We start from the raw sequence: 72,089 nt of genomic DNA on the forward strand, positions 1-72,089 counted from the left end.
ATATGCGAGGTCTCCTTCTTTTTCTTTGTTTTCTCAGGTACAGCATCATCCTAATCCATTAACCCCTTTCATTTTTCATTAAAAAAACCCTAATTGACTTGGCAAGTTCATGAACCAGATGTAGCACATTCCAAACTAGGGATTTAACCAAACCAGATAGAGCCATTGACGGAATCTTTGGATCCGGTCAACAAGGACTCTCTGTAATCACGCAACTTTCTTCACAAGGGATCGCTCCAGGTCTTCAATCTATCAATCTACAATGTCCACTGTCAAGTTACATCGAATCAAGGTCTAGGGTTTCAAATGCTTCAAGTTCTTCCCAAATAATTTCCCCTCTCAAGACAATTTTCCTCGATCGTATCTTTATGGCGATGATTCTCTCTCGATCGGATCGAAGACCGCTCACTCTCTCCTTAGATCTCCATGTGAGTCTGATCCCCCCTCTCTGTAACATCCTCGCTTCCTTCCAAAAGTCGAATACCATTCTCTCTTGATCGTCTCTTTATGGAGAAATTTAGACACAAAAATCTCAACATAAAATTCGTAACTGAACTCCTCTTCACCTCTACCCTACTCTATCTACAACGACTCCTTAAATTTACAAACCCTAGTCCAGTTGCGCTTCTAGTCAAATCAGGTACCTATCTATCTGCTTTCTGAATTCTCCTGGATTGGAAATTTCTTGATACTTCGCTAGCTTTTAAACAAACAAAAATCAGTTTTTCTCTCAATATTCCGTTGGATTTTTCATTCGTGTTCCCCTTACTGGTTTCGATAACCTCTCTAATCTGTGAGGTTTGTGTTTACTTTCTTGCCCTCCCTCTCTCTAAGAAGAAAATGCAGCCTCGTCGCCTTCAATCACCCAACGACATAGGTGAAACTCAAACTTCTCAGACCAAAAGAAATATTGTACGAAAGAAAAGTTGTCCATTAATGGAAGAAGTGCAGGGGGTTGCTTATTGGTGCTGTTGTGAACATGAGACCTGATTTATTTAAGGCTACTGTAGCTGGAGTACCATTTGTAGATGTTGTGACTACAATGCTTGGTCCAACTATTCCTCTTACAACTGCAGAATGGGAGGTGATTTATATATAATATTTTTTTTGTTTTGGAAACTCAAAGCAGGATGCTATGATAATATTAGTATGTTTCTTTCTAAACGTGAATGACTTGCTCTATTGCAGGAATGGGGTGATCCTCGGAAAGAATAGTTCTACTTTTACATGAAATCATATTCACCAGTTGACAATGTGAGTGCCAATGTATCTTGTTTCAGTTTAACTGACATAAATCCATCTGACAGATCATCAAATGAAAATGTTGAAGTTAATTGCTGATGGGTGTCTATTTTGAATAGGTAACAGCTTAGAATTATCCATCCATAGTTGTTACTGCTGGAATAATGGTAGGTTGTCAAGAGTGATATTCAGGATGTGATTGATAAAGATGGTGAGGGGTTCACTATGGTCACAAAAAAAGCTGGAAATGTAGGGACTGTTGTTGTGAAGGGGTACGGTACAGGTGATATTCATCCTAATGTTTCTGGAAGCAAAGGTAGTAATTGGAATGGAGGGAATAACAAAAGAGGAAGCCATAATAGTGTTAATAAGGGTAATAAAGGTTGGAATAACATAAGTCATAGTGGGAATTGGAATAGGGGGAGTGCTAGCCATTGGAATCATCAAAAGAAACAGGAGTTTGTTGCTGCAAATAATAAATCTTTCATTGTAGATAAGCAGGGGCATAATGGGGAAGAGAGTGTGGATTCTAGGAAAAAAGAGGAAAAAGTGGAGAAGGGAAAGGATTTTAAGGGTAGCCAAATTATAAATCTTTCATTGTAGATAAGCAGGGGCAGTCTTCTCCTAATTCTATGGAAAAGGTTGTCACACAATCAACTTTGTGATTGTATATTGATGATTATAGATTGGTGGCTTTGAGAATCTAACAATAACTTTAACTTTTTTTTTCTTGCAGATATCAGCAGAATCCTGTTTTGCTTCTGATATGTTGGTCAATAATTATGACAGTGGTCAAACTGAGGCTATAGAATCTAAGTGTGATACCAGGGTGAATTCCAATCTTGGGAACCATGATTGTTTAAATCCTATGAATGACATCCTTGATACCATGTAAGTTTGAAAATTTAATCATTGCAACTTACTAAGTATCAAAATAAGAAGGTTGGATGTTTTACTTTGTGATGTTTTTTTATTTATTGTTTTAGATGATTTGATTTCAAAGGTGATCAAGGTTCTTCTAGAAGAGATTGAGACACTAAGAAAATGAAACTAGGATGCTGTGTTGGTGAGCCAATATCTTTCTGAGCTTAGAGAAGTCAAGAAACATGGGAGAAAAGAGAGAAGGCACAAGGAAGCCCAGGATGTGCTTGCAACTGCAACTACTGCTGCTGCAGCTTCTTCCAGGCTTTCATCTTTCAGGAAAGATACACTTGAAGAATCCGCTCACTAAGAGGTAGTTGACTCTCATTTTGTTAGATAACATTTTTTAGGGGTAATTTCGTCATTAAAACCCGTTCTTATAATGTGATTTCTCTAAAAACTATCATTTCAGGGTGTTGAAAGTTCGTTAACACAGTGAATCTTGTAGAGCTGTTAGATTTATCAATGAAGGACTTGGTAATGAACCAACATTGTTTATAATTTATATACTCTTGAACCATATAATTTACTTTTTACCCTCAGTAGCAACATAGTTGCTGTTTCTTTAAACTTGATTTTGAATGTGTGTTTTTGCCATCAGTGATCCTCACTGGTTCTCCAGATTGTTCTATTCTTGCAATTGATATTGAAACAGGATCTCCAGTTAGTTATGGATGGATGTTCATACAATTAGGTATTATTTTCAATATTCATATAGTTAGTTATGGATGGATGTTACAGGTGGGGGCAGATGTGCCTGCGCAAATCTTTAAGATGTCTCCCTGTTGATCGTATCTTTGTGAGGATGGGTGCAAAAGACCATATTATGGCAGGCCATGTGACTTTTATGATGCAAAGAGAGAGCTTCTGTGAATAGGTGGGGGCAGATATTACTTCATAAATTATTGTTTTCTCTCTCTCTCTCTCTCTCTCTCTCTATATATATATATATATATATATATATATATATATATAATATTAATTAACAAGCTTGACTTGTCAACACGTGTAGAATGCAAATGATCCCACAAATACATTGTAGGTGAGGGTATAAAATGTTTAATTACCTTTTTACCCTTGAGGCTCGGGTTTAAATATTTACACAATGTTTTTACAGCTGTGAGAGGGTATGGTTTATCCTACCCATCATCTTCAGTGGTCCGCGTCCGGTTTTTACTGGATACACCTAGCATGCTGAATCTTAACCAAGAATCATTCTTTTTACTTCACAGACATCTGAACATTTCTATTTGTTATCAGAATTGTTACTTTGCTCTAAGAAATAATTGTGATAAACGGATTACTCTACCATACACAGGGGACAAATACCTGCTTCATAAACAAAGCACAAAATGGATCACAGTTATGACAATGGCGCCTCCAAGGCTGGAAAAGGGTGCTGAGGTGTTAGATAAGCCAGTAATAGAGAAAACAACTCCTGGAAGAGAGTCTGAGTTTGACTTGAGGTATTGTATCACTTTTAATGAAGTTTGAAATGCATATAGTAAAATATTAGGTCGATTTACCTTTTTGTTTTGTTTTTTTAGGAAATCAAGGAAAATGGCACCACCATATAGAGTGATGCTACACAATGACAACTACAACAAGAGGGAATATGTTGTGCAAGTGTTGATGAAGGTTATACTTGGAATGACAGTTGACAATGCAGTTAATATCATGCTCTTGACCTGGACACCACTCTAAAAGGGATTTTCCAAAAAAAATTGACCATCTTGAAAATATTCCAAAACCACAGGGTGGAAATATCTCTGCAATTACATGTGATTTATCAGTAAGTATCTCTTTAATTTTAATCCATTCAAATATGTGACATGGTTTTGTTTTATTTATTTATATTTATACTCATGTATATAATGTATAAAAAAATTACATAAACTGGAATTATGTAAAGATTGGTTATCAATTTTAATGATTGTTACTTTTGCACGATCTTCAATTAACATAAGACATTTGGAGAAAGCAACAGTGTCTACTGGAAAAGAAGGCTTGTTATCTGAAGGGAATGATCTACTGGAAAAGAAGGCTTGTAACATTTTTGGTTCTTGTTCCCAACTATACTTGGAACAAGGACTGAAAGTGTAACTTACTCTAAATTTTATATGTAAATTTTATTTTATCTTTTGAAGGGAAATTTACTGAATATTGATTGGTTGATGTAGTTAACTAGAATTGGTCGAGATGCAGTTTTATATGTTGAGTCGCTCATTGAGTCAATCATGGGAGGATTGGAAGGGCTAATCAACATTCTTGATTCTGAAGGAGGTTTTGGCTCTTTGGAGACACATGTTCTTACTATTTTATCAATTTCCTTAAAAAGTTACCAAATTCATGTATTAAATTTGATAAAGCTAACTTAATTGCTTTTTTTAAATCCTAGCTTCTACCAGAAGTCAGCTGAAACTACAAATGGCTTTTGATGGGCAGGAAAGATATATGAAGGTATGATATATATTGTAATTCAGATTTTATAACTTTTATTATGTAATCTCTTAAGTCTTAATACCCATTATTCCTTATGCATGTAGAGATCTTGGGAGCCACGTTATAAAGCTGATCTTCACTTTGTCTACCAAGATGTTGAAGGAGTATCAACTCAATGGGATGATATTCAAAGAAAACTCAGGAACTTACCTCCCATACCCTCTGCCTTCAAACCCGATCCCTTCACTCCTACAGAAGATGAAGATTCCAAACCTAAAACCAAATCTCGGATCGATAACAAGACAGAAGAACTCAAAGATTTAGAAGATGATCTTGATGATAGTTGTTTCCTCGAAGAATACAAGTACCTTCAACTCCCATAATCCTAATATCATTTTATGAGGGTATTAAATTTCATGTGATATTTTCATGGTTTCATTTTCTTTTGTGTTCTTGAAGTAGAAATAGGTTAGCAAAGATGAAGCAAACACTGGAAGTTTGAACTCGGAAACTTCGGGCATCACCTATGGTGGCTCGGGCAGCATCTATTTCAATATTGATTGTGTGAAAGTCATCTACTAAAGCAAGGTTGGTGTAAGAGTTGATGATGAGAACATTGTTCCAAGACCTTCAGTGAGTTATGATGATGTCCCTTAATAGCAATGTAGTATTAGGTTATATAGTTACCGATGATTATTTGTATTTGACATTTTATACAATGAATTATCTTACTTATTTATTGTATTTTATTTTGTATCTTGTATGACATTAATTTTTGTGCAATGGATTGTATTTTTTGTATATGGTGTTTTATTTCTATTATGAAAAATTAAATGCAAAATTAATTTAAAAATTTATAAATATATAAATTTAATTTTTTAAACATTTAAATTTACGATACGCAAAAATGTGTGTCATCTTCATTTATGACATGGCCTTTCTTGACAGGGGCTTTCTTGATACACATTGCGTGTCGTTAACACGCGCGTCGTAAGGTTACGACACGCGAATGCGTGTCGTCTTCCTTTATGACAGGGCCTTCCTTGATACGCATTGCGTGTCGTAAACGCACGTCGTAATGACGATGCGCAAAAGCGCGTCGTCTCTCTTTATGACAAGGCCTTCCTTGACGCGCATTTGCGCGTCGTCTGAGCCTTTTACGACGCGCAATGAGCATCGTAAAAGGCTGTTTTTCTAGTAGTGGTTATATGTAATAATAAGGGGACTTGATTATTATATGACAAAAATATAACAAAACAAATAAGTATGAGATGTATGTATGTGTGTATATGGTTAGATATCTCGAAAGTTATCCATAAAAACCCAAAAGTCCATTTTTGACACTACACCCATTTAAGAACTAGTACATACAATCAACTCTAAATATATCTAGAACTAGCATTGAAGGCCAAGTCAACTCCTAAGAGTCTACCTCTTCCTATTCACGTAATTAAGGCCTTCCAACCACAAATGCCTCAAATTCTCATTATGAAGCAAGTACCACTCATTAAAGGAGGTTGCTTTAAAGCTTCACTTTGAAGTACAATGTACATAAGAGACTTTAACACACAAACACATTCACCTCACTTTTTCTTTCTTCCTTCTCTTCTCCCTTACATATGTCTCCACTCATATAAGTTACTAGTACACATGCATGATGAATGTATGACAAAACTTCTAACTTTCCTCCATGAATCAAATCCATCTTGAAGCATAAATACCCAACTATGTTATAATTCTTTTCCTTTACATATTTCAGCCCCAAACTCACCAAAACAACTTAGCCTACCTGTTCTTTCTTTTCTGCATCGTGATCCCCAACAACACCTCTATTTGGAGGTGTTGTGCACCTTTTTTTCTAGCAAGAAAAGAGGGCAACAAAGCTATTAATTTTCCATGTCTTTGCTATCAAAATAAGCTCCAAACACCCAATGTTTTCTCCCCTACCTGTTGCTCTCTCCCTTGTGCGAAACAGCTTTAAAAATAGAAAATTAAGGAGGCAAAGAGGCTGCCGAAACAGCCCCTACCACCTTTATGCTGTCAAGAACCACTAAAACGGTGGAAACACGTGTTTCCTTACCTTTTGGACCCTAAAACAGTCCCATAATCATCCTTTCAGCGGGATGGAGTAGTTCCGGGTCTTCTTCCAAGAGTTGGTGAAGAGTTATGACAAGAATTTTTCAGGAACTCATACGAAACTGAATTGAAAATCACGCTCCAAATGTGAGTCTTTATGGCCCCGTTTTTACATTTACACTTATTTGGGGGGAAACACATACCTGAGCATTTTGATATATTAATATGGCTAAAATTTATGTGTTACATGCATGCATAGTAATGATAGATACAAAACTGTTAGACAATGTTATTATAAACACTAATTTTTTTTTCAAATAAAGTTTGTTAAAAAGATGGTGATTAGTAATGGTTATACACAAGAATTTTATAAAATGTTAGAGTTATTTACAAGCACTTGTGTAAACAAAAATGTTAGATAAGAGTATTCTAGTGTTATATTAATCGTCGGATTAAATAAAGGCATCGTTAAGAACTTGTGTCGAAATCTTGATAGATGAACACTTTTAACTTGTCATAATAGGCATAACTCTATGACTTGCGTATACTAGGGAACTAAGAATTTATTCATCAAGTATTAATAGTAAAGAACTAAAGGAGATGATTAAATAATAATAACAAGAGTATGAGAATAAAGCACAAGTAGTTATTTACTATGGTCTGAGACGAAATCTTATCGAAAAATAATGTGTATGTATTTTTAAGACTAAAATTTACTTACAAATGAAAATAATATGTTTTCAACATTAAGTAAATATTAAAAATACAAAAATATTTGTTTTAAGCGACAACTGGTCAACGGATGTAACACCGACACGTATGAAGTACTCGACTATGCTAACAGAACGTCTTTCCTATCAGTTGGTAGATTGAAATTATTTCAGTCACTACCGTCTCTTTATTCGAAAGTTAGGTTAAATTTAATATTTAACTAAATGCACTAGCTAAAAATAAAATCGTAAATAAATTAAGACTCGCGTTGGTGATCATTGGAAGCGATGGATTTTTATTGTCATGTATTTCGCAGATTGTGTATCCCGTGTGTGCTTGTGGGAGGAATGTATCGAAAGGGGTGAAGGAGAGGGTTTGTTGATGGTGTGTTTTTGCCTTGTAAGGATCAAATCTTGGAATCGACACCTAGCTCTATAACTATTAATCCAGGAGGAATCATATACTATAGGTCTATGTACACCGCATAGATTTATAATAAAGAACTTTGGTGTAGATCTAATTCTTATGGAAAGATTTATACAAATGGTTATTTTTCGTCTGTGATTGCTAGCTACAACTTCGTCTGACGAGGCAACATGCGTCAAGTGTTTCTTTCTTCGTTACTATACGATTGCTTTTTAAACGTTAGTAACGATCTCGATTCCTTTATGTTTATTTGTATTGTGCCCGTGTGGCTTGTTTATTGCGCCTATGTGGCTTGTGGAGGAGCGATGAATAGTGTCGATCATGGGCAAATTAATATATTGAAGATTTTTATTCGAAGATGTATAGATCTAGAGTGAGTCAATTCTCCCAATTTGAGACCGAGAGTGTCGAGTGTTAGGACGTTATATACTTCTCCTTACGACATAACTTTTCGTAATAGACAAGATCCAAAGAATAAAAATCGTCATGAAAATGACTAATATTTATCGTTTAAAAAGTGGCTGAATAGAAAATATGCTTTATAATTTACCGGTCTTTGGAAACATTATTTTGAATTATAAAAATCTTCGGAGTCAAAAGAAAACCTATAAAGCACACCAACATTATTGTTGACGTATTTTCAAAATGTATGTGTCCCTAGGTTTACAAGGTGGTCAGAAGAACTCTCACCACGTGTGAGGATGATGAGTTTGACGTTGAAAATAAATTGTTGGATCTGTAGTAGCCTTTTGTCTATTTTATGTTGTAAGAAATTGAAATCCGTGTATAACGCTTTTGGACTATTAAACATTGTGTTTTTGTCATATTCATACTTCAGATGCATGTAATGTCAAATAAATTATATTATTATTTCATTATATGTTGTTGACTATGATCCAAATGTTTAAGTCGCAATCCCGGCGTTTCCACCCTTGGTCGGGGTGTGACAGTAGGGGGGGGGGGGGGGGGGGATTAGCGGTTATCAATATGATCGAGCCGGTCAGTATAATGTTTTGTTATAGATAAACTAAACTTTCATGCATACCAAGGTGGATAAAAAAGGACAATCACGATGTTTTTCATATAAAAAAAGATTAAACAAAGATAAAAATTATGAAAATTTAATACATTTTGGATGTTTGAAACAAAAAATGGTATAAAATTGGGGTTTTTTTAGCAAAAGAATAGGGGTTATATTAAATAATCATAGTATATATATATATATATATATATATATATATATATATATATATATATATATATATATATATATATATATATATATATATAGGATTTTTTTAATAAAAATGGTACAAAATTGGTTGTTAGTTGTTGTTGCTGAGAACCAAAAACTCGGATCGGTAAGTGATATCCAACTTAGATAGGTTGATACACCGGGTTTTATACCCATATAGGATGTTTCGTTAGGAGTTCAATTCACTTAAACTACCTCTTGTGGTGCCACATGTACATAATTTTTCCCTAGAAATCCCTATAGGGATTGGGTGTGCCCTATAAAGAAGCTCGAACCAGGGGTGCTTGCTGAAATATAGTGAGTAGGCTTCCGCTTAATTCGTTTGTCGTTTCCAAAAAAACCAGGATCGTGGCCCTAAATTTCATATTTTGAAGATTTAGTTTAAATATTTATTGAGGGATTAAACTATATATATATATATATATATATATATATATATATATATATATATATATATATATATATATATACACACACACACACACATATCTTTCTATCCTATTTAACATATAACTAATATATAATTCTTCAAATCATCGGGGGAAACTTTTCTAAGCTTTGGGTCCACTCCTCGGTTAGATTAATTAAAAGTTATTATGTAGCAATTTTACCAGATTTTCTAAATGTGATGGTTTATATATTCATTAATATAATTATCATCGTACAACGAGTGAGATGACAAACGGGTAACAAGTTGCACCGCTATGCTTTTTGTATGGTAAAGCTAATTCTGATTATGATTGTGCCTTAGCTTCTCTTCGTAACAAGCTTCTGGATATTGACATTAATAGTTTTACTACTAAATACATCCCTAGATCCCAAAATACACTGGCGAGTGCCCTTTTTCGTAAAATTGTCGAAGATATGGAAGTGCATCTCGACATGAAGGCTCGACAAAAAGCGGTTTTCCAGTGCTTAAGTGCACCACATGCTCAAGATTTTCTTCTAGCTATCACTATAGATGGTTTTGGCCAACATATGTCCCTTGTGGAGTATCACACTATTCTCAAATATTGACTCATGATTCCAATATTCTTAGCTGACGAGATATGTCTAGTGTTTCGCAAGGCATGTTTGGACTCTTTTGGAGAGCATACAGTTTACTATAAAGAACTTCCGGGTTCAAATACAGGCACAATATGGTTAGGGATGTTTTATTTGACGCATTTAAGTGTGCCAAGGTTTTCGCCAAGAAAGAGGCACCTATGAATTTCTTGACTGACTCAATAGAAAGAAGGTCAACCCTTAGACTGGCTCACGTTTTGATTTTTTGATGGGTTGGAGGGAAACACACATGTGTGGACCTTATAGGGGTATCCCCTCTCGTGGGCTTGAGGTCTGAGGGTTTCACGGAGGGTCAGGCTGCTTTAAAAGTTGCTACATGCAAAGTCACCAAACATGAGAAATCATGCATGGAAAATCAACATGTGTTCATACCGTTTGCATTTGATACGTTTGGTTTCCTCACACCAGATACGGTGAAACTTCTTAATAGAGTACAACGAATCATGCATAGCAATTTTATATCCCCTAGTTTTATGTAGTGGATGGAGCCTTTATGAATGGTCCTTAGAATCATCTTAAAGGTGGTGCTTGATCCTTAGTAATGGACATAGTTTTGTTGATGCATAACATTAGGGTGTTAGATCAATTAGTCTTGATAAAACAATATGGAGATGGTTCCACTATCATACTCTGGACCGATAACTAGTGCAGTGATCAACCTTTTTATTTTCGATTTCGTCGACTTTATGCTTTTGTTGTAGATCTAATAACTTTGGTCTTTGATTACGGTAAAGATCGTGGTTAGTCTCCTATTTGGAACCGTGAGATCAAGGGAAGTTTTCTTGCATATCAAAGGGATCATATTTTAAACCTTCTTATTTTGACCCTATTAGGCATAGGCGTTGATATTCGGAGATGAGCTCTTAATACTTCTGGTACTTTCTTGGTTAATTCACCGAGAATGTATTTGGATGTGAGTACACTTCCATCAGGAAGTGTGCAGACACAATGTAATATATGTTTACCTATTAAGGTAAATGTTTTATGTAGCGAATTCTCTTGAATTGTTTGCCTATGTGGGTTAATTTGGATCGGAGAGGTGTTCAAGTCGAATCCATGCATTGCGCGGTATAAGGAGATCAACAAGAAGACCTGGATCATTTGTTTTTTTGGTGTCCTACATCTGTCCAACTTTTGGTCGTTTGGGAGTATGGTTAAAAGAGTTGATCCTGGTGTTTGTGCATATGGAAAATGTATTGGATTGGAGAGATAATCAAAGGGTGTTGCATTCCATAAGGAAGGTAGTTGATATGGTCTCCACGACTTTGATTTGCGTTCTTTAGACTTGTTGTAATAATGTGGTGTTCGAAGGCAAGACTTACAAGAAATATATTTTCTATTAGTCAGTGGTAACGTTTTCTTTAAACTAGTTTTGTTTTAGAAATTGTAAGTCCAAGAGAAATTTTACAAATTTTACAGTGTGGTTGTGTAACCTGCTTATGAACTAATTGTATGTAGTTGCTTGTATCCGGCAAGCTTGTTTAATATATTGATGTCGTTCCAAAAAAAATATCAATATTAAAACATGACAACAACGTATGTACATATCTGTTTATATATAATATCAACGTAATTACATTTTTTTGTTAGAATGGCGATATACTTACAATTAATTAGAGTTGTAAAACAATTGAATGAACACGGATAATGTTTGTTTATGTTCGTTCATTTAAGTTAACCGAACAAAACAATAAACACGAACAAATAAATGAATCAAAATTTATTTTTGATGTTAGTTCGTTTAATAAATTACATTGTTAAGATGATAAAGAGACATAAATGTTCATAAATGAACAAACATAAAAATATAAATGAACAAAAACATTCAAATGAAGAATCATGAAACATGTCGGCAACACTTCTTATTTGACCAAATCTCTAAGTTGTGAAACATAAATCACTCTTCGGAACTTCACTTTCACTTCTTGAGTTTTATAATATAATATAATAAAAAAACAAAAAAAACTAACGTAAATAAATGAACATAAAAGAACGTTAAAGAACATAATTGAAAGAAAGATACCATTATTCTTGTTCATCTATTTAGTTCATCTATTTAACTAAGAAAAAAATGTAATTTTGTTTATTTTCGTTCTTTTATTAAATACAAAAAATGACTAGGTTATAATGCGGATGAACATCTATTGTGACGTATGGACAATGTTATTCTATGAGAATGACTAAAAGAATATGTTGTTTACTAATATGAATACATTCAACCTCACACAACTATCATCATTATATTCATTTTTTACTAATTCTTATTCATTTTTGTTCTTATACATTGTTTTTTTTTATTCATTTTCACTCTTATAGAATACGATTCAATAAATATTCTAATATAATGAGAATTATAAAAAAAAAATCAATAATAACCTTATAGACAATTTAGTTAGTGAGAATGCGTGATAATGACAATAGTTAAGTAAGATTCAACGTATTCACATTTTCAAACAACATATTTTTTTTATAACTCTCACATAATAGCATCGTCCATACGTCCGCACAATAGATATACATCTACATTTGAGCCTATATATATATATATATATATATATATATATATATATATATATATATATATATATATATATATATATATATATATATATAACTAGAAATTGTTTAATTCATGCTTTGTAGGTACGCAGAGAGACTTTGTTTATTATTTTCTAGTCACACAAAAGAAAATTAATATTATTAATCGTTTTATCATTTTGTGTGCCTGATTTAGGGCTACAAAACTTGCCGACGTAGGAAAGTGTAAAGATAAAACTTGAAAATTTTATAGTTATGTAAGATTGAACATATTCATATTACCAAACAACATACTTTCTTTGTTATTCTCACATAATAGCACCGTCCACATGTCCGCATAATAGATATTCATCCACATTTGAACGTATATATATATATATATATATATATATATATATATATATATATACACATACATATATATATATATATATAATACCTTATAAAGCATTTTTAGACAAATGTTTAATTTTAAGTCGTCCAAGGTCTTATGCAATATGTACAATAACTTTATGCATCGAATGGTCAACAAATAGATAAGTCAAGGATAAGGATACGGATGGGTCATTCAACATGAAGACTAATTCAAATGACCATCTTCCTATTTTTTTTTACCTCAAATATGAGAGAATCGTTCAAAGATGAACCAATATTTCGTAATGTTTGGTGCTAATTGAATCGGTCAAGAGGAAGGAATACACGTTATATAGCATTACCGCAGACCATTCTTCATTTTCATGTTAATTGAGATATAATTGATATGCTGGAAACATACGTCGACCACCGTTTCCCCTAGTCTGCCTTCTCAACCAGTAAATCTTGATACATTGCAACCGTCCTAGATTCATCTTGTTCATCTTAATCGACTACTGAAGTCTTCCAACCATCAGTTCTAGGTAAGACCACTCTAAAAATTGTAGTGGTGTTTTGAATGGTAGGAATATCATCAATCGCTCATTGGTTCCGTATAATCCACTTCCACCATCGCGGGAACCCGTTTGATCCCCCCAAAACACATCTGGAAAAAACCTCTTGACGATGCTCTTCAAATGACAGTAAGATTTTTTATGAACCTTAGATCTTGATCTAATAATATATGAACCTTAGCCCCCATAACACTATCCCCAACCTTATCTCTTTTTAGGTTATATTCATATTCTCTTGTGTAACATCCCAAAATTTCAGGCCAAAATTTTCATTTTTAAATAAGTTATTATGAAACCATAAGTAATAAAACAACCATAATAACATCTCATGTCAAAAACAAAGTGTGAATAGTCAAACATGTTATCATGAAATAATATCATAGTGTAATCCCAAAGATCTCATGTGCGGAAGACATAATGTGATGCGCTGCGATCAAGCTGACAACTTTCCTTTGAAAACGAAGTACCTGAAACCAAAACTGAAAACCGTAAGCACAAAGCTTAGTGAGTTCCCCTATCATACCACATTCCATACAAAACACATACTGCCAAGCATATCCGTGTGTTAGCCTACCCCTTCGGTATCTTTCAACCGATATTCAGGGACTGTTTCACCCCTATCACTACCACATAATAACATAGCATAACATATACAGGTATACTATCAGACATATATGGGTGCCCGACCTACCCCTTCGGTATCTATCAACCGGTACTTGGGAGCTAATCTCCCCTTTTGTATCTTTCAATCGGTAACCAGGGACTATTTCACCCCTACCAATAACACATAATAACATAACATAACGTACTGCTAGGCATGCATGGGTTATGACGACCCCTTCGGTATCTTTCAACTGGTATCCAGGGACTATTTCACCTCTACTACTACTAACACATATAACAAAGCATCCTAGCACATAGAGCATAATAGATAGTTGAAAACTAGACAATTATCACAACGACAATCATCTCATACATAGTCATCTACTAGTGGACCGGCATTGGTGCCTTAGACCCACCCCTACTGTAAGGTAACTCACCTCACACTACTGAAGTCCCGCAGACACAACCCCAGCTGCTAGATGACATATTCCCAAATTGTGAATATCAAAACATCACCCAATTAATAATTTGGTCCCAACACATAACCATAAGTTCTTGGAGTAACATGCTACATTACCCCATCTTGACTTGATTTAAGCCCAAGGCCCAATCCAAAGGCCTAAAAGTCAAACTAGGAATTAAAGCCCAACATATGGCCCAATTTTCCAAGTTAGGCCCAAACCTTTACATGGTCGTATTCAAAGGCCCAACCATAGTCCAGCCTAAACATGTGGCATTACAATGGTCCAATATCTCATAATCATCAAGGCCCAATTATGGCCCATTTATGGCCAAATTTTCCAAATTAGACCCAAACCTTCATATGGGCCTTACCCTAAATGGCATTAAATTATTCTTGTCCATATGATTGTTCTTGGATGCCTCATTAATAACCCAATTACCAAAGCCCAACGGAAAGGCCCAACTCAAGGTCTAAGTGAAATTAGGGTTTCACATAAAATGCTAATTAGAGTTAAGTGTTTCTCACTTAACCCATTAAGGACTTAATCCATTAAGTCCATCACTCTTCTAAATAAATTATATGGTCTGATTGGGCTTTATACACAAATCCATTCTAATGGCTCAAATGTGGGTCCCGATAAGTCCAAGCCCATAATGCCAAAATTAGGGTTCTCTAAACCCTAATTAGGGTTTTCTAACCCATCATAACCCAATAGGCCCAAAATTAAGTCCTTAGATCCATCAGGGTTCACTAGGCCCATTAGTCACATGTTTGGGCTTTCAGGTTAATTAGGGATTCACTGGGCCTATTAGGGTTTATTAGGCTCATTAGGTCTTTAGTCCCTTTGTCGAAACATCCCACACAAGTCATAATACAAACGAGGCACACCGCCACGCGACACGGCGGTAGCCACCACCCTACAGTGGTGGTCTTGAGTTTCATTTCCATTATTACTTTATCGATTACATCATACAAAAATATGATAAAGATTTATCAAAAGCCTTTCTATAGAAATGTATTTCATTAAAAGACTCGGGATGTCATGTTCCTACAGATCAAAATCAGAAATAGTACAATATAATCCTTACTACATTATTTCATATCTACAGGCCTATATCCGTAATCCCTCGTCTAAAACATCACACCTATGCTCATGCGCCACTACCTGTAATACATAAAACTGAGTGGGTCAGGCTTGCGAGCTTGGTGAGCACATAGGGTTTTCAACCCACAATAAATAAGTTTATTAATTTCATCAATCAACAATAACCCGATTACCCGTTCCCGCTATCCTCACTTTACGTCCCTAAACACCTATCATAAGGGACCTAGCCTAAGGATCATCATCGGGACGGACACTACTGCTAAGGGGGTTCCTCAGCAATAAATGTCCTAAAGGCAACCATGTGGGGGATGGAGTACACCGGTGAACACATCGTTCACAAACACCTACAGGTTGCGAGCCTACTAGTGTTCCACTGGACTGTCTAGAGGAGTCCGTGGTCGTCATCCATACTCCGCTAGATGACAGAATCAACAACATCAACATCGAGGCCTCTCATCATTTTATCACACATCATCTATTACATCTACCCATGTTTTACCCCCACATTTTCGTAGATATAAAATACATATACAGTTTAAATCATTGTAAACATGTATAACAACGTTCATCCAGCATAGATAGCAAGTATTCAGATAATATGCACACATAGCACGTAATTTATATAAAATACTTCATATCTATGTGTAAGCTGAAAGTAACTATGCACTCACCTGATTAGGTGGTGATTCAGCACTCGGACAGCGCTTCGATACTCTCAAAATGATATTCCTTCGATAAAACCTAGTATCGATACCACTAGGGTTTAGTTTAACGATAACCGCGACAAATTAATTAGTCCGAGTATTATTAAGCGTTAATAATACTCGATATAATAATAGCCCAAATAATTATTTTAAGGACCTAATAACATTCCTATAATTATTTGAAAGCTATATTAAAAATTGCGTAAGCGTAGCACACTTAAAGCGAATTTTATCAAAAACCGGAACTTTAATTGGAGTAGCGTTTCGAAACTGAAAAACTCCTTTTTCTCGGGACTCCGGGAGCCTCGGGGCTTCCTTAGGGTGCTAGGGGTTTAAATAGGGATTAGGGGTGGTTTGGGGTTGTAGAGAGAGAAAGTAGTGAGAGAAAGAAGGTGGAAAGGTGTGAAAAATGGAGGTAGCCTCTGCCTCCTTTTTTAGCCACGAGGGCCTCGCTACGTTGGGCGTTCGGTAGCGCTACGCGGGGCGTAGCTCGGAGGTGGTTGCCAGCTTGCACCAGCTGGCTCGCACTCGGACTCGGAAGGATAAGGCCGGAGGTACACGGGGCGTAATGCGAAGGGGGCGTGTCTCAATCCGAAGCGAAGACCGTGGGCCGCAAGCGACGGCTGGGATTGTGCCACGTCATCAGCTTAGCAACAGGTTTGGCAATTTCATGCTTCAACTTTAAAAGTTCATAAATTTCGCAGACGAGCTCCGTTTTCGACGTTCTTTAGATCCACACGAAGGTGGGAACGTACTCTACTCTCAACGAGATCCTCGATTCTTGTTTAGGTCGTGTCGGCTAAAAATCACTCGATCTAATATTCGAATTTAGGGCTGTACACTGCTATTCCGAAACCTCGAAAAATCATAACTTCTTCGTACGAAGTTAGATTTGGGCGTTCTTTTTATTGATGTTCTTAATTTAACATATTCTACGACTTTCGTTTAGATTGCTAAGGCTAAATCTCGCTCTATCGTAAATTCACTATTTGCACTTTCCGGTATCGTGCCGGTTCTGTCGCGAAACTTCGACGGGTCATAACTTCTTCGTTATAACTCGGATTTCAGCGTTCTTTATATGTACGGAAACCTTGAGACATATTCTACAACTTTATGTAGAGATATCAGGATTATATAACACTTTAATTTTGACGCTCATTTTTATTCTTTATTAATTATACATTTATAATCAAATAATAAACACATAAACACACATAATTCACATAATACTCAACTATTTTATCTTTATTACTTCAAAAAGAGTTACAAGAGTTGACCTAGACTATTACATTGACAAAAATGCTTAGCCCTGAAACCCGAGCGTTACAATTCTCTCCCCCTTAGGATGATTCCGTCCCGGAATCATGCATCAGCAAACATATGTGGATAGCGAGTCATCATGTCATCCTCTGTTTCCCATGTGAGATTCGTCCCATTCGAATGTTTCCATCGGACTAGCACTAAGTCGACCATCTTGCATCGTAACTTCTTAGTCTTACGGTCAACAATTGCCTCAGGCTCTTCGATCAACCTTTTATTCTCATCCATCCTTAACTCTGAGATTGGAATTATGTCGGGAACATCTCCTGTGAATTTCCTCAAATAACACACATGGAAGGTGTTATGAATACCATTGAGTTCTTCGGGTAATTCCAGCTTGTAAGCTTGGTTCCCAATCTTCTGAAGAACTTTGAATGGTCCAATAAATCTTGGACTCAACTTTCCTCATTTCCCAAATCGTATAAGTCCTTTCCACGGTGAGACTTTAAGCAAAACGGAATCCCCAACTTCGAAGGTTATCGGTCGTCTTTTCTTGTCAGCATAGCTCTTCTGACGATCCTGGGCTGCTAACATTCTTTCCCTAATCACCTTCAACTTCTCAGCAGTCTCATGGACTATCTCGGGGCCCATAAACTGCTTCTCTCCGGCTTCAAGCCAACAAGACGGCGTACGACACTTATGTCCATACAAGGCTTGATAAGGTGCCATCTTGATGCTCGAGTGAAAACTATTGTTGTAGGAAAATTCTACTAGAGGTAAGTGCTCATCCCAATTCCCTTGGAATTCGAGGGTACATGCTCTCAGCATATCTTCCAACATCTAAATCGTTCTTTTGCTCTGACCATCGGTTTGTGGATGGTAAGCAGTACTCAAACACAACTTTGTACCCAACTCCTCTTGTAGACTCCTTCAAAACCTTGATGTGAAACGACTGTCATGATCTGATACAATCGTAAGAGGGACACCGTGAAGTCTTACAATTTCCTTCACGTAAGAATTTGCGAGCTTATCCATAGACCACTTCTCGTTGGCTGCTATGAAGTGTGCACTCTTGGTGAAACGATCCACGACTACCCAAATCGTGTCGTGACCATTCTTCGTCCTGGGCAGTTTAGTCACAAAATCCATGGTGATGTCTTCCCATTTACCCATGGGTACAGGTAAAGGTTCTAAACTCCCATACGGTTTCTGATGTTGTGCCTTAACCCTCGCACATTTTACACACCCAATCACGTACTTTGCAACATCGAGCTACATCGTCGGCCACCAGTAGTAGGGTTTTAGCTCCCTATACATTTTAGTGCTACCGGGATGAATTGAGTACATGGTCTTATGTGCTTCTTCCATCAGAAGATCTCTTATTCCTCCCGTTTTAGGTACCCAAATTTGATCTTGGAATACCTTCAGTCCTCGACTGTTTGTACCGAACACTAACGTTTTTCCCAAACGTTCTTCCTTTCGGTCATTCTTCTCTAAGGCTTCTTCTTGAGCTTTCCTGATACTTTCCACAATCGTCGAGACGACTTCAATTCTTAACGCTCTTGGCCTTTTCCTTTCAAGATTGACTTTCCGACTGAGAGCATCAGCAACAATATTTGCTTTACCTGGGTGGTAAAGTATCTCATAGTCGTAGTCCTTGAGAAGTTCTAGCCAGCGTCGTTGCCTCATGTTCAACTCCTTCTGATTAAAGAGATACTGGAGACTCTTATGATCAGTGAAGAGCTTGCACTTTGTGCCGTAGAGGTAATGCCTCCATATTTTTAATGCAAATACTACCGCTGCCAACTCTAGATCATGAGTGGGATAGTTCTTTCCGTGATCTTTCAATTGTCGGGATGCGTATGCTATCACCTTTTCTCTTTGGGTCAGAACACAACCCAAACCGACTCCAGATGCATCACTATAAACCGCGAAATCTTCGACTCCATCGGGTAGAGAAAGTATTGGTGCTTCACATAACTCCTTCTTTATATTCTCGAATGCCTCATCGTGTTTCTCACTCCATGTATACGTAGCTCCTTTATGAGTCAAAGCTGTTAATGGAGCAGCTATCGAAGAGAAGCTTTGGATAAATTGTCGATAATATCCGGCTAATCCTAGAAAGCTTCGAATCTCCGTGGGACGCTTTGGATGTTCCCACTTCATTACAGCTTCGATTTTTGCTGGATCAACCATTATTCCCTCCTGGTTAACCACATGACCCAAGAACTGGACTTCCCGTATCCAAAAGTCGCATTTGGAGAACTTTGCAAAAAGCTTCTCCTTCTTTAACACCTCCAACACTTCTCGTAGATGCTTGCCATGCTCCTCCTGGATTTTCGAGTATATGAGAATGTCGTTGATGAACACTATCACAGATTTATCGAGGAATGGTTTACAAACCCTATTCATCAAATCCATGAATGTTGCGGGAGCATTGGTTAGTCCGAATGACATAACCAAGAACTCGTAGTGTCCATATCTTATTCTGAATGCAGTCTTCTCAATATCCTGCTCTCTCACCTTCAGCTGATGATATCCTAACCTAAGATCGATCTTTGAGAAGTAGCTCGAACCTTGCAGCTGATCGAATAGGTCATCAATCCTCGGCAATGGATACTTGTTCTTCACCGTTGCCTTATTCAGCTCTCGGTAGTCTATGCACATCCTCATGCTTCCGTCCTTCTTCTTCACAAATAACACCGAAGCTCCCCAGGGTGATGAATTAGGTTGAATGAAACCGCTGTCCAATAGCTCCTGAAGTTGCGTCATGAGCTCCTTCATCTCCGTCGGTGCTAATCGGTAAGGTGCCTTTGCTATCGGTGTTGTTCCTGGTAACAAGTCTATACGAAACTCCACTTGTCTATCAGGTGGTAATCCGGGAAGATCTTCGGGAAAGACTTACGGATAATCACACACAACCGGTATATTCTGCACCTATTTCTTTTCCTTCTTAGCATCGATTACGAATGCCAAGTATGATGCACATCCTTTGGTCAAACATTTCTTGGCTTTCATCAGGGAGATGATTCCAGAATTCACTCTGTGTTTGTCCCCGTATACCATAAATGATTCCTTTCCGGGTGGGTTTATCCTAACTATCTTCTTTCGACATAATATCTCGTCATCGTTGGCGCTAAGCCAATCCATACCCAAAACGATGTCGAAACCGTTTAACTCTATGGGTAACAGTTCCTCATGGAATTCGTTTCCGTTTAGGTTAATGACGATGTTCCTAATACGATTACTAACAGGTACGAATTTGCCACTGGCAACTTCCACAATCAGGGCATTATCTAGTTTTTCTACAGGCAATACTAATGTCCCACCAAATTTATTCGACACAAAGGAGTAGTTGGCTCCGGAATCAAATAGTATATTTGCAGGCAAACCATTTACAAGAAAGGTACCTGAAGCGACGTCTGCTGCCTCCTTCGCAGCCTTGAGCGTCATCTGAAAGGCTCTCGCCTTCGGCTTTGGTGGTATGTTGGGTCTTCCTGCCTCCTTCTTCTTCGGGCAGTCCTTCAAAATGTGCCCTTCTTCATTACACCAATAACAGGCCTTCTGGTTGAGGGTGCATTCATTGGCATAGTGCCCAGGCTTTCCGCATTTGTAACAAGTGACCCCTCCATCACACTTCCCAGAGTGCTTCTTCTTGCAGTTGTCACACCACTTTGCTTCTGATACTCCTCCTCTCGAACCAGACTTCGAGAATCTATTCTTCTTGTTGGACTTCGAGGATCCATCGAACTTCCGTTTCTCACCAACCTCAGCCCTTTCCAGACCTCTTTCCTTTTGTTGGGTTTCCACATTCTTAGCTGCTCGAACAGCTGATTTCAGAGTGGTTGCCATCTTGACTGTTGGGCCAAAGTCAGCCGGCAGTCCGTTTACGAATTTCTCAATTTTAGAAAGTTCGGTTGGAACTAGGTATGGAAACAACTTCATTTTTTCCGTAAATGCAGCAGCATAGTCATCAATGCTCATTCTCCCCTTCTTCAAATTTTGGAACTCACAGTTCAGATAAATCAGGTCTATCTCTGAAAAGTATTGCGCCTTCAGTTGTTCCAAGAACTCATCCCATGACATTTTGAGCGCTTCTCCTCGTGGCATTGTATCTGCCAATAGCTTCCACCAGCTCAAGACTCCAGTTTTCAATTGTCTCATAGCGAAGACAGTCTTCTGCTTCTCGCTGCAGTCGCAACTCTCAAACACCATTTCCATCTCGGAGATCCAGTCCATAATCTTAACAGGCTTTGGGCTTCCTGAGAGACTTGGTGATTTCGCACCCAAGAAATTTTTGTACATCCGCCCATCCTTGTTGTTTCTCCCTTCTGGGCCATCCCTGCTCACCTTGAGTCCCTATTTGACTCACTTGACAGCTATAGTTCTCTTCCTCAGATGGCTCGGGAACTGGCTCTGTCGGTTCAACATGTATGGTAGGTTCGTCCCTATTCTCGTGGAGCATCCGTCTCATTTCTTCCCTTTGTTCAGCTAGCATAGCCTGAATCATGGCTCGAACTCCAGCCATGGTAACTGGCTCAGGTGCAACTTCTTCAACAATAGGTATTTGTTGAACTACTGGGGGTTGGTTCCTACCTCCATTTGCGTTCACGTTTCCGCTACGGTTCCTTGCCATCTTGATCTATACACCGAATAAGATGAATTTAGATCTTTATTTAGGAGAGACGTTTAAATCATCCTTATCACTCCGAAATGTTTACATGCTAGTTCTAATATCATAGTCGTACGTTTAGAATCCTAAACACATAAGGTTTCCAGATTCGGTCGGCAACAGACCATAGATCCGAACAAAATAACAACATATCATGCATAAAGTATTTAGCACATAAAAGCATTTTAGGCACAATTCCTAAAATAAGCTAGTGCTCACACCTCACAATCATCGCTTAGCATTCTAAGTTTAAGTCTAGAAATCCTACAAATTCCTAGTTCGCTTAAACTAATGCTCTGATACCAACTGTGACATCCCCAAAATCACGGCCAGAAAAGACCGGTTTGTTTATGCTTTGTTTAAAAATTAGAGTAACATTTTAAATAAAAGTGTTGCGGAATTTGTCCCAAATAAAAATATGATAAAGATTTATCAAAAGCATTTCTATAGAAATGTATTTCATTAAAAGACTCGGGATGTCATGTTCGTACAGATCAAAAGCATAAACAGTACAATATAAGCCTTACTACATTATTTCATATCTACAGGCCTATATCTGTAATCCCTCGTCCAAAACATCACACCTATGCTCATGCGCCACTACCTGTAATACATAAAACTGAGTGGGTCAGGCTTGCGAGCCTGGTGAGCACATAGGGTTTTCAACCCACAATAAATAAGTTTATTAATTTCATCAATCAACAATAACCCGATTACCCATTCCTGTTATCCTCACTTTACGTCCCTAAACACCTATCATAAGGGACCTAGCCTAAGGATCATCATCGGGACGGACACTACTGCTAAGGGGGTTCCTCAACAATAAATGTCCTAAAGGCAACCATGTGGGGGATGGAGTACACCGGTGAACACATCGTTCACAAACACCTATAGGTTGTGAGACTGCTAGTGTTCCACTGGACTGTCTAGAAGAGTCCTTGGTCGTCATCCATACTCCGCTAGATGACAGAATCAACAACATCAACATCGAGGCCTCTCATCAGTTTATCACACATCACCTATTACATCTACCCATGTTTTACCCCAACATTTTCGTAGATATAAAATACATATACAGTTTAAATCATTGTAAACATGTATAACAACGTTCATCCAGCATAGATACCAAGTATTCAGATAATATGCACACATAGCACGTAATTTATATAAAATACTTCATATCTATGTGTAAGCTGAAAGTAACTATGCACTCACCTGATTAGGTGGTGATTCAGCACTCGGACAACGCTTCGATACTCTCAAAATGATATTCCTTCGATAAAACCTAGTATCGATACCACTAGGGTTTAGTTTAACGATAACCGCGACAAATTAATTAGTCCGAGTATTATTAAGCGTTAATAATACTCGATATAATAATAGCCCAAATAATTATTTTAAGGACCTAATAACATTCCTATAATTATTTGAAAGTTATATTAAAAATTGCGTAAGCGTAGCACACTTACAGCGAATTTTATCAAAAACCGGAACTTTAATTGGAGTAGCGTTTCGAAACTGAAAAACTCCTTTTTCTCGGGACTCCGAGAGCCTCGGGGCTTCCTTAGGGTGCTAGGGGTTTAACTAGGGATTAGGGGTGGTTTGGGGTTGTAGAGAGAGAAAGTAGTGAGAGAAAGAAGGTGGAAAGGTGTGAAAAATGGAGGCAGCCTCGGCCTCCTTTTATAGCCGCGAGGGCCTCGCTACGCTGGGCGTTCGGTAGCGCTATGCGGGGCGTAGCTCGGAGGTGGTTGCCAGCTTGCACCAGCTGGCTCGCACTCGGACTTGGAAGGATAAGGCCGGAGGTACGCGGGGCGTAATGCGAAGGGGGCGTGTCTCAATCCGAAGCGAAGACCGTGGGCCGCAAGCGACGGCTGGGATTGTGCCACGTCATCAGCTTAGCAACAGGTTTGGCAATTTCATGCTTCAACTTTAAAAATTCATAAATTTTGCATACGAGCTCCGTTTTCGACGTTCTTTATATCCACGCGAAGGTGGGAACGTACTCTACAACTTTCGTTTAGACTTCATCGGCTAATTTTGGCTTGATTTTAAATTTTATATTATCAACGGGCAGGGATACGATTGGTCCATTAAATCCTCATAACTTCTTCATCCGACATCCGTTTTCGCCCATCTTTTTCTCGTTACGCTACTCTCAACGAGATCTTCGATTCTCGCTTAGGTCGTGTCAGCTAAAAATCACTCGATCTAATATTCAAATTTAGGGTTGTACGCTGCTATTCCGAAACTTCGAAAAATCATAACTTCTTCATACGAAGTCAGATTTGGGCGTTCTTTTTATCGATGTTCTTAATTTAACATATTCTATGACTTTCGTTTAGATTGCTAAGGCTAAATCTCACTCTATCGTAAATTCACTATTTACGCTTTCGGGTATCGTGTCGGTTCTGTCGCGAAACTTCGACGGGTCATAACTTCTTCGTTATAACTCGGATTTCGGCGTTCTTTATATGTACGAAAACCTTGAGACGTATTCTACAAGTTTATGTAGAGATATCAGGATTATCTCACACTTTAATTTTGACGCTCATTTTTATTCTTTATTAATTATACATTTATAATCAAATAATAAACACATAAACACACATAATTCACATAATACTCAACTATTTTATCTTTATTACTTCAAAAAGAGTTACAAGAGTTGACCTAGACTATTACATTGACAAAAATGCTTAGCCCTGAAACTCGGGCGTTACACCATGCTTTTCTGGCCAATAGAAAACAGGTACGCACACACGGATACGAGCTGTGCAAGGGAAACACACCCCAATCACAGCCACCCTGGCGGTGGCTCATGGCAGTTAGAAGAAAACGATGGAAAAACTTCCATCTTTGGTTAAGCAAGCGATGACGGTGACAACTAGCTATTGTGGAATGATCCTAGTAGTGGGCGGTGGTCGGAACGGAACGAGCAATAGCTGAGGGTGCTGTGAGCAGTGACAGAAAAGGAAAGAAGAAGGAGGAGGATGGTGGAAGGGGTGGCAATGTACACCCGTCGTCACGTCGTTGACTGATCTTGCCGGAGGATAGGGACTTCGACGTTCGGTGGCTCGACTGGTCGGAATCTACGGATATGGTTGGTGCGGCGCCAAGAGGTGAAGGAGGATGGCAGCCGGTGGTGGGAGGCATAAGGGTGAAGGTGGCGGTTGTTTCTCCTTTTAGGGTTAGAGTAATGCAACAGTTAAATACCCGACACCCACTCAAACTTCATTCCATAATGTCACAAATAATCCCTCTCTATAGCATTCTTTTCACAGAAAGTCCATAATTTACTCTTCCCACCCCTGCTCACATAATTCCTTTCATATTTAGCCTCACAGTTACCATTCAACCCCTCCTTTACAAATTATTCTCAAATAAAGTCCATATGTTACCCTTTTAACCTCGGCCTTCAAAATTCTTTACAAATTGAGTCTGAAATTTACCATTTAGCCGTTGCTTCCCATAATCTATCCATCTTAAGTGCCAATAATTTACCAAGTGGTCCTTACCATCATAAATATTTAGAAAACCAATTCGAAAGTTACACTTTTAACCCTCAATTTCTAAATTATGCCAATTTACTCCTCGAAACCAATAGCTTGCTATTTAAGTATCGATTTGGGGTTACTATTCATTCATTAATTTACTCCTCGAAACCAACACCTTGCTATTTAAGTATTGATTTGGGGTTACTATTCATTCATTAATTTATTTTATTTATTTATTAAATAAACGGGGTATTACAACTCTCCTCAACTTAAATTAGATTTCATCCTCGAAATCATTCCTTATCATTCCTTGCTCGCCCAACCACTCTAGTAACGTGGTCACCATCCTGGGCACACCCTAGCCTTCCCAGGGTAGTCGTGACCAATCTTCATAAAGCCTTCAAATCCACAGATGAATAAATTCATCGCAACTCGATAACATCTACTCGGTCTAAAATCTGTTGTTTCGAGATGATCTGAATCCATGACAAACCACTCATATTGAATCATTATCATTGAATCGAGTTTGTTTATCCCTTAATTGACTACTCAACTTATGATAACCTGAGGCTCCTACTAGAAAGCTGAAACCACATAACCAATTATCCCTATAGGTCATTTAGCATAACCCAAGCAATCTGTTATTCCATCCGAACTTGCAGCCTAAAACACAAATACTAATACTGCCAATCGCTGAAACTGTCCGAACATTGAACTGCCTAAAATAGTATGAAGCCTCATGGCTGCTTTCCAAAATCTACCGAGACCTACCTGGTCTCAATTCGTTCACCAATCCTCTAAAATATCAAGTTCCAGCCCGATTGCGGAGTCAAAAGACTCAAACGCAGTCGCTCCATGCAACTTTTGAATGAAATCCTTGTTTGTCAATGGTTGCCATTAGTTATCTTACCACTATGGCTCTAGCAACCTCCTGATCCAACTGGTCGGGTCCATGCATCGAATCCTAACATCTCCAAATCCAAGGCTAAGAGTGATGGCTACATGACCAATGGTAGCATTTTATCATACACAAACCTAAGAAATCCATTTCTTCCCTGATCTCATAACTGTAGTAGTGTCCTACGGTCTTATCACTGGCTTAACCAGATCTAATCCCTTTGGGGAAATCCATAATCCAATCCATGGATTTCTATATCCTCATTACTACACCCAAACTGGTGGGTACTACTGTTCCTTCCGCGTCCTAACAACGTGCTCATACTATCTACTAACCTAATGAATGTTGCGGCTACACCCATAGACTTACATCACTATAGCACTATTTGCTAACCTTTGTGAATGCTACGGCTACACCCATAGACTTACAACAGTTACCACACTACCTGACCACTAGTGAATGCTACGACTACACCCGCAGCCTTAGAACACTCTCCATACTAGCTGAGCGCTAGTGAATGCTACGGCTACCCTCATAGTCTTACAACATTTTCCATACCGGTCGAACACGCACTCGACCTAAAACATAACTGAACTTGAGTCCTAATTGGAGCTCTAACCTGGTTCCCGAAACCTGTTGTCTGAGAATCTTGAAGGTTGCCTGCTGCTCAGACCCCCAACAATAGGCCACCGACTTCTTGGTTAGTCGGGTCAAAGGAACCACAATCTCGGAGATGTCCCGTATAAATCTCTGGTAATAACCCGCTAGACCTAAGAAACTCTAAATCTCAGATGGAGACCTCGGAATCTCCCACTGCGTCACGACTTCTATCTTGGCCGGATCACCCAGAATACCCCTTCTGGTTGACAAGGTGCCCAAGAGATTGCACCTCGCGCAACCAGAACTCACATTTGTAGAACTTTACAAAAAGTATCTTCCCCACTTAGATTTTACTAAATCTTCACGGTACGCAAGAATTGAAGGATTCCTAATCCTTCTTACTTCATAATAGTCCACTACCGACAATCTAAGCTTACCAATGCTAACGATCAATTACTAATCAAACCTTAAGATCGCCTATCTTCTGAAATCTTGAAGAGTACTCTTGAAATATGGTACAGTCTGACACCTCAGTCTATCTCCCATGTTGTCAACTGAAGGCCTTAACTTCACTCTAGCTGATGAATCCTCATTCCCAATTTCATTGTTGCAGTATCACTGAACACTAACTGAACACAACCCGTACGAGAAATGAAATTCTCTTGAACATCCAAGAACCAACTACTTCTGCATCTAACACCCGCAACTGACATCACCATCTTCATGTTACTAGTCCTGTCTTAGCAACAGTAGTGCCTTGAACTCCAAGGTTCTTCCACAGGAAAATGTCGACCATATACGAACAAATGATAGAATCACTGAACTCTGACTTCACTGGAGAACTATCCCACTAATTCCTGACCAACGATCTCCCAAATAATACTCCTGCACAAATGTCGACAAAGATCCAGAATGATAACGGTACACGCGGAACCTACTTCACAAGATGTATCCCTTTGTGGGTTCATCAAGGACTTTTCAGCATGGAGGATGGCATATATGATCCTTGATAACCCAAACATTAGCAAAAAACCGACCCAAGATCTAACTTATCTAAACTCACTCACAATTCTGAAGCGATACGTATTCCCAACATCCACCTAATAGCAGTAGAAGTTAACATACCCACAACATCTGGAGGAATACTGATCACCTTCATCCAACATGATCAACCCTACCACACATGTAGCAGCCTAAACCCTTGGAGTGACAAGATCCCTTGTGCACTTTCTCGTACATGTTGCACTGACTTCGGTGCTGCTGGCCTTTCACCCGATGATCAGAAGTCATGGGTCTCTTCCCGGGACCCTCTACTATACACACATGGCACGAACCTCTCTTCTCAAAGTGCTCCAAATCGATCTCGCATCTGCACTTTCTTGGAAATCATATCCTTCAGGGTCTGACACCCTGCCAAACTCACTAGCTCACCTGCCAATAGCTAAGCTGCAACAACTAGAACATCCTCTGTCCCCAAACCAGGTCATAAACTTCTCACCAAAGCTTCTCAGATTCTCCAAGACTCTCACCGATTTGAGTATGGATCCTGTGCTTTCAGTAGTACGGTCCCAATACTACCTTCCACACCTATCTATACTTTCCTCAGCAATCCTCCCGAATCCTCCAAGTCACTTCCTCAAACTGATGCACCTAAGCCCCACTACACTTCACTACTAACCTACTGAAGCATATCCTAGGCTTTCATAGGATCTCGAACTCACCCAGTACTTATCTCCTGAAAGATTCCCAACAATGTCAACTAGCCACCTCATGAATATATCCACATGCAATAGAGATCAAATAATCCTTCGAGTAAGAGACCCATCCTTAGAACGGTTGGACTTAGACAAGAGTTGCACAATAGGGTCAAGTCCCTCACTCTGAGATCATCCGGCCTGTGTCCCATGTGACTTAGCATATTCACTTAGTAGCTAACTCACATCACTAAGAGTCCCGCAAAGCACAAAGCAAACAAAATCCCGACAATGGAAAATCTAACCATCATAATCCAATCAAACCGTTCTATCCTCTAATCAGGAATCTGTAGATGGAATTCAAAGGCTCATACAATCAAGCATAACCTAAACATGTTATTCTTTTACTGACTTTCCAGTACTAGCATGCAAGTCTACAAGCACATACAATAGGCATATAAGACATCCTCCTAGATCCTCAGCCCTAATCTAGCATGTATTTCTCATAATCATATCATAACATAAAATATCATAACATGTATGGGTATCTTGGAGAAAACTTACTTGAGCTCGGCTGATTGCACGCATCATACACCTTGTTCTTTTCAAAGTTCTTTTCTCTTTTCAATCTTCTTTTTATAAAATGATTTTACTTTTGAAATTTTTTCATAACAAGCCCTTAGTTTGAGTCCAGGTACACCCGAAAGTATATCCGAATCCCTCAAACCAAGGCTCTAATACCAACTTGTAACATCCCAAAATTTAAGGCCAAAAATTTCATTTTTAAATAAGTTATTATGAAACCATAAATAATAAAACAACCATAATAACATCTCATGTCAAAACCAAAGTGGCAATAGTCAAACATGTTATCATGAAATAATATCAGAGTGTAATCCCAAAGATCTCATGTGCGGAAGACATAGTATGATGCGATGCGATCAAGCCAGCTCGTTTCCTTTGAAAACGAAGTACCTGAAACCAAAACCGAAAACCTTAAGCACAAAGCTTAATGAGTTCCCCCAACATACCACATTCCATACAACACACATATTGCCAAGCATATATGGGTGTTGGGCTACCCCTTCGGTATTTTTCAACTAGCATCCGGGGACTGTTTCACCCCTATGACTACCACATAATAACATAGTATAACATACATAAATATACTATCATGCATAATTGGGTGCCCAACCTACCCCTTCTGTATCTTTCAACCGGTATTTGGGAGCCAACCTCCCCTTCGATATCTTTCAACCGGTAACCATGAGCTAACCTCCCCTTTGGTATCTTTCAACCGGTAACCGGGGACTATTTCAACCCTACCAATACCACATAATAACATAACATAATGTACTACTAGGCATGCATGGGTTCTGACGACCCCTTCGGTATCTTTCAACCGGTATCCGGGGACTATTTCACCCATACTACTACTAACACATATAACAGAGCATCCTAGCACATAGAGCATATCAGATAGTTGTAAACAGACAATTATCACAAAGACAATCATCTCATACATAGTCACCTACTAGTGGGCCTGCATTGGTGCCTTAGACCCACCTCTATTGGAAGGTAACTCACCTTACACTGTTAAGGTCCCGTAGACACAACCCTACAGCTGGATGACAGATTCCCAAACCGTGAATATAAAAACATCACCCAATTAATAATTAGGTCCCAACACATAACCATAAGTTCTTGGAGTAACAGGCTACATTACCCCATATTGGCTTGATTTAAGCCCAAGGCCCAATCCAAAGGCCCAAAAGTCAAACTAGGAATCAAAGCCCAACATATGGCCTAATTTTCCAAGTTGGGCCCAAACCATTACATGGTCTTATTCAAAAGCCCAACCATTTAGTCCAGTTTAAACATGTGGCATTATAATGGTCCAATATCTTATAATCATTAAGGTCTAGTTATGGCCCATCTATGGCCCAATTTTCCAAATTGGGCCCAAAACTTCACATTAGCCTTACCCTAAAGCCCATTAAATTATTCTAGTACATACGATTGTTCTTGGATGGCTCATTAATAACCCAATCACCAAAGCCCAATGGAAAGGCCCAACTCAAGGCCCAAGTGAAATTAGTGTTTCACATAAAATGATAATTAGGGTTAAGTGTTTCTCACTTAACCCATTAAGGACTTAATCTATTAAGTCCATCACTCTTCGAAATAAATCATATGGTGTGATTGGGCTTTATATACAATTCCATTGTAATAGCCAAAATGTGGGCCCCGGTAAGTCCAAGCCCATAATTCTAAAATTAGGGTTTTCTAAACCCTAATTAGGGTTTTCCAACCCATCATAACCCAATAGGCCCAAAGTTAAGTCCTTAGATCCATTAGTGTTCACTAGGCCCATTAATCACATGTTTGGGCTTTTAGGTCAGTTAGGGCTTCATTGGGCCCATTAAGGTTTTAGTCCCTTTGTCCAAACATCCCAAACGAGTCACAATACAAATGATGCACACCGCCACCCGACACTACGGTAAGAGACGGCAGCCACCACCCTACGGTGGTGGTCTTGAGTTTCATTTCCATTATTCCTTTACCTTATACATCATAAAACACAAAAACCCCATTAACACACATACACTAAGCTAACACACACACAAACACAACCACCTTATGTTGGCCGGCGGTGGCATGTGGCGGCAGTCACCACCTCACGGAGGTGGTGGTGGCTTTTCTCAGCCAAAGTCTCTCACACAACCCCACGAATGCCAAAGAAGCTTGTAAACTCGAACATTCACCTACACAACCACCGCCTTGGCGGCAGAAGTTGACAATACGGCGGCAGCAAGGTAGCGGCCACCATGGTCGTTCCCATGCTTTTCCACCCAACTGAAAACAGGCACGCACACACGGACACAAGCTGAGCAAGGGAAACGCACCCCAATCACAGCCACCCTCACGGTGGCTTATGGAAATCAGAAGAAAACGATGGAAGAGCCTCTATCGTTGGTTGAGCAGGCGATGGCGGGCGGTGGTCGGAACGGAACCGACAATAGTCGAGGGCACTGTGAGCGGCGACAGAAAAGAAAAGAAGAAGGAGGAGGACGACGGAAGGGGTGGCAACGGACACCCGTGGAATTCACGTCGTTGACTGCTCTCGCCAGAGGATTGGGACTGCGACGTTCGACGACTCGACTGGTTAGAATCGACTAAAATGTGTGGTGTGGCGCCGGGAGGTGAAGGAGGATGGACGTCGGTGGCGGGAGGCATAAAGGTGAAGGTGGCGGCTGGTGCTCCTTTTAGGGTTAGGGTAATGCAGCAGTTAAATACTCGTCACCCACTCAAACTTCATTCCATAATGTCACAAATAGTCCCTCCCCATAGGATTCTTTTCACAGAAAGTCCATAATTTAATCTTCCCACCCCTGCTCAAATAATTCCTTTCACATTTAGTCTCACAGTTACCATTCAGCCCCTTATTTACAAATTATTCTCAAATAAAGTCCATATGCTACACTTTTAACCCCGACCTTCAAAATTATTTACAAATTGAGTCTGAAATTTACCATTTAGCCCTTTCTTCCCATAATCTATCCATCTTAATTTCCAATAATTTACCAAGTGGTCCTTACCTTCATAAATATTTACAAAACCAATCCGAAAGTTATAGTTTTAATCCCTAATTTCGAAATTATGCCAATTTACTCCTCGAAGCCAACACCTTGCTATTTAATTATTGATTTGGGGTTACTATTCATTCATTAATTTATTTATTAAATAAACGGGGTGTTACATCTTAATTCTAACATCATTTGATTTCAATTTTCCTTCTGCATCTCTTTCCATATTCATCTTCACCAACGTATAGGTAACATATTTTTGTCAAATGCTCCAATATTTCACTGACCCTATTAGTTTTCATCTTTATTTTATGTATGTATGTATGTATATATATATATATATATATATATATATATATTATTTCAGGGTATATGATCCATAGAGAAGGTAATTCTTCTCCTTCACCATTAGAAGTTTCCTTTTTTTTGCTTAGCTGAATAAATCTTTGATTTTGATGCAGATCTGACTTCATATGTATATGTGTGTTTCTGGAAGTTGTTTGGATATCTTAACCAACTTCCCTTTTTTGTTAGTTTTTTTCCATCATTCTAAAATTTCATAAAATACTAAAATAATGTCTTATTAGGTTTTGAACCTAGCATGGAAATAGAAGCTGCAATGATGGAATGAAGAAGACTTTACTTATGGTTTTAGGTTTGTTTTGATAGTTTGACTAGTTTTTTGATTTCTTTATGTTCATTGTTCACACCACCACCAGCAAAGTAATGTTCCCACCATGAATCAAGCCATAATCCTCTTTAATGTGTAACACACCGTTTTGAAAAGCACTTTGTGGCGGTCTCAGAGGCCCAGAGTATGAGCGATTCGGTCTTTTAGGGTCTTGGGATTTATTCGGATGGTTTAAGGCATGGGTGTGTGGTTAGGATCGTAGGGCTTCTCGCTACCTTTTTGTGGATATAAAGTTCGTTGGAAACGAACTTAGAATGAAGAAGTTATAGCACTTTATAGTATTTGGCATAAATGGTCCCTAATGGAAATGTTTGGCAAGCAAGTCCCATGCATGCAAGGGATGCATGCACGTGTTCGGATGGGTACACCCATCATAAGCTGGTGTACGCCCAACATAGTGGAGTAAATGATCGCGGGTAAGGGGGGGAGTATGCCTAGCGTACTCTCAGAGACCCTAAACGCTAATGTTTAGGGCATGCCACTATATAAAGAACATAACACCCTAATTATCAGCCTCTTTCTTATCTTCATGCAGCCACCACGAAACCCTAACCCTCCCTTGAGTGTTCTTGGAGCTTTGGAGGTCATTAAAGAGCATTTTTGTGATTGTGAAGCCATTTCCAAGCAAGTTAATAGTATAGCAAGGTGCTGGATTAAAGGGGAAACAGTAGATCCGAGTTTCGGGTTCCATTTCAGATCACTTGGAGGTATAAAGCTATAAAATTTATCTAAGAGTGCTTAGATCTAGTGTGGTTTAGTTTTGAAGTCATTTTTGTCCAAAGGTTGAAGATTTTTAGTCTAAATCCAGCTTCTAGGCTAAAGGTTGCAAACCTTAGTGCTAAATGACTCCCTAGGATAGAAAGTTGTCATATTGGTGGTCTTAATGGGTTCATGCAAGAGTTAAGACCACTTTCATGGAAGTAGAATATCATTTTTGGAGTTTGTAATTGTTTAGGGCATGCAAAGTCACCAAGTCTGTGACTTTATGGATTAAGACATTGGAAAGGACTTGGATCTGTGATTGTAGCTTCTAAATATGAGTATTAAGCACTTAATGGGAAAATGACTTAACAGGGGAGTATGCTGAGCGTACAATCAGGTACACCCATCGTACGCACCATTTGATTAGTACGTTTAGCGTACATATGAGTACGCTCAGTGTACTCATTAGTTATGGGCCTTATGGATTTTGGGCCTTGGTTTGGGCCATACTGAGGATTTTGGTCCTTTGGGCCTTAGTGGGCCATCAAGAGTCAGATGATGTGGTCCAAGAAGATGTTTGGACTTAGGGTAAGGCCTATAAGAGGTATTGGGCCCAATTTAGCAAATTGGGCCATTAGTGGGCCACTAGAGGGTTTGGGAAGCCCATCCAGTGTTGGGCTTTTTATATTATGATTTTGAGCCTTAGATATGGACCAAGTTGGACTAGGGGTAAAATGGTAATTTTACCTTAAGGAGGATTATTGTTTTGAACTAAGTGATATTTTGGTATTGATAGCTTTGGGAATCGAGAGATCAGCTGTTCGGGATTTTTGGCGAGGCAGCAATTCGGGAGTTCGACTCTTCAATTCAGATCGACAGTGCAAAGTGAGTTATCCTCACTATATCAACAGGGTCTAAGGTACCAAGGCTGACCCTTTCTCGGATTGTATACTGGTACTTGCTTGATATGCTTATTGATCTGTTAGATCTGCATCCTGGTAGTTAGGATGGTATTATGCTTATTGATCTATTAGATCTGCATCCTGGTAGATAGGATGGTATTATGTTTAATGACTTGGTTTAGGTCGGTATCCTAGTATATATGATGATGCTATGTTAATGACTGGTTAGGTTGGTATCCTGGTTACAGGATGTTGCTATGCTATATGATCTGTTAGATCGGTTTGTTATCTATAGACTGTTATGCAATTATCTGTTATATATGCACATGGTTGTTTGATTGGGGGTTGGGTTGAGGCGGTCCTGCTTTCTGCTGAAGGTCAACATACCTAGGGCGGACCGGATAGACTGTAGGCCCAAGAGGGCACATAGTCAGACCGAAGGCCCAGTGAGTGGTCCGGATAGGATGAAGGCCTTGCGAGGCGGTCCAAACATGCCGAAGGCTTGGAGAGCGGTCCAGATAGACTGAAGGCTTGGGAGGCGGTTTAATCAGGCTGAAGGCTCATTTTGCATGTTGTTTTGCATTTGTTGATATGATATTATTATGGTTATATGAGGTTGGTAATTTGGGGGTAACTCACTAACCCTTCAAGCTTACAGTTTTTGTTTATTGTTTCAGGTTCAGTGGATGATCGCGGGAAGGCGAAGGCATGACTGTACACTTCCTCGATTGATGATTATGATTTTGGGAACTCTAACGTTTAAACTATTTTGAAAAAATGTAATAACTGAATGGTTTTAAATGATTTAAAAAGTTTTAAATTGGCTCGAATTTTATGGATGTTACACAATGCTTCCTTCTCATGTCCAAAACATATTCAATGCTTATGATGTGGGGTGAGAAATAGAGAAAAGAACTTGAGAAACAAGCTTGAAAAGATGTTGAGAGTATATCTGAAGGGATTCACTTCTCTTATGTAGGTTTTTTCCCTATTCCATGTTATATGCTTCTAATTTTTGTTAATATGTGTATGTTCTATGATTATGCCTTGACCTTGAAACCCCATGGTTGTCGTTTCTAAACATAAAAAATATTACGCCTGACATATTCTTCTTTGTATGTTTTTTTTTGTTTGAACATATAATTAGGGAAAATCTAGACATCACCACCAACTTCTTCATTCCCTCATCCAAGTAATTCGTATTTTGGTTGACAAATTTTTAAAATACAAAAGTTTTTTTTTCTCACGTTTAGGTTTTGTTCCTTTCTCATCTTCTTCATTTTCATTCGTTTCATCCGAGTACCCTATATTAAAGGCCCAACCTTATGCCAAATGGTGTTTTAGATTCTTGTATTTTCTCTGGTCATCAACCATTTAGTGTTGTAGATAGGGATATCTCCAGAAAAATCCCGATATTTTGGGCAAATTTTTAATAAAGTCATAAATTTTATTTTTTGAATAAAAAAGTCCTGATTTTTTCACATTTTGAATAGAAAAGTCCAAGAAACCGGCTAATTTATTCACTTTAGTCCTTTTTGACCTGTTCAGCAGGTCATGGGACCAAATTGTTAATTTTTCGAAAATAAATGGACTTTTTTGCAGATTTCATCAAAATTTTTATATAATGTATAAACATATTTTTTACATATCTATATCTATTTTTACGTATTTTTGTATTTTTTATATTTTTATAAGTATATATTTACGTATTTTTATGTATTTTAAATGTGTGAAAGTATTTTTTTTTACTTATTTATATGTATTTTTAACCATTTTACATATTTTTTATGTATTTTTATGTGTTATTTTTTATATATTATGTATTTATATGCATTTTTATATATTTTTACGTATTTATGTATTTTTTTAAAGCTTTTTATATAGATGTTTATGTATTTTAAGTGTATAAACATATTTTATACGTATTATATATATATATATATATATATATATATATATATATATATATATATATATATATATATATATATATATAAGTATTTTACATATCTTTTATGTATTATGTATTCATATATTTTTTTAAAGTTTTTTATATAGGTGTTTTTGTATATTTATGTATTTTAAATGTATAAATGTATTGTTTTACGTATTTATATGTATTTTTAAGTACTTTACATATATTTTTTTTGTGTGTTTTTATGTGTTTTTTATGTATTATGTGTGTGTGTGTCTATATATATATATATATATATATATATATATATATATATATATATATATATATATATATATATATATATATATATATATATATATATTTGCGTATTTACGTATTCTTTTAGTTTCTTATATTGATGTTTATGTAATTTTATGTACATTAAATGTTAAAGTGTATTATTTTTACATAAAAAATATATAAACACGTAAAAATAATATAATTAAACATTTAATATACATAAAAATCTATATAAGAAAACTAAAAGAATACATAAATACGCAAAAATACATATAAATACATAATACGTAAAAAACACAAAAAATATGTAAAATAGTTTAAAAAAATACATATAAATACGTAAAACAATACGTCTATACATTTAAAATACATAAATATACAAAAACATCTATATAAAACAGTTAAAAGAATACATAAATACATAATACATAAAAAATATGTAAAATACTAAAAAAAATAGATGTAAATACGTAAAAAATACGTTTATACATTTAAAATACATAAACATCTATATAAAAAGCTTAAAAAATACATAAATATGTAAAAATAAATAATACATATAAATACATAATACATAAAAAATTACACATAAAAATACATAAAAAAAAATGTAAATTTGTTTAATATACATATAAATAAGTAAAAAAATACGTTTATACATTTAAAATACATAAAAATACGTAAATATATACATATAAAAACATAATAAATACACAAATATGTAAAATTTGATATAGATATGTAAAAAAATATGTTTATACATTATATAAATTTTTTTACGAAATCTGTAAAAAAGTCCCGTTATTTTCGAAAAATTAACAATTTGGTCCCATGACCTGCTGAACAGGTCAAAAAGGGCTAAAGTGAATAAATTAACCGGTTTCTTGGGTTTTTCTATTCAAAAGGTGAAAAAGTCATGATTTTTTTATTAAAAAAATAAACTTTAAGACTTTATTAAAAATTTGCTCAAAATATCGGAATTTTTCTACAGATATCCCGTTGTAGATAGTTGTATTTTATTTGTTTATCTACAATAAGTTTTGATTTTTATGGCATAACGACTTAAGAAGAGCATAGATTTGTTGTTTTTTTTTTTTATGTAATTTACTTCACTGGAAGTTGAAAATAGGGGTAAAAGAGAAAAATTACTAGATTTGATTTTGAGTGGAGATTAAATGAAGTTCATGTTGGTTTTTGAAGAGCTTTAGTGTATTTGCACATTTTTATTAATTCTGATGCTAATTTTTCGTCTTATCACTTATGCTTAATTTATGTGATATATATTATGTAATTTTATTGCAGGAACTTAAATACTTTGCAAAAAATGTAGATTATCACTTGAAAATAGGAATCCATAGCAACATCTATTAAAAAAAATGATTGACATACCGACGGTACGTCAAAGAACATAGATGTTTATCAAGTAGTAAAAGTGTTTATTATTATTATTATTATTTTTGTCATCACTAGACATTAATTGGATTAACCAAAACAAGTATATGTTTCCATATAACTGGAACCCAAAAAATGAACCTGCTAACCGAGGTTTTAAAATACGGAATCGGGCCTCAAGGCGTTTACCCCTCGCCTCACGAGGCGTAAGCCTCGAGGCGAAACGAGGCGTAAGCCTCGAGGCGGAATAAAATAATAATAATAATAATAATATATTATATTAATCATAAAAAACATACTAAAGTCCAATTTCAAACATAAAAGTCTTACCTAATGTCATCATCCCAAAAATAAAAAGATACTAAAATTCATAATAGTTTTCAAATTATGTCAAATTGGTAAAAACAAACGCATAATAGTCTTCAAATCAAGCCAAATCAACAAAAACGAAAAATAAGGAGTGACGAGAAGAGAAAAGAAAGAAGAAACGAGAGAATAAGGAGTGACGGCTGGAGAAAAATTAGGTCAAGTAAAGATATCACGTGATTTCTAAGGTCAAAAAGTCAAAAAAAAAAAAAAAAAAAACCAGAACGCCTCTTACGCCTCGCCTTGGAACGCCCCGCCTCAGACCGCTTTTCACCGCCTCACAAGACTGAGGCGTGCGCCTCATTCTCCCCCTAAGAAGCGTAGCCTCAGAATCGTTTTTCGTCCGCCTCGCCTCGAGGCGTACGCCTCGAACGATTTTTAAAACCTTGCTGCTAACATATGTGGATGTTTTTCTAGCCAAAAAGTAATGTATTTGAAATAATTTGAAGCTTTGGTTAACGGTTTTGTTGATCTGTATTATAGTGAATGCGGTTGTTCAAAGTAGGAATGTTAAAAACATTAGGCAAAAAGTAAGGTGCAAGTAGCTAGCAAGTTATTAGTAAACGTGGCAATTATAGGGAGGAATGGTCCTCAAAGGCTTAAATAAATAGAATAGGACGTGCAAAAACGAAATAGTAGACATTTCAGAATCGCATGAGTAAGGCAACATATAACATATATGCAATGACATTTTTAGTGATCATCTACATTAAATGGATTGCATACTTTGTTTAATATGTTTGATCTGCACGGACTAATATTAATTTATTATTCAACTTTAAGTTGTAGTTACCGATGTGAATAGTATTTGTTAAAACTAGAGATCTTGAAATTAAGTTAGTCAAGGAAGCTTTCATCTTCTCGATATTGAAGGTGGTGTGGTGGATGATGAAGTCTTTTCCTGGTCAATGCCAAACTTTGATTGCTTCTCAAAGATCACAACAATGTATTTTCTTGGTTATTTGTTCTCAGTTTCTCACCAGTGATTATGAACGTCTAAGCCTAAATGACCATGTAAACATTGATGCAGGTGGTGTAAGGTTTAGACTTGACACACATTTCAATCCACTATGCATTCTTTAACCATGAAAATGTATAATGCAAAATGCAATTGATGTTATCAAGGAAAAGTGATGTAGTAGCAACAACATGTCATCAAAATCCCTTTAAATGCATATGCATGTATGTGTTGTACAAGTAAACAAAACTGCTAAGACCAAATTCTAGATGTCATTTTGTGGTTGTATTGTACAAGTCATCGAGATTGCAAGGCTTCCGGATTAAAAAATGTACCTCCTAAAAAAGATGTTAAAATATAAATATGTAATGTAAAATAGGCGAGCTAAGGCGAACTTTTTTTCCTTATTATTAAATAATTTTAAACATTGTGTAATGTTTTTCGTTTGAATGCCATTGATTGTTGATTTATTTAGTGTTGTATGTCAATTTATTTTTTTATTTCTAAAATTGTTAGAATTGATATTATTAAAATTATCTAATTTATGAAAAAATTATTCACCGCCGCTTGACACAGATAAAAAACTAATATATATATATATATATATATATATATATATATATATATATATATATATATATATATATATATATATATATATATATATACTATAAATTGTTTTCTTTAGGCATGCAGAGAGGTTTTGTTTATTATATTTTGGTCACATAAAAGAAAATTATTATTATTAATTGTCTCGAGATTCTCAATCACTTTTTTTAGTGGGGAGGAATAGTGCGTGAATGATGATTCTCAGATGAGGGAATCGTTCCTCTCTAAATAAAAGAAGCTAGTTCTATTGATAGAGCTTTCACGTCTGCGCATAGAAGACTTTTTTTTCCCTTCCATTCCGTTCTTACCATATCATGGGCAGTTGGGTTGGAATCCGTGTGATGGTTCGAAAGTGCTTTCAAATATTCTTTGCATCCCCAGAGAGATACATTGTTTCTATTGTGACTTGGTCGTCAAAAGGGACACTACTAGTGTTGTGTACTTTTTTCATTGGAGCACACCTTTCGCTAGGAAGGGATCAGTTACGAGTACGAAATGCTTTTCACATACAAGTCGGATAGCGCCTTTTCTTTATTCCAACTACATCTTTTGTTTCAGAAGGGAGGATTTTTTAATCCAGAAAAGAAATACAATCAATATAGGGCTTTCTCCGGTCTTCATAATATAATGCTCTAAGGCACATTCTGCTGGACATGGGTAGAATTGACATTGGAGGCAAGTTTTCTTCAATTTGTTTGCTTCCTCCAATACTGCAGCTGAGAGTCCTGCTCTGATGGAAGTGCATATTCATATTCTCCACTCGGGAAACGGGCAAGCAAATCAACTAAGGCTTTACTTTTCATTACGTTGGGAGTTACACATTTCATGTCATAGCCTGCTAGAGTGAGGAACCGCCGAGCAGCTCTTCCTATGAGTATAGTATAGCTCGAGACATTAAGTGTTTGATTGGGTCACATCTTGTCACAATATGAATTATGAAGGACATGAAGTAGTGACGCAACTTCTGAGTAACAAAGACTAATGTGAGGCAGTGCCCTTCCACAACTGAGTACCTTGTCCCCGGACCTGTGATCACTCGGCTCAAGTAGTATACTGGGCATTCCTTCCTATCGCAATGCCCCACGAGAAGTAGAAGTGAGATAAAGCTGCAAGGGATTGGCTGAATATTGATCCAGTTTAGGCAGCTTTCAGTCTCTATAAACTTGATGGAATATCTCTTACACAAGGAAAAAGACTTGCATCAATCAATGGCATGAAGGAGTTGAATCAGGAACATAATTTCAAAGCCAAAGCAAAGGCATTCATTTAGCAGGAGTTTACGCTGCAAAGACGATTCGTGCTAACTCTTCTCTTCTTTAACTAGTTAGATGAATAGCCTATTGGGCTAGTTTACTAAGCTTTCAGTCTACATAAACTTCATTCAATATGGATTACACTCCTTCTCCTACTGCTTCTCCTTATACCCACTAATGTTCTTCTTCGTCCTACCTTGACTATTGGGAAATTTCCATTCGAGAAAGAAATGTATGAATAAAGGAGCGAAGCTGACTCGACCGGACGGTAGAGGTTGTTTAAGAATCGAGATAGGCACCGTGAAAGAAATAACTTCGCTAGCTTACCCCATGTAGAAGTCCTAGTAAATACTTGTGCTTTATAGAATAGGGCCTTTATCGTTTTGTGTGCATTATTTGGGGGACAAAACTTGCTGACATAGGAAATTTTAAGGACAAAACTTGTAAATTGTATAGATATGGAAAATTTTTGTAATTTTTTTTAAACATATGAACTGTTTCTATAAAGAAAATACACAATAACATATTCTATAAATTACGGGGACATTTTTTGTACTTTTTTAAACATATGGACCGTTTCTGAAAAAAATACACTTTAATAATCGCTAGCAAATTATGAGAATAATTTTTGTAATTAGTTTTCTACACGGGGGTCATACTTGCCAAAATGCAAAAATCTTAGGCATACGGACTATTTTTGTAAAAAAAATAAAATAAAATAATAATAATAAAAAACTTTACATGGACATTTTCTGTAAATTAAAAAATTACAGATATTAAATATGTCAAAATGTAAAATTTTTGTTGTAAGAGGGATTAAATCTGCCAAAAAGTTTTATAAGGACTAAATCATGTCAAAATGTAAAACTTTTGTTGTAAGAGGGATTAAATCTGCCAAAAAGTTTTATAAGGACTAAATCAACAAAACTAAATCTTCAAAATTAAAATATTTGTTGCAGGGATTAGTCTGTCAAAATGTAAAACTTTTATGACAAAACTTCCTAATTAAATTAAATGAGTTATGTATTTACGTGTTATATAATATGCCAAAAGTATTATGTAAAATAAGTCCACTAGCAAAATGTACATTAAAAGTTCAATAAAACCACAGTGGATTTGTACCATGCGCAGCCTAATTGTTTTACTTTCTTGCAATGATTATCTTTTTAATTAAAAATTACAAAATGATAATATATTTATCAAATAGAGACTCGTACAAAAGGAATATTGGAATAAAATATCTGCCTCGCCAAAAAAAATTAAACAAAAAAGGTTGCTCCCCATTCATGAAACTTGACAACCATAAGGGGGACCTTGCAATTATGGAACCTATCCAATATTTCATATAAAAATAAGTCTTGTTTAAAGTTAAACAAATTAAGTATAAATGAACAAAACATAACTCAACAAACCCGACTATAAGATATTTGATCTTAATTCGTGTCGTCATATTCAAATCTTTATCAAACTTGAAAAACACTCGGAGGATTTTCTCAAGAGAAAAACGTATTTTGACGCTTTTAGCATATATGTCTTGACTTTAGTATTTACAACATCCATAATAATAGAAGAGCTAAATTATGTAGAATGTTGGATGCCTTCTTAAAGATCAATGTATATAGACTTCAATCATTGAACTCTTTAATGGAAAAATAAAATATTTAATCCTTAAATAAATATATAAATTAGGTTTTATAATACATGATTTTTTAAAACATGTTCCATTGAACTTTATAACATTAAATAAGAAAAAAATGATATAGTTGAATGAAAAGTATAATAATAAGAATATAACTACCCATTAAACTCTAAACTTTTTGAATATGGATCCATTAGATAGAACCTGAACTTTTAGACTTAACAAAGGCCACATGAGTCATTCACAAAATCAAACTCTACTATTTATTTGCATGCTTGTATCAAACTCGGGTTTTATTTAGACCTGAATACAAATGACAGAAAGAAAAAAATATCAAGATAATATTATATAATGTTTTTTATTTTCCGAATAGTGTATTACAAGTAATGTTTTGCTTTTGGATTAAATTAATTTCACAAGACTTTTGTGGTTCTATTCATCTCATATTTTAAAAAGCATGTAACTCATGTCTCTTTCATTTCTTAATTACTTTTTTGTTCTTTGACAATAATTATGATCATTAACAAAATATAAATTAATCTTTAGTGATAAAGGTTGGTGCTTTCTTACTCAATCATGGGTTATGATAGTTGTCAGAATCTTTGCTTTCATTTCAGTATACAAACGACACAAGTTTCTATTCCCATCTTTCTTATTTTCAGATAACGGGTTTCAAAGCCTTATATATCTACATACATACACGTATACATCAGTACATCACACCTTTAGTTTGTTTACCCGTATTTTATTCTAGTGTTTTATGCAATCAAGATGGGAAGACAACCATGTTGTGACAAGAATGGATTAAGAAGAGGACCATGGACCATTGATGAAGATCATAAGCTCATGAACTTTATCCTCAACAATGGCATTCAGTGTTGGCGAGTTGTTCCCAAGCTTGCAGGTTCGTTTTTTTTACTCTTGTACTTGAAGGATCTCTTGAGGGTTTTGGATTTAATTTCATTGTTTGTGTGTTGTAGGGTTGATGAGATGTGGAAAGAGTTGTAGGTTGAGATGGATTAATTACTTGCGGCCGGACCTCAAAAGAGGCGCGTTTACAGAAGCAGAAGAAGATATGATTATTCAACTTCATTCGCGTCTTGGCAATAGGTAATCTTTACATAATTCCACTATTGTTTTGTTTTATAAAGTTATATTATTGAGTGGAATTAAGGACACCATTTTCATGTAAGTACTGTTCAGTTTGATTCGGTTTCTGCCTAAAATGAAACACAAACTCTAAAATTTCGGGTTTTACTCCCTAAAAATACATATTTTCGGGTTCGGAGAGTTTTTGGGTTCAACTAGATAGATAGTTGGTTTTTCTACTGGCCTATCAATTGCATAGAACAATATAAATCAGGAAAATTAAAATCCACGTAAAGATAAAAATCAGATATAAAGACTTGAATTCCGCAATACATAATAGCAAAAAACATACTAAATATTTACATTAAACAACACAATTAATATTTGAGAGTCTAATGAAAACCAAAAAGAGCTTGAATAAATATCTTGTAAAGAGCTTTTATATATATATATATATATATATATATATATATATATATATATATATATATATATATATATATATATATATATATATATATATATATACATTACAGTTTCATCTAAACTTAGGTACTAAACCTCTAAAATATATCGTTTTAACTTGTTAAATATCCGGTTTGGTTTCACTTGGTAAAATATCATCATCAATAACATTTCTTTCTTTCATTATTGTTTTACCATTACCATCTCTGTTTTTTTTCCTTCATTATTGTTTATTACTTTACACAAGTGAACATTATTTTTTTTTCCACTGTCACGAAAGGAAAAGATAATCAATATTCTTCTTTCCTTATCTAAACCCTAAACACTAAACCTAAACCCTAAACTCTAAATCCTGAACCCTAAACCCTAAATCTTATTGTGTTGATCTTGAATTTACATCTTCAAGTATTTATTGTGAATCTACTAACCGTAATCTTTATATAGTAAAATAATGTATTTTCAAGAGATTTAGTATCTAAACTTAGGTGAGACTGTAATGTATATTCCTTTTTCCCATATATATATATATATATATATATATATATATATATATATATATATATATATATATATATATATATATATATATATATATTAGGTTCTATGAAAAACAAAAAACCCTAAAAATCATAAAAATGAATAAAAAATATACTTAGAGATCACTAAACTTTTTTTTGAATTTTTTTATGAAAAACTACAAATTTACTGAAATTTTTTTTTGAAAAAAAAAAGAAACCAATTTTTCTTTAAAAAAAACAAAAACTTAATTTTTATTTATTTTTTTTAGCGATTTTAATAAAAAAAAACTGCGATTTTTATACTAAACCGACCCTAGAATCTCGTCCGGTTTTTGGGAACGACTCCATTTTCAGTTTTTCCCCACACTTGCACAAATGTTATTCATTTGCCTTTTGAGAAATCATCTTTGTTTGAGGAGGTTATAAGAGAGTCATCTTTGTTTTGTGGATGTATTACAAATTAACATTCACAAAGATGTAATGAAAATATTGATACTAGTCGTAGTATAAACATATTTTCAAACTGCAAAACACTTTTCCGCTTCATGTGATTATTATTGTTATGTATATGCAATAAAGTTTAAGTTGTAATATAACCTATTTACTAATCGTTTTCTCTGGTATTAGGTGGTCAAAAATAGCAGCTCAATTCCCAGGCCGTACAGATAACGAGATCAAAAACCATTGGAATACCCGAATCAAGAAGAAGATGAAGTTCTTGGGATTAGACCATCGTACACATACCCCAATTGAGCAACATCATGATACAGACACGAATATCAAAATGGAGAATGGCGAATCCACTTCTTCTCATAACATTTTCAGTAACTACAAGATCAAAGACGAAAAAACAAACATCATAACCGATAAAACTTCAACAACGATCGAAGACATTGGATTGATGATGATGTCACATAATCATCAACTTGAATCTTTGAACACTTCATTTGAATTAGAATTGCCACAAAACTGGATTGATAGCCCAATATTTCATTGGGATGTATTCAATGATCCAAAGCTAGGGTTTCATTGATTCCAGAAAACATGTAATTTATTTTTCTTAAATAATATATTGTTTAGACATTAGACTTATTATTTAATTATTGTTTGATGTTAAAAAAAAATTAAGAATCACCATAAACTATAATTAATGTTACATGTATTTTGAAATTAAAATGAAGTGTTTTGATTATATTTTATTTATAAATGTGTTATTGGTAAAGCTCAAAACCCATTAACAACAATGAAACGAGTCAAATTTACTTATCGTGCTTATTAAATTAAGGGAAATCTCTATAATAGTCCTAATATTTTACACTTGTTACGATATGTGCTCGAGGCTTAATTTCGTCTCGTCGTGGTTCTGACTGGGTTAAGCCATGTAATCACAACAATGAAGAAGTAACGTTAGAAAGGATAAAGATTATAGCACATGCAATCGATCCTATACCCGAAGTATATGGGATCATGCAAATGGAATATAACAATTCTCAAAGATATAACAGAAACATAAACAGAGAATTAAATCAGAGATAAAAATTACCCAAATTGATGCAAGATTCCAAACAACATAAATACTGATAAAAACAAAAAAGAAAGCAAAAAATAATATACCCACAATGTCGCCTGCTAGAGTCCTGACCTATCCTGTCTGACAATGCAATGCCCAGATCCTCTGTGTTGGGGCTCATGCCCTATGCTCTCGTCCATTGGTGATCCTCAAAGTAGCCAGAGTAGGCGCATTCATTGTTCCTCCCCTCAACATCAGAAAATTGACCTTCTTGTGGCCCACCTGGTCTTAGAGAAAACATAAAGGGCTTGCCCCCTGAGGACAATCCCTACTGACGTGACCAACCATGCCACACTTGTAGCAGCCCATACCCCTGGAACGACAAGCACCATCATGTAGTCTCCCGCACACACTGCACTAACTCCGGCCCTGTTGGCCCCTCAAACACTGACCAAAAATCTTAGGTCTCTTCCCGAGACCCTCCACTATATGCACCTGATCTGGCCCCCTCTTCCTAAGATGCTCCAAATCGATCTTCCACTATCGGGCTCTATAAATCATATCATTCAGGGTCTTGTACCCTGAAATACTCACAAACTCCTAGATATCATCCCGCAGCATATCATGATACCTTACCTTCTTCATTTTCTCATCTGTTGCATACTGCGGAACCAATAAAGTCCTCCCCCAGTACATAGCAGTGTTCTTTATCACAGTCTCAGTAGTCTAGCAAAGATCCAGAAACTCTCGCACCAACTGTTGCACCTTGATCATCAATGCAAACTCAGCTCAGAACCTGGTCGAGAAGTCATCCCATGACATAGCATCAATATCATCATCACCCACCTCACTACCAACCTCTTCTCACCAATCACATGCTCTATCCTTCAATATGCAGGAAGCATATCTGACCTTCGCCTCCTCAGGGAAAAAACACGTCTTCAACGCGTTAGCCATATCCGCTAACCATCTCCTACTTGCAATGGGGTCCCTCTCTGATGGGTTTATAGCACTATAACAACCTTATGATTCGCATACAACCCTAATGCTTTGGATCTAAGTTTTCTCTAATTATACATGCAATATTGTATTCCAAAGCATGAAGCCTAAGTAGCATACAAAATTTGGTATATGAATCATAAAAACTTATTAGAAGAATACCTCTTGTTGTAGCTTGTTGTATTTGGCCTTTAAGAACTTAGCACCTCAAGTGTGATGCCTCAAATGGTTCACAAAACACCACCAACAGTTTGAGAACTTGAGAGAAAGCTTGGAGGCACTAAAAATTGTCTATAATTTCTCTAAGAAGACTAGTGTGTTTGATTTTAGGCCAAGGGGTTACATATATATAGTGTAGAATTCTAAGGGTTATGTGTAAACCCTAATTCTTACACTTAGGATTGTAATGGACTAACACTTTATGGATCCTTACATAAGCTTAGCCCATCACTAATCAATCATGGATTATTAGCCCAACCTATATGTATCATTGATTTACACAATCCGCCCATGTATATTTAATTAGTCTCTTTTGATCACTAAATTAATTCCAAATTAACGCTTGATCAATACTAATTAAATAATATGATTCCTCAATTAATATATTATACTTTTAATATATCAATAAATCATAAAAAAATGTCTTTCTCAAATATCCATCCTATCAGATTGTTCTAGTGAATGAAACCCAAAATGAACCATGATACTCTCGAGTCAAGTACATACCAATTATAGTTATGGGCTTAGACACCTAATCCAATAGTCTCCTACTTGGATAATTCGAATAACTATAACTACAAGTACGACTTAAAACTCGACTAGCAATCGTAGCTCTTAAAAGCCGTTGTTGAAGTCTGGCGTGCCATTTTAGATAAGGGATCATATAATCCTCTGTTCTTCAAGATATCATGCAGACAAATACATGGAACATAGTCATACTTATTGTCCAGCAGTTTGTTTCCCGATTTCCGATTTGTTTGACATAGAACTTAATTGAACACATCAATTAAGTATTGACCGGGCCAGGCATATAAGTCAAAACAAAATCATCAAGGGACCCAAGATATCGCTTTTAATTCTCCAAGTATAAAAGGAACAGATAAACTTCAGCTTATATTCTTGTACTAACTACTCATTAAATCATACACAATAGCACGTTTAATAACTTCAAGTTATTCATAGTCAATAATTCATACATCTTGGTTTGAAGACTATATGATATTATCATCTCACAATCACTCGCGATAAATTTCATGAAGCAATTCATGTGAGCGTGGGTTTAATCCAATACTCAGACCTTATGAGCACATATGTATTTTGTAGCAAACTTTTTCCCATTCTAAACACTTTAGACAATATTCATGATGGTCTTGCCTCAATACCTACTTCCAAAGTATGATCAACTATGGATAATTTGAATAATCTTATTATTCTGGAAGTCAAACCATGCAAAATGAAATAATAGTGTGAGAACAAGGATGATCAGATGTGCAGGGATAAGGTTTTAAAACTCAAACCTTGAATGAATGCATAAGATCAATGCCTGCTTACCAAAAGATATTCGAGTCAAGTCTGGTAAGACCAGTCAAGTCTGAGTTAATGCAATCAACAAAGTGTTCAAGGTATAAATGAAGAGGGAAGATAATGATTAAGGTAAAGATAATAAATGTAGAACAAGAAGAATGTTTTTGAGAATAACTTGAAAGATTAAGTAACTAGAATATTGTTATATTCGATTGAATGATCCGTCATTTGATTTAACTTTGAATGCTCTTATAAATAAGAGAACAGTGTACATAGTACTGACTTATTACATACATAGGACTGGATAAAAGAATTACTTCTGACACTCTGAATATTCGTGTTTGAAAAAAGAGACTAAGTCCTACGAAGAGTTAAATCAAGCTAAAAGACAAATACAATAAATGCACAAAGACAAAACATTGATTCGGATAGACAAACATTATGGATATATAGTCCATTCCGGAATGCCTTCAATTGATCTTCTCATCCAGAGCATATCTTCAAGTTCAGATACAAAAGTAATTTTGGAGCAAAGCTTCAAGTCCGAAAACCAGGTAATTCAATTTCAAACACTAACTAACTTCGGATTGGGATTGCTAGAGGTTCCCTTTCAGGTTCCAAAAATCCCCCCTAAGTGAACTTAGCAATCAAGTCATGTTAGTTTACTTCTTCCTTGATGAACGTGTAAGCTCTGAACAGCCAGGCTTTGACATCAACATACCATTGTAGTTGACTTACAAACTTTTCCTTGACCTGTTCAGGAGCTTCGAATCTAGATGCTCGACTGATGAACTTTTTGAGGGCTTTTGTTTGAACTAGGTGTTTATCAAGGACATGGAAAAAGTCCTTTTTGTTTGTCTTCTTTATCTTGTACACAAACCCTAGAACCAGATCATCAATAGGACCTTCAGCTAGCAGTTTAGCTTCCGGAAGCACATATTCGATCTTGGAAACAAAGTCTTCAGTTCCGAACAAGTGAGCCAACTCATAGTCGCATCGAAAAAATTCTACGACATAGTCCTTGAGAAATTTTAAGGTTGCGTGGTAAGCACCCATGCTTATGCCATCTATTTGAAGACTCCGGAGATAAACATCAATGGTAAGGACATCGTTCGGATTCACTGCAGGAAATTCAACATCAGTGATGGTGCGGTATGCAGGTTTGTTCTGAATGATATTATATCAGAACAATGGATAGTTGAGTTCATACTTCACTAAGATCTTTCTTCCGAACCCAGAGATCTTTTTTTATCTTCTTCCTTGTCCACACTTCCTTTTGAGGTTGTGCATTCTTGGAGTATAATGTTTTCAATTTTTCACGCTTTATCCGGTTGATCATCTCCGGATCGTCATTTGGGTGGAGAGGAGCAAACTTGATGTAGAACTTGCTATATGATGAGAGAGTCAGATCAAGTTGTTCTGAATCAGTTGTTGGGATATCTTATCACATGAAAGGTATTATGTCTTAATCACAAAGAATTCCTTCACGACATAGAGGAGAGATACCATGCATCGGATCAGGATTATCTTTAAGAGCTTGGATCTGAATGCTATCCTCTAGGGCTTTGTTGATTTCCTCCTGAAACAATCCAAACTTTTGCTTTGGTAAAGGTATAGAGTGAGGACTTGATGTTCTTCCGTGACTGGTTTCTTGGCTTTGTCTTTGTTGAGAACACAAATGACATGCATCATGTTATCATTAATTGTGAACTTTAGATGAGAGGATGGAAGAGGTTCTTCCAGAATGTTGTATGGAGTCCGAAGAGGAGAACCTTCATCGATCGGAGCAATTTTGGGAGCCGAAATTGGTGGAAACATGGATGGAGTGCCCCAAAAAGCATCAACTGTTAGCTTGGTCTTAGCTTTGGCCATTTGAACACTTCTTTGAAATACATCCGGCAAAGTGGATGGCCATGAGATTGTAGACTAAATGCTCTGCTCTTCATCTATGAGAAATTTAGTAGGAAATATTTTAGGAGCAGGGATTCCAATGATAGCATTGGTAACAAACTCAACTTCCTCTTCATCACTTCCACCATCATCATCATCATTTCCTATAAGTCGAGAAAGAACTTGGACTTCATAATCGAAATTTTCATCTTCATCTTGGAGTTGGAATTCCGAGGCAGTCTTTCAAGGTTGAATTGGACATTCTCCCCCTCTTACACTGGTAGGCCTGACAATTGGAGCAAGCATAAGTGACTCCTTTACTTCAAAAAATTTCTCAAACATCTTCTGAAAGCTGGTGTTGATTTGAAGGGTGAGGGTATCATAAGCATTAGTAGTGGGGGCTTGAGCTTTGAGATGGATGAATAAGGACGAAAGTATAGTGATCATATCATCAAACTTTTGGTTTGGAACATCCACAATGTTCCAATAGGAACGAAGAAGCTTGAGGAGGACTTGTTGTATAATAAGATTCATCTCATCCTTTTTCTGGATCTCCTTTTCCAGACGTTGGATTTGCTTCTCATGATGAATATGTGTTTGCTTTATGAGTTCATTAGAAGCATTCAACATATCTTCATGAGGCTTCAACATCTTTTTTATCGTGTCAAGGTAGTGATCGACACTTTCATAATACTTCTTCTCAACTTCCTCAACAGTATGCTTGATCCGTAAGGAGATGACTTGATCCAGCTGAGCTTCACGTTTAGCCAAAGTAGGTCCAAAATTTTTGGCTTCAGATAGAGATTTAAGGATGACATCAACCTTCAAATACAGTCCGGAGACTTTCTCATCAACCTTGGAGTTATGCCCCGCTACGGAAGTTTCAAGAGAGTTGACCTTCTTCATAGTGTATGACACAGTGGATTGAATATCAAGGAGAGAAAATGGATCAATGTGGTCTCCTGCTGAGGACCCATTTTCTAAATTGGACTGTTGAGGCTTGTGTTTCTAAGACTAGAGTAACCGAAGTACCATGGTCGTTGGTAGTTGCATCGTCATGATGTTTTGAGTCGATTTTGGTTCATTGTCTTGAGTGGAGGAGGAGGATCCGAAATCAAAAGAAGGCTTGGATGAAGATGGCTGGGAGTGAAGTTGAATAGAAGAAAACACATTTGTATCAGCAACATGTGTATCATCTTTGGTTAGCAGCAACTCTTCAGAAATTTCATCATCCGAAGCTGAATGATTGGAAGTATGAGGTGGAGTCTTGGGAGTTTCTCTAGATGTAAACTCAAGATCAGTAATCTCATCGAAAGGAGAAACATAAGGAAGGTTGCTCTGAATATCCCGTTTTCTCATGGAAGTGAGTGTGGCTTCAACTTGAGATCCTGAAAGTTCTGGGTGCCTCAAATGTGTCTTGTTCACAAAATCTTCCGATAAAGGATCATTAACACCTGGTCGTCCTATACCCTTACCGGGTATCAGACTAGTTGATGCACCTGAGGATGGAGGGACAACTCCAGCCTTGGAATGCTTGGGTTCCAGAACAGGGGTTCCATAGTGTATGCATGTGGAAAAATTGGGGATAGCATATGTGACACATGGGTATGTACCTGGGGGCAATGAACTTTGTTCAACACCGGCATCACCTTTTTGAGATGGTGTGTGCTTCTGTTTTTAAAACATCGAGGGGTACCTCGGATAAGTGTGTTGGTGGGGTGTTTGGAAGGCTAGAGTCAGCCTGAATGTCATGAGCTCCTTCCTGTCGAGAGGAAGAGCTGACTTTGGATCTCTTTTTAGGCTTTGACATTAGAGAGAGAGAGGTTTTCCTTTTAGCATATTTTTTAATCTTTCCTCCGGACGTAGTGGGATGGGCCTCTTTCGGAATAAGATCAATAGAGATAGGGGCAGGTTATGTTGGGTTAAACACAATCGAAGTCTCTAGATGATGTTTCATGTAAATTGAATCAGAAGGTATTAAGGCCAACATAGGGTCCATAAGGCGTCTAACGGGACCAAAAGAAGATTGGTTCGGAACTCTATAGTGCTTAACAGTTTTGAAGGATAGATATACCTCTTTCGGAATTATGGCAATTAGGATTGGTTTTGACCAATCCTTGTAGAATTCTTGAATTGCCAGGGCCCAAAACCTAGAGCTTGAGATTTCATTGATCTTCCTTTTGACAGCGAACTTTCGGAAATCCTGTCATAACACTTCTGGAAGATCGACTACATTGTTGCGTCCGGACTAGATGTTGTATACTACATACAGCCAGTCCTTGCTTAGAGTGTCCGTGCCACCATGCTTTCCTGACAACCCTCGAATGATGAAATGCATCAACAGGATCCAAAGACCTGAACTGTTGACTTCTTGAAGTCCTTGGCCCTTTAATATTGATTGTACCCAATGTGATTCAAGAATTATTGCAATTCTCTAGAGGTTGGTTCCTGAACCTTCAATCCTTCATGGTTCTCATCGACACTGATAGCGGATAGCCTTGAGGAATGTGGATTTGTGGATGGGCAAGATTCTATCACATATGATCTTTATTTCGAGGACGCCATTATCGATCTTGATTCGTGTAAAAGCGGTGTGCAAGAGACTGAGTGGTAGTGGACGATCTGGGATTTTGGTGAGTGGGATGGATATGGGCTGATTTGCAATGAACTCAATCATCACTCTAATGGGTTCATCAAAATCCAAAGGATTCATCAATTAAATTTGTGTGGTGTCTCTAAGAAAAGGCTCATATGAATGTGAGGATGATGATGCTTTGGAAGATTTCTTCTTGGTGACAGATTTCTTGGGAGTTGAGGGAGTTGCAGCAAGTTTTTGGGAAGAAGATTGGGACACCAATGATGAAAGATTATGATACCTTGATGAACACGATGAACACAGAAAAGTTGGGAATTTTCGAGAGCTTGAGCGCGTAAAGAGGCAAATGGGGGTTCAATAAGGTTTATATAGGTGACGGAAATGGGTCGGGTCTGAAAGGTAATGATGAGGATCCGAAATGGAAATGGGTCGCATTTAATATGTTGTTGTTTTAGGGTTGAGTTGACTAATGATGACGAAAGGTTTCTATGGAATGAAGTGAGAAATAGAAATCATCAAACATCGATGGGATGTTTGCTTTAAAGGACGTGAAAATGTGGCACGGATTACAAGGAATGTGATAGGTTGATTCCAGACAGTTTGAGAACCGGAGGGTAAAGAAGCGAATTTTGGATCATGGTGTTTTGAGAAGAGGGTCCGGAATTTGAACAATCCGGAGAGAAACTTTGAGGTTCCGGAGTCAAACACATTTGAATTCTGGAATAGAATTGTTTATAGAAATTCCGTAGTAAGTAATTTTTAATTATTTCCGAAAAGGTTTTGAGAAATGAGTCCAGAGCAAAATGCGAAATTCCGAGAGGATTATTTTGATTTTCCGGAGTGAAATTTGAAAGAATTTCCGGAACAAGATTTTGAAAAATTTTCGGAGTGGGATTTAGGCAAATTCCAAAGTATGAAATACAATACCTTTCCGGATTTGAATTCCAGGATGACCTTATGAAGTAAATTTCGAGGTGAAAATTTTACCATTGACTATGTGGACTGTGGTCATCATATGATAAGATGAACTGTACAACTAAAAAACTCAAGTGGTGGATAGAGATAAAAACAAGTAAAATGATCCCATGTATTCCAAGAGACAATAGTTCGGAGATAAAGAGATTTTTGAGTTTGGAACCAATTTTCTAACTAATGTTGCTATCAAAGAGAGCAAGAGTCTTGAAAGAACTGAGGATCAGGCATCATCATACCCATCTTCTTTAGAAAAAGATTAAATTTGGTTTCATCTAATGCCATAGTAAAGACATCAACAATTTCATCGTCAGATGGAACAAAAATGGGCTCACTGTTGCCATTTAAGACATGATCTTTTATGAAATGGTACCGTATATCAATGTGCTTAGTCATGAAGTGCTAAATTGGATTGTGCGAAATTGCAATGACCCTTTGAGAATCACAATAAATAGGAATGAATTGAAATCGGTAACCATATTCCAAGAGTTGAGACTTCATCCATAGAACTTCAGAGGTACAGCTGGCAGCAACAATGTATTCTGCTTCGGCTATAGAGAGTGCAATGCAGTTCTACTTCTTGGATTACCATCTAACCAATCGTCCACCTAAAAATTAATGGCCACATGATGTAATTTTCCTATCCAATTGTAGGCCACCATAGTTTGAATCTGGTACCAAATTCCGAGATTCTTTGTACCTTTAAGGTATCGTAAAATTTGCTTCACATCCAAAAGATGAGACATCTTTGTGTTGACTTGAAATCTAGCACATAAAACTGTAGAAAACATGATGTTCGGATGACTTGCTGTGAGATAGAGCAGGGATCCAATCATTCCTCTTTACTTCTTTTCATCAACTACTACATCTGAAGGGTCGGAAAAGATCATGTGTCTGAAACCCATTGGTACCTTGGCTGAGGCACATGTGTCCATTGAGTACTTTTTGAGGATTCTCGAAATATAATTCTCTTGGTGAATGAAAATTCCTTTGTCAGTTTGCTTGACTTGGAGGCCTAGAAAGAAGCTTAATTCATGATTCATACTCATTTGATATCTACTGACCATTAGCTTAGCAAAGTCAGCAACCATTGAAGAATCGGTGGATCCGGAAATGATATCGTCAACATAAATTTGGAACAACATGAGATGTTTTCCATTTGACCTTTAGAATAGAGTGGGATCTAAAATTACTCTTTGAAAGCCTGAACGCCTGAGAAAATCAGTGAGGGTCTCGTACCATGCTCGAGGAGATTGCTTAAGGCTATAGACAGCTTTCTGGAGTTTTTAGCAGTAGTTCAGATATGAGAGATTAACAAAATTGGGAGGCTGTTGAAGATATACTTCAGTGTCAAGTTCACCATTTAGAAAATCACTTTTTACATCCATCTGGAAAACCTTGAAGCCTTTGTGAGCACCATAAGCAAGAAATGTTCTAATAGCTTCAAGACGTGCAACAGGAGCAAAGGTCTCATCATAATCAAAGCCTTAAATCTTTTTAAATCCTTTAGACACCAATCTTGCTTTGTTTCGAATGATAACTCCTACATCATCTAACTTGTTGCGAAACACCCATCTAGTACCGAAAATGGGATGATTCTGTGGAGGAGGGATGAGAGACCAAACTTCATTTTTATCAAATTCTACTAATTCTTCTTGCATGGTTGTGATCCAATCAGAATGTTCGAGTGCTTCTTTGATGGATTTAGGTTCAACCTCAGAGATAAATGTCAAAAAAATGACATTCATGTTGAAGACTTGTAGCATATCGAGTTTGTACGCCAGTGTTAACTTGGATTTCCTATCACTTGGTTCGGAGGATGATCCTTGGTCCAAATATGTAACCTTGGAAGTTCTTGTGCAACAGATGATCCAATAACAACAATGGGGTTGAGTTTCTCCCCTGAATAGTTTGAACATGTGGATGATGCTCCCCCTGAATGTGAGTTGTAACATGAGTTGGGTCGGACATCCTGGCGCGGGAGCATCGGACTCCATAATGTGAGTTGTAACATGAGTTAGGCCAAAATTCCAAAAAAAATTGTCATCAAAGGTAACATCAAAGCTTTCTTCTAGAAAATAAGTTCTGTGATTAAGAACTTTTTAATCCTTTGATTTGGAAGAGTATCCAACGAATATGGCTTCATCAGCTTTGGGTTGGAACTTGGTAAGCTGATCACAGTTATTCTTGATGAAGCATCTGCATCTAAAAACATGAAGAAACGATATAGTTGGTTTCTGACCGTTCATGGCTTCATACGGTGTTTTGTTGAGGCGGCAATTGATAATACTTCTATTATGAGTGAAGCATGTAGTAGAAACAACTTCAACCCAAAGATAGAGTGGTAGATTTTCAAAATTAAGCATAGATCGAGCAGCTTCAACAAGTGTTCTATTTTGTCGTTCGAGTACAACATTTTGCTGAGGAGTGTATGGAGCAGAAAAATTGTGGTCGATGCCTTTCTCGGTAAGGAAGCTTTCAATGGTGGAGCTAGTGAATTACGAACCATTGTCACTTTGGATTCTCCTTACTGGGATTTTGATGAGAACTTCTATTCCTATTATAAAATTGATGAGCTCAGATGTTGTTTCTGATTTCAGCCTTAGGAAGAAGACCCAAGTGAATCTTGTAAAGTCATCCACAATCACAAGAATGTACTTCTTGTGTTGTAGACCCTCTACTGTTGATGGTCCACACATATCAATGTGTAGAAGTTCTAATGGTTCCGAGATAGATTTTTCAATGATGATGGGATGAACTTTCTTTGATTGCTTTCCACACTCACATGCAGCACATAGATGGTCGTTTTCGAATTTTAGGAGTAGCAAACCTCTAACAATTTCACCCGAAACAAGATCATTCATATATCTAAAGTTCAAGTGAGCAAGCCTCATATGCCATAACCAACTGACGTTAGGACCAGCTTTTGAGAGTAATCAGAGTTGGGGCTTTCCAATGATCATGTTAATGTCAAGAGGATACATGTTCGTGTTGCGATTGGACTTGATCAAGCATTCCTTTTGATCTTTTGACATGACGTAGCTATGTTTCTTATAGAATTCAACTCGACGATTTGCATTAGTGAGTTGAGACACTCCTATTAAATTGTGCTTCAAGTTAGCTACATATGCCACATCTGAAATAGAAAAGTTTCCATTGGTAAGAATGCCATAACCTCGGATCTAAGAATTGGAGTTGTTGCCATACATCACATACCCAACATTTGGTGCAAGTTTGAGATCTCGCAGAAAGTCCTTCTTCCCCGTCATGTGCATGGAGCAAGCACTATCATTATACCATATTCTATCTTGCTCCAAAGCATAGAGTGCCTGCAAAATTAGTGAGTGGTGGAGTTTTTAGGCTCCATGTTAGGTTTTGGGACAAAGGTCCGAGTCTTAGGCTTTGGAAGTGACTGTTGAGCAACAATTGTTTTAAAAGGTTTGTTTCGAAATTCTTTAAGAAATAAACAGAATGACATGGTTCTTTTATCTATCCAATAGTCATATTCAATAACAAGTGAATTCTTAATAGCTTTCTTCGGACTTTGAACTTCTGGAGTAGTGGTCACTACTTTGTCTTCTGGAGTGATTATTTCATCAATGTGATTTTTGACTTTTCACACAAAGTTTTGTTTTGAAAAATTTGTTTTCTTAACACTTTGTGGTTTGCTTGATGACACATTTGATTTTGAAAGTCGAGGTCTAAAAATTGTGCCATCGGATTTAGCAATGAAATCCGATGAAACAGTCCGAGGAGAGGTGTTTCGGACAGATGCGGGGCTTACTCTTGAATTTTTCTAAGTGGGACTAACCACCTTCTTTTATTCTACAAGACTTTGAGGATTTGAGGGTTTTTTGAGGATCTTAGTGGGTGTGAAGGAATTTTGACTATGGGTTAATGAACAAGAATTCCGATATATACTCTTTTTGTAGTTCTAACGGACTCTTGAATTTTTTCTAGTCTTAACTTCCTTTTTGTGTGCATTCCAAGCTTCCACTTTAGGATCTACAATATCCTTCATAATTAACATTGGATTTCTTTTGGATCAAGATTTAGAATTTTGTCCTACTAAGGGTTTGTTGAACACAGGCTTAATGGGAACTAGATTTGTTTTTAAAAGCACATAAGGTTTAGAATCACATGAGATTGTCTCATCGACTTCACTATCTAAAGATGCCCAAACACACTCTGAAAGTTCAGAAGAAGATGATTCCGGAAAAATTTCCTCAACAACACAGTTGTTAGGAGGGTTGAGGTTCGGATTTTGAACAACAGACTTTTGAGTGCTAAAGTTAAGTTCGGAGGTCCTATTCAGGTCCAGGTTTATCAGAGGCAGAAATTGCATCGAATCGGGACTCTTAACAACTATGGTCTTAAATTTAGGAATCAAGGATGAAAAATAATCAAAGTCTCATTAAGAGGTGACAATGGAGAAACAGGAATATCCAAGTTTTTGCGGTTCGGAAAATCTCCGATAAAAGTCAGATTTTTCAATTCTTTTAACGGATGAATAAATGGTTTCTAAAACTCGCTTCCAAGACCAGGATCTTTTGACCAAGGATGACGAAAATTGTGAGCCATCCATTCATTTTCTTCAAGAATGTCTATGGCATGGTGCATGTCATCAATCTTAGCGTTAAAACATTTGTTATCCGAAATTAAAATATTTCTTTCAGAATAAGTGATTTCACATTTGTCTTTAAGAATGATACATTCATCTTTTGACATTACAAGCTCATGTTTTAAAGACTCAATTTTTAACTTCTTATCCTTGAAACATAACCTAAGACGAATCAGTTCACTATCCTTCTTCTCACTGGCTTCTATAGCTGACTCATAAGCATTGTAAATGATGGTCATATCTAATTGGATCTGGGTTACATATAGTTCACAAAGAAACAACTCAAAATTATTATCAGTAATCATAGATTTTACCTGCTGAACGATGCTTCGGCGGGGTGGATCATTAGTAGCCATGTAGCAGTAGTGTGGTTTAGCACCTTCATCATCTCATTCGGACCTAGAAGACCAACAGCCTTCATCACATTAAATTTCTTGTCGATCCATAAGACACATGTTTTTGCTAGTGGTTACGTCATCATCATCTCCAGATGACCAATAACCTTCCACATCCCTTGTCACAGTGGTGACAAAAGTCTTTTCACTTTCATCCAATTCTTGAGCACGAAGTGCATAGTAAGCAAAGTCCTTGATCTTCAGTTTTTGAGGGATTTCGGCTAGGCAATCTTTGGCAAAGTGGTTAGCATGTCCGCACTTGTGAGACATGATCTTTCGTTTCTCAGGTTTCGAAAGCTGTGGAGGTTCTGAGGTATTATTCTGGGCAGGAAGATTTGGCTTGTAGGCACGAGGGTTTTCGGAAGGTTTGTTGAAAGGTTGCTGATTGCTTTGGTGAGGAGCTTAAAAGCGGTTATTTTGGTAAGAAGTTTGGAATCGATTGTTATGAGGCTTGTTGAAAGGACAATTGTACTTCATGAAGAGTGGGGAAAACTCTTGTTGAAAACATAGTTCATAATCCATTTCATCAGGGTTAGGGTTACTCATAGATTGAAAGTTTGAAATTGTGAGAGTAGGAATGTTAGGAGGTGAGGGTTGAGCAGAAGGAATATATGGAACAACAGCAGTAGGAGGGTCCGAAACATTTTGGTTTGAGGTTTGTGGATCAAAGGAACTGACTAAGGCAAGAGGACCTCCAGTGTGTTCTCGTAGAGTTTAAGCAACATTTGACTCATGACTTTGAAGCTCATCAAAAAGTTGATAGAGCTTGAGCTTTTTGAGATCCATTGCTCTGAAGGCATGATTTCATATTTCCTCATCCCTTTTCAAGACTGTTAATGAACATGAGATTGTACTCAAGTGGAGTTCGGATTATCCTATGAGCTGTCATGTTGTTGACAACAATTCGGTATCAATTTGAGGCTTAGGAAACAGATTCACCAGGTATTGTAGCGAAAGTGTCGAACTCATTGACAACCGAAGTCAAGCGCTTATCTTTCAAGTTCTTTGACACTTCAAATAAATCTTGAAGTATGTCCCAAATCTCTTTTGTTGACTTACACAGCTTAATGTGCTCAAAGAGAGATGTTGGAACACCAAATACCATTTCCGAAAAGGCAACTTGATCAGCATGCAACATTTCTATTTCATTAGAAGTGAGAGGTGCTTGACGTTGTTGCTCATGTCCCAAGAGAGTTGCAACAGCATCTCTAACCACGTTTCGAACTGGAGCATGAGGACCTTCTTTAACGAATCTCCAGATAGATACACTTTTCTCTTTTCCAAGTAAAAAATTTTCCATTCTAACTTTCCAATGATCATATTCTTCAACAACTAGTAGTAGGGCACGAGTAGGGTAGCCCACGCTATTTGCTATTTGCATTGAATACATTTGTTGAGAATTAGAAGAAGCGGTTGAAGTTAAGATATCTATGAGCAAAAGTGGTATATAGAAGAACTTTTATCCTTAACACAGAAATGATCAAAATACCAGGGTAATTTCAAATCAACTATAATCTGATCTTATGGATTCAAAGGACAACCACTCAAGCTCTGATACCAATTGTGAGAACAAGGACGATCAGATGCGTAGGGATAAGGTTTGAAAACTCAAACTTGAATGAATGCTTAAGATTAATGCCTGCTTACCAAAAGATAGTCCAGTTAAGTCTGGTTAGACCAGTCAAGTCTAAGTTAATGCAATCAACAAAGTGTTCAAGGAATAAATGAAGATGGAAGATAATGATTAAGGTAAAGATAATAAATGAAGGACAAGAAGAATGTTTTTGAGAATAACTTTATAGATGAAGTAACTAGAATATTGTTATATTTGAGTGAATGATCCATCATTTGATTTACCTTTAAATGCTCTTATAAATAAGAGAACAATGTACATAATACTGACTGATTACATACATTAGACTAGATAAAAGAGTTAATTCTGACACTCTAAATATCTGTTTTTGACAAAAGAGACTAAGTCCTATGATGAGTTAAATCAAGCTAAAAGACAAATACAATAAATGCACAAAGACAAAACATTGATTCAGATAGACAAACATTCCGGACATATAGTCCATTCTGTAATGCCTTCAACTGTTCTTCTCCTTCGGAGCATATCTTCAAGTCCAGATACAAAAGTAATTCCGGAGTAAAGCTTCAAGTTCGGACACCAGCTAATTCAATTTCGAACACTGGCTGACTTTGGGTTGGGATTGCTAGAGGTTCACTTTCAGGTTCCAACAAATAGCAAACAATTGACACAAGATAATAAATTTAGTCATAAATATAACTCCTTTTATTTAATTATGAAATGTAAAATACTAATATCACCCAACTCAGTCCCTTCGTAAGGGGATCTGTTGGGTTCTCCTCTGATGATATCCTCTTTGCTATGAGGATTCCATCTTCTATCCGATGTCTTATGAAGTGATATTTTCTGTCGATGTGTTTGGATCTGCCATGATCCCTCGGTTCCTTAGCTAAGGCGACTGCACTCTCGTTGTTACAGAAAATCTCCATAGGCTCCTTTATAGCTGGTACAACTCAAAGGTCTCTGATGAAGTTCTTCATCCATATCGCCTCCTTCGACGCTTCGCTTGCTGCTATGTACTCTGATTCGCAAGTTGAATCAACTACAATCTCCTGTTTGGAACTTTTCCAAGTTATTGTTCCTCCATTCAGGGTAAATACCCAGCCCGACTGAGAGCGAAAATTATCTATGGTGGGTCTGAAATTTGGTGTCACTATACCGTGTCACTCTTAAGTCATCACTCCCACCGAGGGTAAGGACCCAGTCCTTAGTCCTCCGTAGGTACTTAAGAATGTTCTTTACCGCAGTCCAACGAGCTTTACCAGGATTCCCTTTATATCTGCGGACCATGCTCAAAGCAAAGGCCACATCAAGGCGATTACAAGTCATATTATACATCATCGATTCAACTACAGAAGCATAAGGTACTCGACTCATCTCTACTATCTCGGCCCATGTACTCGGACTGTGTTTTACTCAACTTGGTATTGCTTTGGATAGGTAAGTCACCTTTCTTGGAATTCTCCAAGTTGAAATGATTCAACAGCTTGTCCAAGTATGTACTTTAACTAATTCCTATTAGTATTTTACTCCGTTTTTCAATATCTGTCACACCCCGAAACCCAGGGCGGAGGTGACTTCATGTTGAATATCATAACCAATGTACATATTAATCAAAGTAAACAACCATTACATTACATATGAAAATTTACATTTGTTTGAAAATAAAGTTGTACAACTGTTATACATAAGTATATATGAGCAAAAGTTAAGACGTGTCTTCAACGCACTCCGTCTTCGTCAAAAGGATCATCGGGTACCTGTCTAATGCGGACCTGAGAATATAAGCATTTTAAAAATCAGCATAAAGCCGGTGAGTTCATAAGCGGTTTTGTTTTCTGAAAATGTACAAGTTTCCTTTCGGTTTCTGAAAAAGTTACGAACCCAAGAAAATCCCATATTTTCTTATATGTAAAGTTTAGTTATCTGTTTTGTTACACGATTCTGGCTATGTACAATTGTTATCCTAGGAAAATCCCATATTTTCCTAAAAGTTGGTTACCGATCCGAAATGTAATGTAAAAGATGTATACTGAAAACCTGGTTATCCTTGTGAAATGTATTAGTTTTAACACGTATATAAAACTAATAAGTACAAAGTAAACTAGTTACTGAATCCATTATTACTAAAAAGTAAAGCTTTGTTATCCAAATTGCGAGTTCCATAACCATACGATAGACTAGATATGGCAATAAGTAGTCCAAATCACTTGATGACTTTCGTCACCCTTGAACCTTTCGGTTCGGCTGTAGCTAGCAGCCAGGTGCGGGGTAGTCAGCCCCGTATAGATCTATACACTCAAGTCACACTCCCTATCTAAGATATTCTGGTTATAGAGGTGGTCCTCCACTCGCGTATCTCTGTGGAGTGTTCTCCGAGGACGTGTCTCCAATTTATAGGAATAACAAATTAACTAGTAATAATACAGAACGATCCTATTACAAATGATGATCCTCCACTCACGTATCTCTGTGGAGTGTTACCGAGGACAAAACAATGTACTAAATTTCATGTTCAAAGTTCAAATGTTATGCTTTTAACTATTATAATGTGGAAAACCATTTTTGAAAAATATAAAATACAGCATTTTATAACGTTTTTCACAAATAATACAATAACGTGTTCTGCAAGTTCAAACGGTTATCTGTTATGATTGTCAGTGTTAAAAGCATATGTAATATGAAACACAACACATATAAAACAAGTTTTGAGTACAAGTATTCCTTGCACTTTGCTTGTATCCCCCCCCCCCCCCCCACTGAAAACAGTGAAAAACATTGAAAAAGGGTAGGGGTATGAACTCAACAGACGAGAAAATGTGACGGTTTGGAGGCTAAGTATCGGTTCGAGCCTTGATAACGCACGAGGTTCCTATGTAATATGAAATGATATACAAATGTATCTATTTAGACTTTAAATCACTAATTAGATATGATTATACACTCCAATACGAGAAAACACTTCAAATCAAGTGTTTGGAGTGACCTGGGTGACATCTACGAACGTATAGGGCTTGGATAATGTGTTTACTCTTCAAGAGTAAACTCCTTATGGAGTTTTCAGCCCTAAGACCAACTCCACATGAGTTCACGGTCGTGTACTCATGGATGAGGGGTTTTAGGATGCTAAATGGTCAAATAACACTTAGGGAAGGTTACTATGATTTAATCTAAGGCATAGGAATGAATTTAACCATCAACGACATTACCAAATGGATTTTATAGCCATAAGCTCCTATGTGACCATTCCATTCAAGATTTGATGGTCCTAGATCAATCACATGTGATTAAAACCAATTTTACAAGCCTTAGAATGAATTTAGGGCATCATTTGACTTGTGTATGTGAGTTTACGGCCTAGGAACCCATTATTGTGGGATTTATGGTCGTGAACTCCTAAAGGGAAGTGTTTCATCATGTTTAAGTCCCCTAAATCGATTGTGGTTGGTTCTAGACTTTAATCCAAGGCTATTGGTGTGTTTAAGTGAGATTTAAACACTGAAATTGAGTTTACTACCCATGATAATGAGTTTATGGCCCAAGCATGTTATTGGATAGTAAACTCATGTTTACTCCCCAAAATTGAAGTTCAAGGTGTTCTAATTCCGTTCCATTAAGCCATTAAGCCATATCTAAGCTCCAAAGGTGGTTTGGAAGGGTTTTAAGGCTCAATAACCCCATCTATGTGTGTTCATGGCCCAAGAGTGTTCCAGGGCTGTAAACACATGAACATGGTCCTTTTTCGTAGATTAAACACAAATTTGAAGGTTAAGAATGCTAATCTATGAGTTAGGGTAGTTACCTTGATGATTTGGAGCTTTAATTTGATGATTTTGGACCTAAACCATGATTTGAGGAGAGAGGTTAGAGAGAGAGTAGTGAGAGACTGAAAAAGCTTCAAAATGAAGTCTTTTGGGCTTTAAATATGTTCTAAGTTCAGGACATGGTGTAATTCTACCCGATACTGACGTTTGACGTGGCTTTTGGTCGCACCCGATCAAGTTGTCGTAACCCGATATGGTCGATGCTAGAATTTTTACGATTACTAAAATGGGGTGTTATTATGAGTTCTAAATGTGTTTGGATACCCATTAAGTCATAATAGAAATCTCAAATTTATGACTTAATTTAATAACGTAAATAGAAACGAATTCAAAAATGACGAATTTATTAACACAAAGGTTTACAAATGTTGAAACGAACTTCGAGTTATCACAATATCCTTATCCCTAGAATATAGGCAGCTTCCACAAGGTCCTTCATAGTGAAACACTTCGCAAGCCAGGACTTAACATCCTGCAAGGTTGGAATGTCATTTCCTATGAGAAGTATGTCATCCATATACAACACCAAAAAACTAACTATACTCCCACTAGCTTTGACATATACATAGGACTCATCCTCACTTCTCATCAAAACAAAAATTCCATATGTGAGGTACTTGTTTTAATCCATAAATGGATTTCTCAATCTTACACACTCTATTAGGGTAGTTTTCACTGAAAACACCCTATGGATGACTCATGTAAACATCTTCAGCCAACTTCCCATTAAGGAAAGCAGTTTTGACATCCATTTGCCATATTTCATAATCATGAAATGCAGCTATGGCAAGCATAGCCGTTGTAGATTTAATCTTCGCTACTGGTGAGAAGGACTCAACATAGTCAACTCCATGAGTTTGAGTAAAGCCCTTCGCAACTAATCGTGCCTTATATATGTGTACTTTCCCATCCATGTCGGTATTCTTCTTGAAGATCCATTTGCACCTAACTATCTTATGACCTGGCACATTGTTAACCAAGTTCCAAACTTGATTGTCATCCATGGATTGAATCTTGATGTCCATCGCCTCTTTCTATTTTACAGACTTAGAGCCTGCCATGGCTTCCTTGTAGTTGTTAGGTTTATCCAAATATACCAGTGTGCTATCACTGATAAATGTATCACCATCTGTGGTAATATGGAAACCATATAACACAAGTGGAACACTAACTCTATTGGAACGGATCAAAGGTAAGGACTCGTCAACTGGTTCAACAGGAGTTTCCTCCTCAGGTTGAGCGCTAGTGTTTGATGTTCCTTCATCACTTAACTCTTGAAGCTCTTCAACATCAAATTGCCTCCTACAGTCCTCTTGGCATATGAGTTCTCTCTCTCTCTCTCTCTCTCTCTATCTATCTCTCGGAAAACACATATCCTCGCAATGAAGACAACATTTTCACTCAATCTATGGAAGAGATATCCAAAAAACTTTTGTGGGTAGCCGATGAAAATACAATGCTCACTACGATGTTCGAGCTTGTCGTGAGTCTCACGCCTCACGAAATCCTCGCAACCCCACACCTTGATATGTGCTAATGAGGAAACCTTCCTTATCCACATCTCGTGAGGTGTTTTGGCAACCTTCTTAGTATGAACTAGATTAAGGATATGGGTGCCAGTCTCTAAGGCATGCCCCCAAAATGAGATAGTTAACGAAGCTTGACTCATCATGGAATGAACCATGTCTAACAAGGTTCGATTACGCCTCTCTCCACACCATTAAGTTGTGGTGTCCTGGGTGGCGTCAATTGTGAAATAATTCCTCATTCCTTAAGATAGTCGTGGAACTCGATACTAAGATACTCACCACCCTAATTGGATCAGAGCATCTTTATCATCCTGCCCAATTGATTCTCTACTTATTGTTTAAACTCATTGAACTTTTCAATGGTTTCTGACTTATGCTTGATTAAGTAGATATAGCCATATCTGTTGTAATCATTAGTAAGGTGCTGTTTGTTTTTTCTGAGGCAAAATGTCTGCAGTCTACGGACCACATCTGTAGACCTCTGCAGTAGAAGAGGTGGACCAAACGTCTGCATTCTGAAAAAAGAAGACTGTTTGTTTTTTTAACATCTGCATGCTATTAAAATAAACTGAAATCTAAATAAACTGGTTTTTTAAAACTTCAAAGCGAATTTTTTATATATTTTTACGACTTTATTATAAATATATAACGAATCTAGATCAACTTTTATGTATTATTATATAAAAAATAAAAATAAAAATGGTATTAATTCATATACATATTTGATAAAAACCAACAACTTTGATTGCAAAGTTATAACTAAACATTATAATTAGTGATCAAAGAATTTGATACATAAATAGATGGAAATAAACTTCGATTTTTTCAAATAAATCTATTAAAAACGTACGATAAATATTTTCTCGAGAAATTGATGATACTCTATTAAATAAAGTTTTACAAAATTTTGGCAAAAAAATATAAGAATATATTATGATTTTTTTTTCATATTTATATAAACAACTTCAACGACTATTATTATAATAAATATTTATTTATAAATTTGTTAAAAATATCATGTTTGTATCGTCAAATGTTTTTTTTTAAGTTTTGTAATTTTTTTTATATTGTTTATCATTAATAAAGTTGGAAAAAATATAAATTAAAAAAAAAACTTAAAAAAATAAAGATATATATGTTTTTTTAAGCTAGAAGATGTCTGAAGATGTTAGAAGACTCTAGTCCACATCTGCGCCAAGAAGAGGGCGCGCAGACATTTTTAGGTCTGCAGTCTTCAAAAAAACAAACAGTCTGCGAAGACTAATGTCTGCGCATGGTCTGCGCGGCGCAGACAGAAGACGTCTCGCAGATCTGCAGACAAAAAACAAACACTACCTAAGAGTCACATAGAAGCGATTAGCATCCCTTGTGGCGGATCTGAAGGGTCTACACACATCGGTTTGTATGAGATCCAACAAACCCTCACCCTTTCACAAGTACCGGTAAAGGGTGACTTGGTCATCTTTCCAAGTAAACAAGATCCGCAATTGTCATCCTACTTTAAGTCGAATGACTCCAACACGCCAGCCTTTTGGAGTTGGCCTATGCGCTTCTTGTTGACATATCCAAGATGACAATGCCACAAGCATGCCTTGTCCAAAGTATTGGACGAATCAATATGCAATACATTATTTCCGAAGTTGTCTACAACCATCACAATTTCATATACACCATTTCAAGGAAATGCTTTAAAATAAAATACGCCATTATAAAAGGCATTAATAGAATCAATTTCATTATCAAATGAAAATCTAAAACCTTGTTTGCACAAACCATGAAAGGAAATAATGTTTCTCGCCATATCAAACAAGTAGCAACATTTATTCAAATCTAATTCTAACCCATTACTGAGAAATAAAGAATAAACTCCAATCTTGGTGACATATGACATTTTCTTATTCCCCGTGATCAAGTTCATCTTCGCGTGCTCCACATCCCTACTTCTTTTTAGTCCCTACATATCAGAAAAAATGTGAAAACCACAACATGTGTCAACGACCCAGGCATTAGCATGTGATGAGTTATTAGACAGAATAATGTAAATACTGAAGGGTTTTGAGCATTCTAACACTCCTATGGTGTACATGCAACCCTATAAACCTTGGATCTATGTTTTCTCTATTATACATGCAAATATTCAATATTCCAAGGTTTCATCCTAACTAGCATAATATGAAGCAACTATACTACAAAAGCCTAGTTAGATGACATACCTTTTGATGTAACTTGAAGTCTTGAGCTTTAAGAGCTTAGCCCCAATAGTGTGGAAGCCTCAAGTGGAATAAAAAATCACCAAAAACACCTTGGAAACCTTGAGAGAATAGTAAGCACACTAGAAGTTGGACCACTCTTGTTTACTCACACACTAGTGCCATTTCATGTGCCAAGGACCTCTTTAGAAAGTATGGAGGATTAGGGTTTCATCCATGTAAACCCTAATACCCATGACCTTTCATTTCCATAGGATCCATGGGTTAAAAACTCTATGGCTATCGATACAACCTTATCCCAACCTAAATGAACTTGGCCCATGCTATATATACATACATATATATATATATATATATATATATATATATATATATATATATATATATATATATATATATATAAGAGTCCATATTTAATTAGTTCCTTTTAATCACTAAATTAATTATAAATTAATTCTTGATCAATACTAATTAAATAATATGATTTCATATTAATATATTAGAACTTATAATATATTAATATAAATCATAAACATACTATTCTTAAAAAGACTATCCATACAAATTGTTCTAGTGAAGTGCACCCCAAATGGATCATGCCAAATCAGGTCAAGTACATACCAATTATAGTTATGGACTTAGACACTAATCCAACAGTCTCCCACTTGGATAAATCTAAAACTATTATTGCGTATGACTCCAAAACCTGACGAGCAATCATAACTCTTAAATTCGTTGTCGAACTTTGATCTAGTCAAATGACTTGTTCATTAGATAAGGGATCATATATTCCTCCATTCTAGATATCATATGGATTGAGACATGGATTATAATCATTCTCTCTGTCCATTTGTTGTTTCCCGATTTCCGATTTATGAAGACCGACTAATTGAACAAATCACATCAGTCCAAGCTTGGCTAAGCACTTTGGGGTGTCATCACTAAATCATCGAGGGGCCCATATATATCTCTTTTATCCCTCCAAGGGTAAAAGGAATGGATAAACTTCGACTCATATGCTTGTTCTACTACTTGTTGAATCATACACAAAGGCACATTTTATAACATCGAGTTACCAATGCGTTTTCATGCAATCAATGTATAACCAACTCATAGTCAACAACTCATATCTCTAGGTTTAAAGAATATAAGATATTGTCGTCTCATGATCATTCATGATAAAATCCATGAAGCGAGTCAAATGAGCGCAGTTTGAATCCAATACTCAGAACTTATGAGCACTCATGAGTGTTGTAGCAACTCTTGCTATGTCCAGTACCTTGGACATCGAAAAGCCAACTTCATGACAGTCTTGATTCATATCTACTTCTGACATATGACCGACTGTGGATGATTTGAATAACTTAGTCATTCGGGAAGAATGACCTAGTTGTTCTGGAAGTCAAAACATGCAAACTGAAACACAAGAATAATCGAATCCAATATGGTCTCAGAACTTATGAATATAAATAGAACACCTTTTATTTATCACCATAATGATTACACATTATTCAATGTATACTGTTTAAACTAATCAACTTTATACTTGAATCAAAACACTAGTCGTGTCACACTCTAAGCATGCACACTATGTTTATACAAACAATAGTTATGCCATACACCAAGTATGCACACTATGTTTGTCCAAACATTAGTTATGCCATACACCAAGTATGCACGCTAAGTTTGTCTATGATCTTTAATTTGTAAAATAGATCGATTGAACATAATTCCAATGATTCTATTTCACAATCCCAAATCCATACTGCAAATGCAAGAATTCCAAAGTCCTGCCATTTACCAAAATCTTTTAGATTCTAGACTTATATGAACTAATCCTCTTTAATGATTGTGCACAAAGTCACAAAGACTTGTCAACAAACATTACAGAGTATTCCAATGGAGATCAACTCCACGGAAACAAAGTCTCATGTTCAAAGTACATTGTTTGAACATCCTTCAGCATTAAGTTTTCTAATCTTACACAGATTGAATAGTTTCCACCCATGGAAACATTTCCATATTCCCATTTTTACTCTCACTTCTGAACAATAGGTAGCTCCTTTCAGAATATGTCAATATGGTCCTTCCAAAATTAACATTATACTTCTAACTGTCCCTGAGCAACCAATCTTTGTTAAACCTTAGATTGTCCTCGACAATTGCTTAACCATTTTAGTGATATCCAATTCTAGACCTTTTTCCCCTCTTAATGCCACCAAGCATTTGGAAAATTTTAGAAAAGATAAATATTATAGCACATGCAATCGATCCTACACCCGAAGCATATGGGACATGATTCATGATGTCTCACATAAAGACATGATTCTAGACCAATATTTTGCTACACTATTTTTATTTTCCTTGTTTTCATAATTCCAACATAATTCATATATATATCCTTGACTAAAGATGATCAAAATCTCAATCTAAGCTTTTAGAATTGAAATGAAGTACAATTTCCTCTCCCTTAATTATAGCAAAACAAGTTTTCCAATTGAAACTTTTGTTTTCTATAATTAACATTGCTAACTTGCAACACTTATCATAATTATCATGCTCACACTAACACGAGAATTATCAGCATAACACTTATGCTCCCATTAGCTTTGATATGTACTCAGAAATCAGTTGGACTTCTAGAAATCAATACTTTCTTGACTTTCTTACCAAAGTTCAAACTTCTGATACAAGATGCTTTGATAAAAACTTTATCAAAATCATACACCTTTCCTTAGATAGCACACATGTGTGTCTAAAAAAATTTAGAACTACGAAAAGGGATACTGTAATCATACTCTCAATTGTTTATACCTTTTCCATTCCTCACAAGTCCATGTTAGTGTGTCGGTTAACCACACACGTTCCACTAACGACTTTGAGAATGCAAATATTACAATTGCTATCTACTTAACATCACTTAGTGAAAGCATTTCCTCGCCATCATTTTCATGAATCAGAGAGA

At 36.6% G+C, this 72,089-nt stretch overlaps 1 protein-coding gene across 1 annotated transcript; it reads left to right on the forward strand.

The window, feature by feature from the left end:
* Nucleotides 1-44,009: 44,009 nt before the first annotated feature.
* LOC145011292 (transcription factor MYB20-like) lies at nt 44,010-46,549 on the forward strand. The gene is made up of 3 exons (XM_078969991.1): nt 44,010-44,295; nt 44,372-44,501; nt 46,091-46,549. The coding sequence occupies exons 1-3, from the start codon at nt 44,163-44,165 to the stop codon at nt 46,494-46,496; spliced, it is 669 nt and encodes a 222-aa protein (XP_078826117.1). The 5' UTR covers nt 44,010-44,162; the 3' UTR covers nt 46,497-46,549.
* The last annotated feature ends 25,540 nt before the right edge of the window (nt 46,550-72,089 follow it).

Source organism: Lactuca saligna, chromosome 8 (assembly GCF_052625555.1).
Source record: "Lactuca saligna cultivar CGN05327 chromosome 8, ASM5262555v1, whole genome shotgun sequence".
NCBI classification, from domain to species: Eukaryota; Viridiplantae; Streptophyta; class Magnoliopsida; order Asterales; family Asteraceae; genus Lactuca; species Lactuca saligna.

Coding starts and splice junctions, on each gene's coding strand:
- LOC145011292 (XM_078969991.1), top strand. CDS start 44,163: ATGGGAAGACAACCATGTTGTGACAAGAATGGATTAAGAAGAGGACCA. Junction 44,296..44,371: donor AGTTGTTCCCAAGCTTGCAG/GTTCGTTTTTTT, acceptor TGTGTGTTGTAG/GGTTGATGAGATGTGGAAAG. Junction 44,502..46,090: donor CATTCGCGTCTTGGCAATAG/GTAATCTTTACA, acceptor CTCTGGTATTAG/GTGGTCAAAAATAGCAGCTC.